A 56,880-nucleotide genomic window follows, 5' to 3' on the forward strand; every position below is an offset into this window, starting at 1 on the left:
TTAGGTAGATAGTGTGGTCTACAGCTTATCATGAGATACTCTACCTCAGGCGAGCAAAACCTTGAGACTTCCTTAGATATCGTGCACCAGCTGTTATTTACAAAAATACATAGTCCGCCCCCCGTGTCTTACCAGACGCCGCTGTTCTATCCTGCCGATACAACATATAACCAGCCAGCTGTTTGTTGATAATGTCATGGTTACGCCATGACTCCGTGAGACATAAGATATTACAGTTTAGAATGTCCCGTTGGTAGTTTAGTCTTCCGCGTAAGTCATCGATTTTATTTTCTAAAGATTACACATTTGCTATCAGAATGGAAGGAAGTGGGGGTTTATTCGATCGCCTACGAATTCTCAGAAAGCAGCCCGCCTCTTTTTCTTTGCCTTCTCTTCGCACAAATGACGGGGATCTGGGCCTGTTCCAGGGAAAGCAGTGTATCATTCACGTCAGGCTTGTCGGAATCGTTAAAGGAAAAAAGGGTTCTGCCAGTACGTGGTGAGTAATCACAGTTCTGATGTCCAGAAGTTATTTTCGGTCATAAGAGATGGTAGCAGCAACATTATGTGCAAAATAGGTTAGAAAAAAATAAGTTACAAACAAGGCAAAGAAACGAACAAAAAAAACACAGTTGGTTAGGAATACATAAAATGTCAGCCTTGTTCTCCGGCGCCATCTTGTACAAAGGTATTAGCACGATACTTAGATGCTGATACATTATGTATTGCGAATCTCACAATTCTATATGTATTGCAATTCGATACTTTGATTTTATTGCAATTCGATGTTCCGAACATATTGTTCACCATATGTCTGCTGTAGAGGAACAAGTGAGAAAGAAGAAAGCCATGAGAAAACAAGTTTTGAAATCAGATATGGAAATAAAAGAACTGAAAATGGCCCCCTAATTAAAAGGAATATGCAGAACAAGCTATGAAGGAAAAATACTAGAGTTTTGGTGCAGGTACAGCCAACTAGCACAAAAATAATACTGCAAAATTGTCAAAATGATACCATATGATATAACGTCCCCCAAAAATATCCCAATATGTAACTATCTATTTCTCCCCCAATCACTAGTGCACAGCAGCCTTTCTAATGGCATCTTGATAAAATGCATTCATCACTGGGTTTAATCAGATGCGTATCTACACTAAATAGAAAGCAGGCTATGGGACCTGAACTATGAGTCTGAGCTCTCTGATATATACATCTTATACCATGTGTGGTTTGATCTAACATGAAATATGAAGTCTCACACCCCTCTCAGAAGTGTGAAATGCTGTAAGCTATATTACATTATTTACCTCATTTGTCATCGTCATCTCATAACGTTCTATATCTATATGTGTGGAAGCTGAACTTAAACAGAGATGGTGAATTACTAGGAATTAAAGGAGGTCTATTCTAGATAACGTTGTGTATCTATGTTTGTGGAAGCTGAACTTAATTGGAGATTGTAAATTACTGGGAATTAAAGGAGGTCTATTCTAATTTCATATAATAAAGAGAAACAAAACAGACTATGCATGCACTGCTCCACATTCTGGATCTCCTCCACCCTGGCCTCTTCAGGGCTTCGAGAATGTCTCAGTGTTCAATTAAAAACCAAAAGTCATTAAAAATGTAGCCACCTTGAGACTGTTCAGTAGTGAATTGCTTTGGATTCGCTGGGTGTTTCAGGGTACACCCAGGGCTGCAGATAACACTTGAATTGTCTACATTTGAAATGAAGATTTAGAGGTGCCATGAAACAAAACAATCCTGTGTGAATATTACGCTGAGGAAAAATGAGGAGAGAGAGATCAAAATGCTGGAGACACTGCCAAAGAAACAGCGACACAATTGACTTCAAACAGCTGCATATGGGTCAATGCTGACAACTGAAAGGACTGAAAGGGCAACATGAATCTAGTGAAAGTACATGATATAATTGTTGTGGGGAGTTGAGAAATATTAGATTCCCTTGGTAAAAGTTCCATTTTGATAAACATTTCCCCTAGAATAATCATCTATTTTTGATAAAACGGTTGTTTTTTTTATACATTAAAACCACTTAAATGGGGCAAGATTGGAAGAAATTATGTTGCGTTTTTAATATCGCTGGAGTCAAATGTACCTTGCAATAATGCATCCTATGATAAATGTGCATACTTAAAAACAGGTACTTGACTGCTTTGTATGCAAAACAATAGTGAAGCTGTCCATCTTTGTAAATCCTTTAAACAGGTTATTAATCAATCAATAATGAACTAGATAGAAGCTCTGCAGCTAACTGAAGGTCTGATATTAATTGCTGTGAATATTCCATGGTATTTCAATGTATCAACTAAAGCATTAATAATGCCTTGGAGCAATTTGCATTTAATGAGGTGCTGCATCATAAACCAGAAAGACACTCAACGGCACAAACTAATAAAGTTATTCAAATTAATCAGGTATTACAGATATCTCCAAGAGTTTAAACAATACCAAAGGGCATACTACTTTGGTGTAATTTACATACATATGTCAAGAGGCATTTGAAATACATTACAGTTAATGAACTCATCAACCAAATTTATTCAACTATTTAGGTCCTGTCATAGTAACTAATTAATTTCTCCTTACTTGCGATGGAACTGACATTGATGCCATCTCATGGTAACTGTGTTTTCATAATTGCACAGGCTCTCACCCTGCAAAGCAAATAGAGGCAGCAGTTAACCAAGATAAGAGGTAGCAGAGGCCTGTTACGATGATAAACTGGGAGACACGCAAGGTTGCAAACCCAGCTCTAATGCACAATGTGAGCATTATGGAAATGTTCACAATATGTTCTGTAACAAGGAAATGGGTCTATGTGCACAATGATCCATTGAATAAATAGTAGCCTTGGAATACAACTAGTATCCCTGAAATATAAGCAAGTCAAAATCATGTGTGGAGCGAGGCTTGCTGTCACTTCACCCTGGCAGAGCTGTTCCACATTGGAAACAGCGTCTTGGTAATAGGGGTATTTCTCTTTGTCCAAATCAAGATGATGAGGGGTGCCATTACCAGCAGACAGTGCACTGAGGTGCACACACCTCGATAACTGGGCAACTAATGGGGCTAGACATCTGCATGGTGATCCACAGCAAATAGGGGGCAAGACATTATTGCCCAGGAATACTGTGTGCAAGTCAAATACAGAATGTTAATCATTCAAATACAGAATGTTAATCATTCTCATTTTCATGCTAACAGCATTAAAGAACATACTGCAAGTGCCTAGGGGATTGTAATTGCATAACACCACACCAGGCAACCTGGTGGGCTGCACCGAAATGGAAAATATTATATTCTCCATCCAAGCTGCAACCCTTCACAATCAGTATACCTGTACTTGTGAGAATGTACAGTCTACCGCATGTCAACAGAAATTAATTTTGTTAAAAGAAAAAACAATGACTTCATGTTTTGCCACCACTTAGCTCCTAAAGGGAAATATACTGCATTATATTCCGGTACTCTCAGTAGTTAACATGTTAATTTGCCGAATCCCCTGGAATTTAACATTCTCTCTCCTTGGCTGTGAAGATTTATGGTCTGCAGTGAAACAATCTTGTATTTTGTGGGAAGAAGCACTTTATTTCAAAAGAAAACGGGACAGGCAAACCATCTGAGAGGGAGGGAGAGACTCAGCCTTCTCTCCTCTCCATCCTCTCTCCTCTCCTCCCCTCTGCTCTCCTCCCCTCCTCTTTCGCTCTCCTCTCCTCTTCTCCCTTTCTTAGTCAGCCCCTCCTCGGTGGGTCCACACAGCAACAGCAGAGAGAGACTGGCCAAACCCATGGCTGATTCACAAACCTCAGTTGTAATTACTCGGTTAACGATAGAGCTCTATACACCAGAGAGTTTAAGGCTGACACTGACACTCCTTTTCCTTCATCACAAATACAGTCCAACAAAGATTTGCAGTTTTGCAAATTGCGCATCAATTGTGGTGAAGCAGATTTCTGCAGATTTTTTAGGAGGATTCTGCCAAGAAATATTACTATCCCTGACACCAAAACACCAGCCACAATTAGAATAAAAGTACTCAGTACCATGGCTCAGAATAACCACAACAAATAAATAATGAGAAATTAAATTTTATCCACTCTTAACCTACTGTATATTGATGAAGGTAATCCCAGTCCCTGCTCAGTAGTCCGGGTAATAGTGCTGTAAATAAGGCTAGTAATGTACTAACCTGTGCTGAGAGGCTTATACAAACCAATGTACATGACAGAGGGCAGCCAATTAAAAAGAAGCCCATGCATTCCACAGCAAAGTCCTCAAGAGTTTTGCTTTCTGCAATCATCCAGTCTAGTGTTACAAACACCATGCTCCAACCAACTGAGCTATTGGAATCACGTCAAAATGTGTTCTTGTGTGAATTATTTGGAAACCCAGAATACCAGGTTTCATAGCATACAGACCATAGTCATTGAGTTTGGTCTATTGTTAAGATAGACAAGTAGCCCCAGTTCTATCAGCAATACAGCACAGCACTCTAGTGGTCACAAGGGGAATGTGTGTGTGTGTGTGTGTGTGTGTGTGTGTGTGTGTGTGTGTGTGTGTGTGTGTGTGGTTGCGTGTGAGAGAGAGAGCAAGAACAAGAGATGTATTCTATTGCTGTGTTTTTCAATACTGTGACATGAAGGTACACTCAATTTCCACCCCATACATTACCATGAATTAATCATTGATGTTAGACTCCAGATGTTAGGACAGAAATGTCAATTAAACATATTGTTAAGCACCATATTACATTTTGAATCTGTGTTTTACAGATAATAGTAAATGAATCACACATCACATAATAGTCAAGCAGGTGTCATTCAAAGATATGCAAAGAAAGAACACATAATATCCATTTATACAGTATCGAAGAGACTTGATGAGGCTACACATAGAAGAAACACATTTGAATACATTTGAAATGCAGTGTAGTGATGGGAGGGAAGGAAGTGACTTCTGCAATTAGGAGATAATTACTCACAGTTAAGATGACATTTTGACACTGCAAGCTTTCATCTGTGTGTGTGTGTGTGTGTGTGTGTGTGTGTGTGTGTGTGTGTGTGTGTGTGTGTGTGTGTGTGTGTGTGTGTGTGTGTATGTGTGTGTGTGTGTGTGGGTTGAAGGGTGTTTGTAATATCAATCTCTATGTAATCTGTGAGTTAGGTGACCCATAAAAGGCTTCTACTAACCCGAACAGAGCTCATTTTTCACCATGCCAAAACAAGGATGCCATGACCCCTCCATATCCTTTGCTTATTGAATGAAAGAGTTACTTACATAAGAGGGCCAAGTCACTTCTCTTAATTACTGGGACAACCATTAGGTGTAAGGCTGTGCTTATTTAGCCAGCAGCCTGCATTATAGTGAGAGATTATTGTGCCGGCTAGGGCACTAGCCAAATGATGAGGTGACAACCAGGTTTTAGCAATAGGGTGCTTTTCAGGTTCTCTATTAATATAATTGCAACAAACAACTTCCAGTTAATGTGAACATTTGATATGTATTGTTTACCATCCATATAAAGTACTTCATTAAATTGACCGGGAAGAGAGAAAGGACCTCACGATGTACTTAGATTGCACCAACAAAAATGTCTGCCGGAAGAATATTGTTTTTCACTTCAACTCTGGCTGACGGCTGAATAAATACATGCAAAAAGAAAGGTGCATCAATGAGCAGTCCATGTTATGCAGTAGAACTATCAAAACATGTCAACTAATAAAAGGAAATAGAACTCTGTTATATATGATATTTATGATATTTAACAGTAAAATGAATAGCCTACTCCTCTCTTCAATTAAATTATTCCCGATTCTGTCAGTAGGCCTAGTACAGTACATTATTTAATGTGAATAGCTGTTAAAAAATGTCCAGCTATAGCAATTAATAAAGACAATCACACTTTAATTGCCCTGGTCTTAAGTATCTTCGCTATTAAATGGAGGCATTCAATGGATTTAATACGTCAATCATGGCTATATAATCCCTGTCATTAGAAACCAGCTTTAAAATAAAATGAATTTGAGAAAATGCAGTTGAGAATGGGAACAAAAGAGGGCTAGGTATGTGCTGAAATGTAGGAGTTAACACTGGGGATGAAATGTACTTTTAATTAAATCCTGCCAGAGTCAGACAATCGCGCTTATCTCCCCTATGTGGGGGCGCATAAAGAGACACAACTCCATACACAGTTTTACAAGAACATAAAACAGATATTAAAATGGTAGTGCTTTACCTCCAGAGGTATTCATGAACAATGAATGAATGAGCTTGTTCTTTCTTTTTAATTTGCATGATCGGCCACTCCCATGCTTTTCTCTCGCTGTCTTCCTGGCACAAAACTAAAGTCTATAATGTCCTAATTGGAAAGGTTATGTACAGTATCTGTGCAGTGTGCAATGATGAATAATTTTTTCAGCAAGTCTACTGCACGAGTGCATGAATACAAATGGATTTGCATTTTGTTAGAAGAAACATTTGGACTTAAAGGTAGACTCGGCGATATGACATATATGCAGAAAGTAAACAGCATAGTGGATTAATTTCCACAACAACTAAGAATGTTGAACAACGAGGCTCAATTTCTCCGCTGTTTTGGTCTCGTGACTACCACGCCGTGACAGCGTGAAGCAAACCCGTGCACATTCAGATACTGTGTGTGACTGTACGAGAGCGAAGTCATACATCTCATCTCAACATCTGCGGTGCTGCTCATTGCAACCCCATTTCGCTGAGTCTACCTTTAAAAATACTAATGTCAGTTTCACTGCCTCTGTTTCATTTGCCCTTCAGTACCATTCATTCGGTGTTACATATGAATCAGCCTGGACTCATAGATTATACGTAACATAGTAACATCAAATTATTAGGATATGTTAGGTTTGGTTACATAAGACAAAAGGTTAGGTAAGGCTATAACACAAACGTCTAGCAAAAAAAAGGTTGCGTATTCGAATCTCATCACTGACCATTTTAACTAATTAGCAACTAAACTCAGCAAAAAAAGAAACGTCCCTTTTTTAGGACCTTGTCTTTAAAAGATAATTCGTAAAAATCTAAATAACTTCACAGATCTTCATTGTAAAGGGTTTAAACACGGTTTCCCATGCTCGTTCAATGAACCATAAACAATTAATGAATATGCACCTGTAGAACGGTTGTTAAGACACTAACAGCTTACAGACGGTAGGCAATTAAGGTCACAGTTATGAAAACTTAGGACACTAAAGAGGCCTTTCTACGGACTCTGAAAACACCAAAAGAAAGATGCCCAGGGTCCCTGCTCATCTGCATGGATGTGCCTTAGGCATGCTGCAAGGAGGCATGAGGACTGCAGATGTGGCTAGGGTAATAAATGTCAATGTCCGTACTGTGAGACACCTAAGACAGCGCTACAGGCAGACAGGATGGACAGCTGACCGTCCTCGCAGTGGCAGACCACGTGTAACATCACCTGCACAGGATAGGTACATCCGAACATCAAACCTGCTGGACAGGTACAGGATGGCAACAACAACTGCCCGAGTTACACCAGGAAATCACAATCCCTCCATCAGTGCTCAGACTGTCCGCAATAGGCTGAGAGAGGCTGGACTGAGGGCTTGTAGGTCTGTTGTAAGGCAGGTCCTCACCAGACATCACGGGCAACAACGTCGCCTATGGGCACAAACGCACCGTCACTGGACCAGACAGGACTTGCAAAAAGTGCTCTTCACTGACGAGTCGCAGTTTTGTCTCACCAGGGGTGATGTTCGGATTTGCATTTATCGTTGAAGGAATGCGCGTTACCGAGGCCTGTACTCTGGAGTGAGATCGATTTGGGGGTGGAGGGTCCGTCATGGTCTGGGGCGGTGTGTCACAACATCATCGGACTAAGCTTGCTGTCATTGCAGGCAATCTCAACGCTGTCCGTTACAGGGAAGACATCCTCCTCCCTCTTGTGGTACCCTTCCTGCAAGCTCATCCTGACATGACCCTCCAGCATGACAATGCCACCAGCCCAATTTCTCATTCTGTGCGTGATTTCCTGCAAGACAGGAATGTCAGTGTTCTGCCATGGCCAGTGAAGAGCCCGGATCTCAATCCCTTTGAGCACGTCTGGGACCTGTTGGATCGGACGGTGAGGGCTAGGGCCATTCCCCCCAGAAATGTCTGGGAACTTACAGGTGGAAGAGTGGGGTAACATCTCACAGCAAGAACTGGCAAATCTGGTGCAGTCCATGAGGAGGAGATGCACTGCAGTACTTAATGCAGCTGGTGGCCACACCAGATACTGACTGTTAATTTTGACCCTCCCTTTGTTCAGGGACACATTATTCAATTTATGTTAGTCACATGTCTGTGGAACTTGTTCAGTTTATGTCTCAGTTGTTGAATCTTGTTGTGTAAATATTTGTATGAACATATGTTATGTTTGCTGAAAATAAATGCAGTTGACAGTGAGAGGACGTTTCTTTTTTTGCTGAGTTTGTCTCTCCTTTGGTTCTATCCCTAGGCATTATTGTTTCTGTTCCAGTGTTCATGTCTGTTCGCTACTCTTGTTTCTGATTTTGTTCTATGTTCATTCAGTTATTAAATACACTCCCTGAACTTGCTTCCCAACTCCCAGCATACATGTTACACATATGAAATGTAACATACAGTATCATATTCTAAATTGTGTTGGATTTACAAACAAAATAATACAAAATACTGGGAGAGGGGGTTGTGCGAATCTACATCACACCTTAGAATGGAGATTGGAGAACCAAACACAGCAGGGCTAGACTCATTCTGTTCTTGAAAAGCAGACCAACGTTGTAGGCTATAAAGTAGGCAAACATCTTAATTGTTGAGGGTATTTGAAAAATGTAGCAACAGCTAACAGCTAATATGCATCAACAGCAAGCAGAGCTACTACGCCCCCAATTTTTGCCACATCCATATGGTCTACAAGGTGACAGCTGTTCCTTCAGTCAGGAAGAGATGAGTGAAGAGAGGGGCCTGCCTATGTTAGTCAAATGAAGGGAACGTAGCCCTGGTGACAAAAATGCAAGCTTTGCAACTTTTTTCAGGTGGAGGCGATGCAGCGAGACTCCCCTGAAGTCTGCCAGTGCAGCGCCAGGATGATGCACAAAGAGTCATCACTGTGAACATGACACAAAATGTCAAATAGACCAGGCTCAGCAGAATTGTTAAGCGCTCTCCTGCGGGACACTCAGACTGAGGACGAAGATAACATGAAAGGAGAGTTCTTCGTGGAGGTTTCACCTTATCAAGCACACCTCAGCCGGGTGTCCTTGAGTCCCGCTACCTGGGGTTTCGCTTTCAGATAGCAGGTCTAGCAGGGAAAAAAACTCCTTGTTGTTTGAAAGGGAAAGGGTCCAACTCTGATGTAAATAAATAAAAACATAGGGTACAAAGGTGTATGGTGTGAGATTATCCCCATCATTCCACTCACAACGATTGTACACCCCCCCCCCCCCCCCCCCCTAAGAAAAGTCAGCGAAAACGTAAACAACATTAATGGAGAAGTCAACATACAAGTGTAAGCAAAAACGAATGCAAATAAGTTACATGACGGCACAAACACGTCTTGTAAAGAGTAAATATGTTTTTGTTTGGTTATCTTTTGAAAATTGCAGAAATAAAACATTTTCCTTCTTCAGAAGTTCCAGCTAGGCAGGCTAACTTTAGTTAGCTAATTCGTTTGCTAGCTATCATACAGTAGGTGTATATATTAATATTTATTTATTTAATATAAGTAGACATGCACTCATCATTGACTCTAGTGCATATAATAAAGCACCCACAAGCTACCGGTGGCTAAAAACACAATCATCGGGGGATGAATGAGGGACGAATTTCCAGCCAAGGGTGGTCCATTTAAGAATCATTCCTTCCTCCCTCACCCCTTGCCCAGCAAGTGTATACTCGTCAGACGTCATGAAACGTTATCAGAGGTGTCCACTTCATTTGAGAGCTGAGGGAATAGGGTGTGTCTTTTAAGTGTTTGAACAGTGACCCTAGGCTACTTTTCCTTTCCCTGACACAAGAGGAGCATTCGAGGTTACCTTCTAAACATTGTGGTGTAGTGCGGCCTAAACCGAAAACAATATGCTATGCTGGTTCAATATTATTGTGCCTACTTTAACACACAAAATGAACTATTTTCCGAACTTTCAGTGGGAAAACGGGTATACCCACAGTTGAACCTGCGTCTCTATAGCATTTCCCGCCCTTTGAATACAGGTAATTATCACAGTTTCCACTCCTTGTCCTCTGTCATATGCCAAAGAGCCTGGCCTTTCAGTAATTTCAATGTTCAATATGCAGTTGGACAATGAGTGGAAACAGACTGATACCCAGACTAGAATTCATATTCCGAAGATGGAATATGCCGTTGCTATACCTTCAGTTCAGACACATCCAAAATCATTTTTTTTCACAATCATGATTGTGTTTACAAATGTAAAAACCAATGCACACAGGCTCAATATGGCTGATCTCAGATCTGCACTTAGAAGCGACAGGACCTGCAGCGTCATTTCATTCTTTAGTGGCAGTGCGCATGTGCGAAATTTAGAGAGGGACGCTTGAGAAACTGCAGACGATATCAATGCTTATAATTAACAGCCTTCAATAAAGGTTATTATTGAAGTTCATGGCAAACGGATCCAAACAGGCACACGGTGAGAAATATTTCACCACTATTTAGAAAATCTATCGGTATCTGACTATTTTTTTCCGAACAAGCGTAGCTATAGCAGCAGCCTGACATCGATATGTTAGTGCGGCCTCGGAATATCCTAGTTCTGCTTGCCGATATGAAATGCCACAGCAGCAGGGCGAGACTTTGGCTCTTCAGCCTGCATTAGCCCAGTAGAAGGTTATCTAACCCAAAACAAGTCTGAGATTCTGGTTGTTGTAATGGAGAACTTGGTCAAAGTTGTCGAATGAAAGCTTGGTCAAAATGTTCTTGTACTTTCATTATGCTGTATTTTGACTTAATGCTAGCGATAAATGCTTGAGAATACTCTTTGAAAATGTTTATTTTGCAATAGAATAATCATGTTCCGTAATGTTTACTTTTCTCAATGTGTTGCTTATGTCTTTTCTTGTTTCAGGACAGAAAGAAAACCATGTCAACTCAGCCTCTCATCAGATCAAAGCAGACAGAGAAATCAATCAATGGAATATCCACACAGGTTGTTTGCACAGAATTCAGTAACTACATATTTATAGTTCTCACACAGTATGGAAAGATTGGCACTTTAGTATCAGTCACACCTGACTCCAGATCAGGTGATATCAGCACTCCCATGTTCACCACCAAAGTATTGTTGGGAAAAGAAGAGGTAAGCAGCTAGACACCACTGGAATTTTTCATAATATTAGTAGCATTGTATTACCGTAATTGACTGCTATGAGTATGTATGTGGCTGCCCACACTCTTCCTCACACACGGTCTTGTTTTATTTCTCTGCAGGCTTTGACACACGTCTGTGCGAAAAACTTGGCAACATTTGTGTCACAAGAGGCAGGCAACAGGCCTGTTCTACTGGGGTTGGCGCTGAAGGACAGTTCCATAGAAGCAATAAAGGCCATGAAAGATGTAATCAAAAGTTGTCAAGTCTGGTAACTACTGGTACAGGGAACGAGCAACAGAATAACCTACCTGGAAAGACAATTTCAGAAAAGGCTTCATACACTTAACTAATTTTTTCCTCAATGTTTTTGCATCCTTTAAAAACGTATTTTGTTATCTGTTGTTACGTCTAAGCTTGATGTGGAAATAAATGCCATATAAATGGGAAGTTTATGCATTATAAATGCCTATGGAATTTTGTGGATTGAGTGGAAGCCAATGGCCACAAACCTATTCTTTTTGAGACAACCATCTCAATTTTAAAGCCACACTCTGAATACTGTTAGTGCACAACTAACACAAACATAAAGGAGCGAATGCATCTCATTCCCATGAAATTCCCATGCAAAATAGTATTTGATTCATTTCTGTGATATAAAAGTTTGGGGTTACTTAGAAATGTCCTTGTTTTTGAAAGAAAATGTTGTTTAAGACTGGTGTTTTGCAGGTACTATATAATGAAGCTGCCAGTCGAGGACTTGTGAGGCGTCTGTTTCTCAAACTAGACACTAATGTACTTGTCTTCTTGCTCAGTTGTGTACCGGGACCTTCCACTTCTCTTTCTATTCTGGTTAGAGCCAGTTTGTGCTGTTCTGTGAAGGGAGTAGTACACAGCACTTTACCAAATCTTCAGTTTCTTGGCAATTTCTCGCATGGAATAGCCTTCATGTCTCAGAACAAGAATAGACTGACTAATTTTAGAAGAAAGGTCTTTGTTGCTGGCCATTTTGAGCCTGTAATCGAACCCACAAATGCTGATGCTCCAGATACTCAACTAGTCTAAAGATGGCCAGTTTTATTGCTTCTTTGATCAGAACAACAGTTTTCAGCTGTGCAGACATAATTGCAAAAGTGTTTTAAAATAATAAACTTGCATTAGGTTGCCATTGGAACACAGGAGTGATGGTTGCTGATAATGGGCCTCTGTACGCCTATGTAGATATTCCATAAAAAGTCTGCCGTTTCCAGCTACAATAGTAATTTACAACGTTAACAATGTCTACACTATATTTCTGATCAATTTAATGGTATTTTAATGGACAAAAAATTAGCTTTTCTTTCAAAAACAAGGACATTTCTCAGTGACTGCAAACTTTTGAACGGTAGTGTGTGTGTATATTTACAGTGGGGAGAACAAGTATTTGATACACTGACGATTTTGCAGGTTTTCCTACTTACAAAGCATGTATAGGTCTAATTTTTATCACAGGTACACTTCAACTGTGAGATACGGACTCTAAAACAAAAATCCAGAAAATCACATTGTAATTAATTTGCATTTTATTGCATAACATGTATTTGATACATCAGAAAAGCAGAACTTAATATTTGGTACAGAAACCTTTGTTTGAAATTACAGAGATCATACGTTTCCTGTAGTTCTTGAACAGGTTCACACACACTGCAGCAGGGATTTTGGCCCATTCCTCCATACAGACCTTCTCCAGATCCTTCAGGTTTCGGGGCTGTCGCTGGCCAATACGGACTTTCAGCTCCCTCCAAAGATTTTCTATTGGGTTCAGGTCTGGAGACTGGCTAGGCCACTCCAGGACCTTGAGATGCTTCTTACGGAGCCACTCCTTAGTTGCCCTGGTTGTGTGTTTGGGATCATTGTCATGCTGGAAGACCCAGCCACCACCCATCTTCAATGCTCTTACTGAGGGAAGGAGGTTGTTGGCCAAGATCTCGCGATACATGGCCCTATCCATCCTCCCCTCAATACGGTGCAGTCGTCCTGTCCCCTTTGCAGAAAAGCATCCCCAAAGAATGATGTTTGGGATGGTGTTCTTGGGGTTGTACTCATCCTTCTTCCTCCAAACACGGTGAGTGGAGTTTAGACCAAAAAGCTCTATTTTTGTCTCCTCAGACCACATGACCTTCTCCCATTCCTCCTCTGGATCATTCAGATGGTCATTGGCAAACTTCAGATGGGCCTGGACATGCGCTGGCTTGAGCAGGGGGACCTTGCGTGCGCTGCAGGATTTTTATCCATGACGGCATAGTGTGTTACTAATGGTTTTCTTTAAGACTGTGGTCCCAGCTCTCTTTAGGTCATTGACCAGGTCCTGCCGTGTAGTTCTGGGCTGATCCCTCACCTTCCTCATGATCGTTGATGCCCCACGAGGTGAGATCCTGCATGGAGCCCCATACCGGGGGTGATTGACCGCCATCTTGAACTTCTTCCATTTTCTAATAATTTCGCCGACAATTGTTGCCTTCTCACCAAGCTGCTTGCCTATTGTCCTGTAGCCCATCCAAGCCTTGTGCAGGTCTACAATTTTATCCCTGTTGTCCTTACACAGCTCCATGGTTTTGGCCATTGTGGAGAGGTTGGAGTCTGAGTGTGTGGACAGCTGTCTTTTATACAGGTAACGAGTTCAAACAGGTGCAGTTAATACAGGTAATGAGTGGAGAACAGGAGGGATTCTTAAAGAAAAACTAACAGGTCTGTGAGAGCTGGAATTCTTACTGGTTGGTAGGTGATAAAATACTTTTGTCATGCAATAAAATGCAAATTAATTACTTAAAAATCATACAATATGATTTTCTGGATTTTGGTTTTCGATTCCGTCTCTCACAGTTGAAGTGTACCTATGATAAAAAATTACAGACCTCTACATGCTTTGCTGTAGAATCAAGTCCACCCAAAAAAGTCCAGCAAGCGTCAGGACCGTCTCCTAAAGTTAATTCAGCTGTGGGATCAGGGCACCACCAGTACAGAGCTTGCTCAGGAATGGCAGCAGGCAGGTGTGAGTGCATCTGCACGCACAGTGAGGCGAAGACTTTTGGAGGATGGTCTGGTGTCAAGAAGGGCAGCAAAGGAGCCACTTCTCTCCAGGAAAAACATCAGGGACAGACTGATATTCTGCAAAAGGTACAGGGATTGGACTGCTGAGGACTGGGGTAAAGTAATTTTCTCTGATGAATCCCCTTTCCAATTGTTTGGGGCATCTGGAAAAAAGCTTGTTTGGAGAAGAGAAGGTGAGCGCTACCATCCGTCCTGTGTCATGCCAACAGTAAAGCATCCTGAGACCATTCATGTGTGGGGTTGCTTCTCAGCCAAGGGAGTGGGCTCACTCACAGTTTTGCCTAAGAACACATCCATGAATAAAGAATGGTACCAACACATCCTCCGAGAGCAACTTCTCCCAACCATCCAGGAACAGTTTGTTGACGAACAATGCCTTTTCCAGCATGATGGAGTACCTTGCCAAAAGGCAAAAGTGACAACAAAGTGGCTCGGGGAACAAAACATCAATATTTTGGGACCATGGCCAGGAAACTCCCCAGACCTTAATCCCATTGAGAACTTGTGGTCAATCCTCAAGAGGTGAAAGGACAAACAAAAAACCACAAATTCTGACAAAATCCAAGCATTGATTATGTAAAAATGGGCAGACATCAGTCAGGATGTGGCCCAGAAGTTAATTGACAGCATGCCAGGGTGGATTGCAGAGGTCTTGAAAAAGAAAGGTCAACACTGCAAAAAATATTGACTCTTTGCATCAACTTCATGTAATTGTCAATAAAAAGCCTTTGACACCTGTGAAATGCTTGAAATTATACTGCAGTATTCCATAGTAACATCTGACAAAAATATCTAAAGACACTGAAGCAGCAAACTTTGTGGAAATTAATATTTGTGTCATTCTCAACTTTTGGCCACGACGTTGCTTCAATATATGTACATACTTTTCCTGCCTCATGATGCCATCTATTTTGTTAAGTGCACTAGTCCCTCCTGCAGCAAAGCACCCCCACAACATGATGCTGCCACCCCTGTGCTTCACAGTTGGGATGGTGTTCTTCGGCTTGCAAGCATCCCCCTTTTTCCTCCAAACATAACGATGGTCATTATGGCCAAACAGTTGTATTTTTGTTTCATCAGACCAGAGGACATTTCTCCAAAAAGTACGATATTTGTCCCCATGTGCAGTTGCAATCTGTAGTCTGGCTTTTTTATGGTGGTTTTGGAGCAGTGGCTTCATCCTTGCTGAGCAGCCTTTCAGGTTATGTCAATATAGGACTCGTTTTACTGTGGATATAGATACTTTTGTACCTGTTTCCCCCAGCATCTTCACATGGTCCTTTGCTGTTGTTCTGGGATTGATTTGCACTTTTCGCACTAAAGTACGTTCATCTCTAGGAGACCGAACGCGTCTCCTTCCTGAGCGGTATGACGGCTGCGTGGTCCCATGGTGTTTATACTTGCATACTATTGTTTGTACAGATGAACATGGTACCTTCAGGCATTTGGAAATTGTTCCCAAGGATGAATCAGACTTGTGGAGGTCTACAATTTTTTTTCTGAGGTCTTGGCTGATTTCTTTTGATTTTCCCATGATATCAAGCAAAGAGGCACTGAGTTTGAAGGTAGGCCTTGAAATACATCCACAGGTACACCTCCAATTTAATCAAATGATGTCAATTAGCCTATCAGAAGCTTCTAAAGCCATGAGATCATTTTATGGAATTTTCCAAGCTGTTTAAAGGCACAGTCAACTTAGTGTATGTAAACTTCTGACCCACTGGAATTGTGATACATTGAATTATAAGTGATATAATCTGTCTGTAAACAATTGTTGGAAAAATGACTTGTGTCATGCACAAAGTAGATGTCCTAACTGACTTGCCAAAACTAGTTTGTGGAGTGGTTGAAAACAAGTTTTAATGACTCCAACCTAAGTGTATGTAAACTTCCAACTTCAACTGTACATAAATAGAACAACAATATAAACACAACACTCAACAATTTCAAAAGATTTTACTGAGTTACAGTTAATATAGGGAAATCAGTCAATTGAAATAAATTCATTGGGGCCCTAATCTATGGATTTCATATGACTGGGCAGGGATACAGCCGTGTTTGGGCCTGGTTGGGCATAGGCCCACCCACTGGGGAGCCAGGCCCAGCCAATCAACATTAGTTTTCCCCACAAAACGGCTTTATTACAGGCAACAGCTCTGGTGGACATTCCTGCTGTCAACATGCCAATTGCACACTCCCTCAACTTGAGACATCTGTTGCATTGTGTTGTGTGCACATTTTAAAGTGGCCTTTTTATTGTCCCCAGCACAAGGTGCACCTGTGTAATGATCATGCTGTTTAATCAGCTTCTTGATATGTCACACTTTGGCAAAGGAGAAATGCTCAATAACAGGGCTGTGCCCAAAATTTAAGAGAAATAAGCTTTTTGTGGGTATTGAGCTTTTCTGGACTTTATTTTGTCAGCTCCTTAAACATGGTAACAACACCTTACATGTTGCGTTTATATATTTTTTCAGTGTAAAGTGTTGGTCCCATGTTTCATGAGCTGAAATACATTTTTAAAAATCCAAGAGAATTTGGCAGTATGTCCAACTGGCCTCAACCACAGACCACATTTATCCACAAAGTTCTCACTTATTGCACACACACGACTGGATGGACATGCAAAGAGTGTATATGCTACTTGGCCTATGGTTGTGTCATATGACGATGACCGCTTCTACGTCCATGTTCCACCCGAGTGTTTACCTGGGGTGTATTCATGAGTCTGGCAACGGAAACCGTTTACCGTGTAAGAACGGACGCAAACAGCGAACGGACGGAAATTGGGAGGGACCTATCTGAATTTGTCCAATTGAAACTCGTTATCGTTGCAAAACCTTTTCCTTTGGCTTAAACGGTTTCTGTTGCGACGAAACGTTTTGAAACAGAAACAACGCAATTAATAAATACCTGATGTTGCAGTTTATTGAGAAGGGGCAATAGTCCAGAGAGTTTATATTCGGTATTATCTGTGTCGCTTTTATTAGAAAATTAATTAAAACATAGGCCTACATCCTCCTTTATTCGAATAACCTACACTGACTGAGTCAGTTCAACCTTCACCGGCTCTGTGGACTTCGAACTCCCATTACACCTGTCTTCACAACAAGGAAGTATTGAATCCTTCGTCGTACGTTTTGAAAGGAAGACATTTCTCAGCAAGCTCACTGGTAATTGTATTCGATAACATCAGCTAAATAATCTTTATTTCTATTATTTGTTCCATTCCAAATGTATTTTTGAGAAAGGGCACGATTTATACCTGCCCGTTCTATTTTAAGTTTATTTCGCTCAAAATGGATACTCCAGAGTATTTTACCTATGTAGCTTACATATAACTAAGTAATTACAAATATTTGTTTGGACATAGGCGTGTAGGCTATGACTTGCCCATGCAACAGGTTTCTCAGACAGATTATTAAAGTTGTGGTTGTTTTTTTCTTGAAAATTCACATAGGCCTATCACAGGGATCATCAACTACTGTAGATTCAGCCGCGGGACTATTTTTTTCTTGAGCGGGTGGTCATGGGCGGGTGTTGTGCCGAAAATTCCCCATCTGTCAGAACACCGGAACATAATTACAAATCATTTTTAGATAGCACATTGACCGCAAGAAGCCTAAAACATAATAATTTCAACCCTTGTCCACATTTGTATACGATCAAATATATCTATCTCTCTATTATGCGTGGAACATTTTGGAACAGAGTTCCCAAATTAAAATCACATGGAGCTGATCTGCTAGTGTTTTATGGTATTTTATACGGCAGTTGTGATCTTATATTTTTTGTTATGTTATTAAGAAGTTAACAGCTCAAAGAACCTGCGCTTTTTCATAAACCAGCAGCTGATTGTCATGCAAATGTTTAGGACATTTAAAATATGATTTCCTATATGTATGTAGCCTAGACAGTGGTGTAAAAATACTTTAAAGTACAATTTAAGTAGTGTTTTTGGTGGGTGCCTTCTGGTTTGCTTAATAGAAGGAATTTGAAATTATTTATACTTTTAGACTTTTACTTAAGTACTATTTTACTGGGTGACTTTCACTCTTGAGTCATTTTCTATTGAAGTATATTTATTTTTACTCAAGTATGATAATTGCATATTTTTTCCACAACTGAGCCTAGAGCAGGGTTCCCCAACTGGCAGCCACTGGCCAAATAATTTATTTGGCCCCCCACGGTTTCTGAGTTTCTATCTGTGATCTCTAACACCACCGCCAGCATGGGGCACTCTGTTCACAACATTGACACCAGCAAACCACTCGTCCACACAACGCCATACATGCTGTTTGCCATCTGCCTGGTACACCTGGATTGCATTTGGTGAGCAGGTGAGCATTTGCCATCAAAGGTGAGCATTTGCCAACTGCAGTCAGGTCAAGACCCTGGTGAGGACGACAAGCATGCAGGTGAGCTTCCCTGAGACGGTTTCTGACAGTTTGTGCATCAATTCTTCAGTTATGCAAACCCACAATTTCATCAGCTGTCCTGACAATTCCATAGATGAAGAAGCCGGATGCAGAGACCCTGGACTGGCGTGGTTACACGTGTTCTGCGTTTTTGAGGCCAAATTCTCTAAAACAATGTTGGAGTTGGCTTATGGTAGAGAAATGAACATTACATTCTCTGGCAACAGCTCTAGTAGACATTTCTGCAGTCAGCATGCCAACTGCACGCTCCCTCAACTTGAGACATCTGTGGAATTGTTTTGTGTGAAAACTACATTTTGTGGCTTTTTATTGTCCCCAGCACAAGGTGCACCTGTGTTTTGCTGTTGAATCAGCTTCTTGATATGCCACACCTGTCAGGTGGATGGATTATCTTGTCAAAGGAGAAATGCTCACTAACAGGGATGGAAACAAATATGCACACAATTTTAGAGAAATAAGCTTTTTGTGTGTATTTTTGTGGACATTTTGGGGGGGATCTTTTATTTCAGCTCATGAAACATGGGGCCAACACTTTACATGTTGCCTTTATATATATATATATATATATATATATATATATATATATATATATATATATGAAAAAAGTTTGGGTGCCTACTCATTCAAGGCTCTTTTTTTTTTTACATTGTAGAATTATAGTGAAGACATTAACTATGAAATAACACATATGGAATCATGTAGTAAACAAAAGTGTTAAACAAATCAAAATATGTTTTAGATTCTTCAAAGTAGCCACCCTTTGCCTTGATGAGAGCTTTGCACACGCTTGGCATTGTTTCAACCAGCTTCATGAGGTAGTCACCTGGAATGCATTTCAATGAACAGGTGTGCCTTGTTAAAAGTTAATTTGTGGAATTTCTTTCCTTCTTAATGCATTTGAGCCAATCAGTTGTGTTGTGACAAGGTAGGGGTGGTATACAGAAGATAGCCCTATTTGGTAAAATACCAAGTCCATATTATGGCAAGAACAGCTCAAATAAGTAAAGAGAAATGACAGTCCATCATTACTTTAAGACATGAAGGTCAGTCAATAAGGAACATTTCAAAAATGTTGAATGTTTATTCAAGTGCTGTCGCAAAAACCATCAAGCGCTATGATGAAACTGGCTCTCATGAGGACCGCCACAGGAAAGGAAGACCCAGAGTTACCTCTGCTGCAGAGGATAAGTTCATTAGAGTTACCAGCCTCAGAAATTGCAGCCCAAATAAATGCTTCCCAGAGTTCAAGTAACAGACCCCTGGCTCAGACTGTATTCTCAGTACTTTAAGTAAATGTGGCAGCAATTACAGCTTCAAGTCTTCTTGGGTATGACACTACAAGCTTAGCACACCTGTATTTGGGGAGTTTCTCCCATTCTTCTCTGCAGATCCTCTCAAGCTCCGTCAGGTTGGATGGGGAGTGTTGCTGCACAGCTATTTTCAGGTCTCTCCAGAGATGTTAATTCGGGTTCAAGTCCGGGCTGTGGCTGGGCCATTCAAGGACGTTCAGAGACTTGTCCCAAAGCCACTTCTGCGTTGTCTTGGCTGTGTACTTAGGGTTGTTGTCCTGTTGGAAGATAAACCTTCACCCCAGTCTGAGGTCCTGAATGCTCTGGAGCAGGTTGTCATCAAGGATCTCACTGTAATTTGCTCCATTAATCTTTCCCTCGATCCTGACTAGTTTCCCAGTCCCTGCCGCTGAAAAATATCCCCACAGCATGATGCTGCCACTACCATACTTCACCATAGGGATGGTGCCAGGTTTCCTCCAGACACTTGGCATTCAGGCCAAACAATTCAATCTTGGTTTCATCATCATGTTCTGAGTCTTTAGGTGCCTTTTGGCAAAATGCAAGCAGGCTGTCGTGCCTTTTACTGAGGAGTGGCTTTTGTCTGGCCACTACCATAAAGGCCTGATTGGTGGAGTGCTGCAGAGATGGTTGTCCTTCTGGAAGGTTCTCCCATCTCCACAGAGGAACTCTGGAGCTCTGTCAGAGTAACCATCGGGTTCTTGGTCACCTCCCTGACCAAGGCCCTTCTCTCCTGATTGCTCAGTTTGGCCGGCAGCCAGCTCTCGGAAGAGTCTTGGTGGTTCCAAACTTCTTCTATTTAAGAATGATGGAGGCCACTGTGTTCTTAGGGACCTTCAATGCTGCAGAAATATATTGGTACCCTTCTCCAGATCTGTGCCTCAACACAATCCTGTCTCGGAGCGCTATGGACAATTCCTTCAACCTCATGGCTTGGTTTTTGCTCTGACATGCACTGTCAACTGTGGGACCTTATATAGACAGCTTCCAAATCATGTCCAATCAATTGAATTTACCACAGCTGGGCTGGAGGATGAACAATGGAATCAGCATGCACCTGAGTTCAACCCTGGGGCGGCAGGGTAGCCTAATGGTTAGAGCGTTGGACTAGTAACCGGAAGGTTGCAAGTTCAAACCCCCGAGCTGACAAGGTACAAATCTGTCGTTCTGCCCCTGAACAGGCAATTAACCCACTGTTCCTAGGCATTGAAAATAAGAATTTGTTCTTAATGACTTGCCTAGTTAAATAAAGGTTAAAAAATAATTCTAGTCTCATAGGAAATGGTCTGAATACTCACGTAAATAAGGAATTTCAGTTTTTTATTTTTTATACATTTGCAAACATAAATAACCTGTTTTCACTTTGTCATTATGGGGTATTGTGTGTAGATTGATGATTGTTATTTTTTTTTTAAATCCATTTTGGAATACGGCTGTAACGTAACAAGATATGGAAAAAGGGACTTTCAATGCTGAATACTTTCTGAATGCACTGTGTATATATCGTTTTTTGGGGGGGGGGACATAAGCCTGTAAAAACACCTGCAAATCAGCTCTAAGTGATAAGTGATCATTTTCAAATGTTAGCAAGGTTTGAAATGATTTATGTTTTAGTCAAATATTGTATCTGTTTAGGCTTCTTGCGGTTAATTTGAAGTCTACAAATTATTTGTCATTATGTTCTGACCTCCTGACTATCCACTCAAGAAAAAATTGGCCCGCGGCTGAATCTATTTGACTATCCCTGGCCTAAAGCTTCCTCATTTACCCAAACAACACTTTTTATTGTTTCAGATGAACAGCACCTCAGAGGAGATGGCGATGGACTCGGAGGTCCCCCAAAACGAGTCTCTCATACGTTTCGCGTCTCCAATTCTTAACAAGTCAGACATATCCAACATGACAATAATTCAAACAGGGAATGGGACTATTGTGGCACACGATATCTTCTTGAATACGACTGCTGCTCAAGCTCTGTCGGGGATCTTTGTCTGGTCAGCACTGCTCCTTACTTGCCATCAGGTAGGTTACATTTTATCAGTTTTCTGCCTCTGTACTCGTTTTGATGTGAATCTAGTGAACAAAATCAGGGGCAAGTTAAAAGCATGGCTCCAGGCGTTGTCAGTATCACTCAGCTTTTAGGCAAACAAATGCAAATATGTAATGGGAGCTAGGAAGGTGTTGTGGGTTGCCTACACCCTTACCAGAGGGTGAAGACTCCAGCCAGACAATACATTTTGTTTTGTGTTTTTCACTTCTACATTTGATCCAGTATCAGGTGTTGACCAGACCTACTTTCTCCTCGCCGTCTCCATCATTGAGAGGCAAGGCTGAGTTTGAAAGTTAATTGGCTCCTATCTGTAAAGTGACAGTTTGTACATAGTGTGTCATTGTTTCTTAATTGTTACTAGGTGATCCATTAGTGTTGCTGTTTGCGGGCACTTCCATTGACCGTGACTACCACTGATAACAACACAATGCAAATAGAGCCGTCATCGATCAAATGGCTGGGCAGGGCAGTTATATAACTTTAACCAAGTATAATAAGGCCTATCCATGATTATATTCACATTCATTATAGGCTTACTGAAGGGTGTTTTTTCTTCAGTTATTGCTATTTACTCAGTCTCTTGCTGTAATCTTTCAGTGGAGACTATGGTGATACTTATCACCAGACTGCAGTTTCATCAACTGCACAGAGGGTGTACATTTGAATGGCATGCATTATCAGCAGAGATGTGCAGGTGTTGTCGAGGTCACATTTCCAGCGACGTAATAAAAAGAGAGGATCACGTTTTGCGAGGGGCAATCAGCGAAGGACCTGTGTGTTTTATGCTGCTCAGCATTGGGGAGCGAGCCGTCTCTTCTCATATTGTGCTGATGAACCGATAAACCTGAGTGCTGCTGAGAATGGGTCCATCCAACCTTTAGCGGCTGTATAGACAGGAAGCCCCCAGGGAGTCCCACTGTGTTGGCTCTGGTTGGAGATTTAGATGATCACGATATTTCTAGATAGGAATATGATGGTATTATTGTCCTCAGGGTTCATGTGCTGACCTTTTCTATACGCTGGTTGCAACATTTCTGATACGTTTCACATTATCATCAGCTCATACTTTATTACTGAAAATACATCAAGCAGAAGTAGGCATACCTCTGGCATAGCGAGCATACCCTTTTTTTTTTTTTACTAGATTTAACATGTCTTATAAAATTGAAATTGTTCATAAAAGGAGTTCTACAATTTTTTAATTAGATGTTTTTTTTACAACACGCAAAAAATACTGTCAATTTGGCATTCCATGGAGTCTCCCGTTCCGTCCATCTGTTTTAGTTTTGGAGTACTTTGTTTTCCCATCCACTCCCCATCGAAGCAGGCCAGATATGAACATATGTGGCCCGTGAGATAGTTGCAGGGTTGCATGAGGCAAACACGCAGGGAGATTTAAAAACAGCCTTCCCAACAGGATTGGTTTTATTTAGTATTCTGGTGTATCATCAGATTTTCGTCCGTAAGACTGTCTCTGGAGAGTTCTCCTCCTCTCCCAATTCTGCATACTAACACTGTATGCTGGTCGATGCTGATCTTAGATATCCCAGTCTGCTCACTGTGGTCCAAAGCACCAGGTGTTACAGTGCTATGGAGTGTTACTGATGTTCTCTGACACACTACACTGTTCAGACCTCCCACTTCCCGGGGCAGCTTGTCATGGAGAGAGGAGGGTCATAATATCACACTATAGTCAGTGTGATGTGTGGTCTTCTCATTCTGTCTGGGTGTTCTGTATAGAGCTGTCGGGCTCAGTGCGCGCCCCTCTCACTTTCTCACGGACACTGCTTGGTATAAACGCGAGACACTCCACACACTTTCTCATTCCAACATGGACGTTTGGTGTGTCACAGCTGTCAGTGCCAGGGGCGGGCTGGGGAGTGTTATGAGGTAGAGTTATACGCCTTTCACAGACCAACTGAAATTAGCTGGGGGATGGACTTGGGTTACTGCTCAACTAAGGAAGACGGGTATTGAGTCTGAGTCAGGCTAGAGCAGAGTCATTACCCAGGGCACAGCTCTGTCTGTCTGCCTGTCAGCTCAGCATTATGGAGCCTGGAGGACCACAGTCTTTCCACCAGCCATTCAGGGGAAATGGAGGACATCAGTCTGCAGCCTGCTTCACTTCTCAGGAGAGCCCCATGCATCACGCCCTGGCATTGGCCAGCCTCTAATGTGCCACCTCTAATGGCCATTTAATCATGTTGCATGAGTCTGTGTAAGTGGACCTGAAGTCAAGAAATGCCATGGTGCACCACTTGAAATGGATCAAACTGCAATACTCAACTCTGACCATTGCTTTTAGTTTCCTTTGGCATTTGCCCCTGAAAATATGTAGTTGATTATGTGCTTCACAAACTGAATTATATAATGGATGCTCTGAACTTTCCTTCACCCCATGGCCTTGACTCCAATTCTGAAAAATGTTGGTTCCTAGAATAGGGAATCATGCTACACCATTTAGCATTCACATACTGCATTATGTTTTTAAATGATTCAGTGAAATTGAAGAGTTCAATCAAATTCAACCGTCTGAGACACAAGTTTTGAAGCAGTGCACCCCTCTACTTCTTTCTGTTCTCCCTCCCAAGTGTAAAAACGTCCGTCTAACACATCTCTAGGAGAGTTGATTCTATAACACAGACGTTCACTTTTCAGTCAAGCGTTTGCCTTGATCAGCAGAAATTCATCCCGCTCACCTTGTTACCCCAATTATGCAGTGTTATCATTCTGGGTTTTCATTTTTACCCTCCTCTATCTTTTTCTTACCTCTCGACCCCAAACCTACAGACACGGTCCTTTTTTTAAATATATTTTAGTCAATGCTGTAATGCTGTCCTTCTAAAGCCTGTTGGGCCCTGTGTGATAGCCAAATCGTGCCTTGAGAGGGTTCCGAGGAAGTGCCGTTTATTCATAAGAACCCATCTCTTTGAAGCACTGGCCCCCTAATACTGCTCGTCAGGTTTAGCTCAATTATTCATAATGGTTGGTCTAGGGGCTGAAACTGGGATTTGAATCCCTCAATGCACTTTTGCCTAGTCAGTGCTCTTGTTATTTTAATAACTATTTTTGTTTTGTTTCTCTGTTCCTTTTCCAGATCTACACACACCTGAGGTCCTACACGGTCCCTAACGAGCAGCGCTACATCATTCGCATTCTTTTCATCGTGCCAATCTATGCGTTCGACTCCTGGCTCAGCCTGCTCTTCATCAGCAACGACCAGTACTATGTCTACTTTGACTCCGTCCGAGACTGTTATGAAGGTACGGTAAACCAACCACCCCACCCTTCTCCTCCCTTTCGCTGTTGCCTCATATCTCAGCCAGCGCCTTGACAGCGGTTTACTCTATAAGCACCTGTACAGGCGGCAGTATTCAGACACCGGGCGAGTTCTGTCTGGCCAGTAATGACATTTAGACCTATTATGAGTTCTGAAAAAACATTTAATGGCTAGAAGGATTGAAGCTAAAACGGACTGGCCCAACCTGTTTTTCCTCACCTGTCAGTGCCGCCCTATGGGCAGAGAGGTCCTATTGTTCGTGGTGTTCTGTTTCCAGGGCGTGTAGACTTTCAGACCTGTCTTTTTTCCTCTTGGGCTTGGTGGTTTTTGTATTCTATTTTTTGGAAAAGGCGGAAAAGGGATGTACTTTAGTTCAGATCATTCTAATCCAAACTAAACTAGTTAAGAGTTGTTTTTAATTCAAACATAAAGGAAATGTTCATCTTCCTCATAGCTATTCTTCACATTGAATTATTAATGTCTCACGAATTTTCCTCTGAAAAGCCTTTCTTTAATAGTCATTATGTACCGAAGCAATAAGAAAAGACTGTAGTACTTTAACAATGGCAGAGAGAATCACATGCAGAATTGTTTAAGTGTCATTTAATATATGGACAAAACTATTAGTATTTCACATACATTATTGACCAGATGAATTTAGTGTTTGAGACAAGTTTATGATTGGTGGTGGAGATTGCTCTCTAAAATCAGCATCTGAAAGCAGGGTAACTGTTGCATTGCATTGAGTCAGCATGGCCAGGGCTAATGAACTGTGTGAAACTCTGTGCCCCTGATACTTGAGAGTGTAACTTCCATTTGCGTTTTTTAAACCTCTCCTGAAATGGCAACCAATGATTTGAAGGACAGAGAACCATCGATTAGTAAAAAAATATGATTATTGTAAAGTGAAACCCTCTCACCAAAGTATAATTTCAGTTTCCACAGCTTCTAAATTAGGACGGAAGATCTCTACAGTGCTTTCATCACAATCTGGCCCACAATATTACCTGCAGCACAGAATGCTCACAGATTGACAAATTATCTTTAAAACCCATGTTTATGAGGAATGATTTATATAGACAGAACATGAATATTTACTGAGATTAGCTGGAATCGGTAGCCCTTTACACTCGTACCCGTATACGGGTTGAAATGGCAGATTTGGGCACCAATAAACAGCTAAATTGGAAGGCATTGGCTGTGCAGTAAAATGCTATACATGCACTTCAGTGCTGTATGGGTTCCGACATCCGTGCTGAACTTGAGCGCCCAGGCGGTGTCACTCCCATCCCTCCCGCGAATTGGACGACTTTAGCAAATGTTTTGTTGTCTGAGTGAGGGAAGTGCAGTAAATTAAGAGAACTCTATGTATTTTGAAATATGAGAAGTTGAGGATTATAATAAACACTGCTTTGATGTCATACAAGCAGGCCAAACACCCATGAGTCCAAATGTGCACTTTACATTTTCATATCATAAAACTAATGTCATATACAGTGTCGACGTTTATGATCAATCACTATGTTTAATATACATGTTGAGATGATGACACACCCAGGGTTATTGTGAACAGAACGAGCCTATGTTTGTCTATTGTGACAAACTCCCCTGTGGCACACGCACCTGAATGCAGTCGTGACACCTTTCTATGCGCAACAAAATTATGATCTGTTTTCCTGTATTGCATTGTGAAATCCTAACACTGTAAGATTATATTTTATAATTTAGCTAGTCATGTTGGCAAAAGAACAGGCTTTCAAATGATGCCCACCTGACCCAGATCGTGATTTGTAATGGTCAGTTTTTGGATTGCGTAAACGACAACAGTAATTGAGTGATGGCAGGGTTGTGTTCCAAACAAAATAACTAGAAGTATGCTTGCTCTAATTCCTCAACGGAACAGCTAGGAGAGCGAAAAGCACCTTTACAGTGGAAGACTCTTCTTTTAGTCATAAACGTGCGTTGAAACTACACTTTGGAGAGGTGTGTAGCCACCTCTCACTCAAACCCTTGTCATTTTTTTTTCTTATGTTGCGCCTACCCCACATTTTCCAGGGAATATTCTCATCATGTTACTGAATGTATCAAGAGTATTTTCTGATTTCGGAATCAACCGATGCGGTGAAAAGTACAGTAAATGTAAAATGCACATAAAATCAACAGTGTAATGTTTTGGATTCAGTGTTGTCAGGTGAACTGTTGTGTCCTCACCTATTTGGTGTAATAATTTCCCCTTTGTCTCTAAACTGTTCCCTTTTAATTGCTACCATGGTTATGCATTTCATATTTCTCCTGAAAGAAATGTAGCCCTTTCCATGTAGGCTAATTCCCACCCGTGTAGAGAGTTAGTGGTGAAACAGCCACATCTGTTTGTGATATTACAACATCATTGAACGCGCGGAAGAGCACAATATCTACTGCAAAAAAAAATGTTTTACCTCGCTGCACAGCGCTCCTCAGCTCAGCAACAAAAACAATAACTGTGGTGGTGGGGCGGCCAGTGGTGCTGTTTCCCTCTACTACGGATTCCATTTTCAAACGGACTGACCCGTGATGTTGAATTGTTGTTTTTGAAAATGACCCCCACTTGCAAAACCTAGAATCAGTGTTGTAAACAACATTCCATCATAATGTACAGGAATGTATGTGAGTGACTTTGTCCCTTCTCTCCGTGACAGCATTTGTGATTTACAACTTCCTGAGCCTGTCCTTTGAGTACCTCGGGGGAGAGAGTGCCATCATGTCCGAGATCCGAGGGAAGTCCATTGAGTGAGTGCTCCCAGTCCCATCCCCCATACCATGGTCTCATACTACACGCTATGCAAGTAGCTTTCATAAAACCCACCCAGAATGTTGTGGATTTTTCAGTTCGTATTGCAAGTCTTGCAGTCACCCAGGGTCAGTCTGTCATTTCCTCGAATTAACTTCTTGATCTTGTTTTAAGGTAGTCTGACTTCAAGGATAATGCTGTCTTGTATTTTGGACACTAGAATGATGTCTTTAAATCTCGTACACATTCAAAGGATACATTTATGACCACACATTTTCTATCATTCCCAGGTCGAGCTGTATGTATGGTACCTGCTGCTTAGGTGGAATAAGCTACTCTATTGGCTTTTTAAGATTCTGTAAACAGGTGAGTTTCCATCTCCCTCCCTGCTTGGGTGATGAGAGCACTCTGAAAATATGGAAATAGGAAATTGTGATTTGTTATTTCAATGTCACCTCATTGAACTTTTTTCAAAAGCAAGATCGCTCCTCTATTGCGAAATGACAGCCATTATAATTGGCTGTCCACTTTTTAGAGGATAAGGTTGACTGGTTAAAAAGGAAAATGAAAGCAATCTGAGAACAGGTAAAAGCAGCTCTGTAATAAGCACAGAGAAATAACATGAGCTGTCAGCTTGAGACTGTCCCCATAGTGTCTTGGGGATGCAGTCTGTGCTCCGAGTCTTACCCTGATGGCTATTGGATCTGAAAGGTATGTCCTCAGAACAGTGAATAGATGTCCAGAAAATGGAGCTGATTAACACTTGGCATGTTCTGGCTGGACACCTACGTGGGGTGGTTTCAAAGCACAACCTTGCTGTTCTCTTCCCTCCGGTAGCAGAGTTGAAAGGGATAGAACTATATCTGCTCTGTGAGACGACAAGTTGGAGGGAATGGAATCAATAACTGCATTTAGAGATTACTCCGGGTTTCAAGAGGAGGACCTCTAATCCAAAAGCACCAGCCTGTCCTAAAGTTGCTATATCATTTCCCATTTAAAGGTCTGAAGGTAGCCCCAGTAAGGAAAACTACTGACCCTTGAAACTCAATCACATGCCCCTTAGTGTACTTTAACATTACTTCAGACAGTACATTGTTTTGGCATAATGTCAATACATGCATATTTTTGAGATTTCTTAACATATTATATCATACATTGCAAATTGATAGACACACAATTTCCACAAAATGTTCATTCATTTCATAGATTACTCAGTGTTTGAAGACGTACAGTTGGCTACCTTTCAAATCCAATAACCAGCATGAAGTAGTTGTCACCTGCATTGTTCCTTGTTTTGTTTCTGTGTTCAATGCATGTCCCATCCTGTATTGATGTCATGCAGGCCACTCTTCAGTTCTGTGTCGTCAAACCCATCATGGCCGTCATCACCATCCTCCTGCAGGCCTTTGGCAAATATCATGATGGAGACTTTAAGTGAGCACAACCTTTCATTCCATTCCATTTCACCCATTCAACTTCCCTTTGCATGCTCGCACTACTCATTGTGTTTTTTTTTGCTTTTTACATTTCACATGAATCTATTAGACATTGATATTTACAATATGAGTATTCCATTTGGATGGAAATTCAGAAACTGAATGTACATAGATCCCTACTAACGTCTGTATTGATCCTGTTCCCATCTGCAGTGTGAATGGAGGATACCTCTACATCACCATCATCTACAACATCTCTGTCAGCCTGGCCCTGTACGCTCTCTTCCTCTTCTTCTTCGCTACCAGTGACCTGCTGAGGCCTTATGAACCCGTGCTCAAATTCCTCACCATCAAATCTGTCATCTTCCTGTCCTTCTGGCAGGGTGCGTTGGTCCCTTGACTTAATATCAACAGATTCAAACCCTGATGGGGTTGGAAAAGTCTACAAAATACATTGTAATTGATACATTAGACTGGAGTAGCAGGTGAAGGTGTTGTCTTTTTGTCGTTTAGGTATGTTGCTGGCCATCCTGGAGCGCTGTGGGGTCATCCCTAACGCCCTGTTTATCGACGGCCAGGAGGTGGGTGCCGGCACTGTGGCAGCAGGCTGGCAGAACTTCATCACCTGCATCGAGATGTTCTTCGCTGCTATCGCCCTGCGCTACGCCTTCACCTGCACCGTGTACCAGGAGAAGAAGAACGATCTACCAGGGACACACGGTAACTACACTTCTACACGTCCATATAGAGGGGAGGTATCTGTTGGAGCTGATGAAATGGTCATTAGGTGGGCTGGGATTTGCCGGACACGATATTACCACCATACTTGGGTGCCGATACGATATGTATTGCAATTCTCACGATTCTGTATGTATTGCGATTCGATACAGGGATTTCTTTGCAATTCAATGTTCCAAACATATGGCTCACCATATGCCTGCTGCAGAATTTCCCTTAAGTTTTCAATTGGGTTGCGATCTGGTGACCCCACACACACACTTTAAACCCCTTATGCTCCTCTGAGACCCCTTTTTCAAAGTCACCGAGCCATGGTAGACAAAATAATGGGATGTTAATGTATTAATTATCTCAGGAACCACACCTGTGTGGAAGCAACTGCTTTCAATATACTTTGTATCCCCCATTTACTCAAGTGTTTCCTTTATTTTGGAAGTTGCCTGTAGGTGACAATGCAGTTTTCTGTCCCATTCCCTGGCTGTAAACAGGGAATGGGAAACGAGTCAGAGAGACATGGCAAGAGTGAACAGTGTGAACCAGGCAGGCCAGAGGTCAGTAGAGGAATGGTCTTCAGGGTGTTCATCATTACTCATGGCTCACAGGAAGGTTGCTAGCACAGCACACTATAGAAAGAGCATTTCATAGCCACTATACGCTTAATCGCAGGAACTAGCAGTACCGCTCTGACGTCAATACCTTTCACATGAGCAGAAGACAAATGGAGACCAAGGGAAAAGCCTTCTGCGGAGATATCAATCATCTCAGCCCTCGTGCAACAGCAGTCCTGCTGAGGCCTTGGGCTATAGGAGACAGACGTGCAGAAAGAAACGGAATCGCTGAATGCTGATTAAGTGTGAAATGTTTCCATGTCCATTACATTTGACCGGTAACAGTGTTCTCTTCATGTTGCCGAGTGATCAAAAGAACCTTGTGACAAAATGAATAGTGATTTCTCCCATGCTCGGCCTTCTTCGTGCTCCCGTACAAAATGTATTATTAATTTGCTATAGTTGCTATTCATTTAAAACGAATGGTAATGTGCCGCAGAAAGTTAAGCAGCAAATTAGATTCTTATTGTGGTCTAAACTTGTAAATGAAATGCAGCTGAAGCCAGACTATTCTCTGAGGAGTTTCCAAAAGTATGATTTTGAAAGTTAATTTTCCCTCTCAAAGGGATGCATGGTGTTGGGGCTACATTTCTTATATGCCCCACTGAGTTGTTATTTTCTACCAAAGCACCAATTCAAAGGTCATAATTCAGTGCTATAGTATGTGACTGGACTGCACAAATATTACCTGAACCAGAAAGATTCCCATTAAGACTAGTCTAGCCTTTTGATATTGCTGCTGAGAGTTGTAGTCACAGCCCCATCCAACCCTCCCTGGGCTGGGAAGTGTCAAAAGGTCATTCATGTGTGGTGTTTTCAATGCCTGTGGAGATTTGGGAGGCTTATATACCTCCAGGCTGTCCTCCTCCAACCCTGACTGAGGCCAGCCCCAGCCCTAGTTGCAAAACAGGCCAGCTGTGAGGAGAAGCTCAGGAGAGCATGCCTAACCACTACTCTGACCCTGAAGCACAGCGGAACCCTCCGCCGTGCCGCCTTCCCTCCAGAGACCTGGCCTAGACTGCACTGTCGCTGACCCTGAAACAGAAGGCTGCGTTGGTTCTGTCTGCACCGGACTGCTCCCGGGACGTTGGATGAGACACCCTGGTATTATAGGGTCAAGTATCAGCCTGACCCACAGCTGGAGGGGCTCAGTCGGGGAAGTGACTGGGAAGGTAGACAGAGGAGAGGAAACATCTTCCTCACTCCCACTAAATTGCTGCAGACCCCCTGTCATCTCTCTCTATGCTCTCATCCATCAACACAGAATAGAGGAACACTAACAAGAGGTCCTCATGTGGTGGAACACTGGGCACAAGGACTGAGCAGTCTTAAAACCAATGAGTGAGATTCGTATCAACTGTGATTCTGGACTAGGGAGTTTTTCCTAATGAGTCTCTGTCAGCACCTTGTCTTCAAAAACGGATGAATTTAGTTTTCATAAGCGTAACTACTCTTGTATTTCTCATGTTGTATATTGTATTTTCTGTGGTTTGATATTCAGATCAAAGTTATGTCCTATAAACAAGTTGAATGACCTTGTCAAAATGTGTCTGTTGTTATGTTATTCTAGACAACATCGCCCCCATGCAGAGCATCTCCAGTGGTCTGAAGGAGACGATGAACCCTGGGGACATGGTCCAGGATGCCATCCACAACTTCTCCCCAGCCTACCAGCAGTACACCCAGCAGTCCACCCAGGAGGTGGTACAGCCCAGTCAGAACAACGGCAAGGCAGGCACAGGCGGCAGCAGCAAGAGCTCCAAGAAATCTGACAAAGTCCTGCTGATTATCTCTGATGACGAATTCTAAGGAGTCGCCCACCACCACGAGTGTCCATGTCTTTGTTTCCTCACCACACCCAGGACAACACTGGCACAGCATATCCCACTGTCAGACCTGGCATCCGTCTGTGTGGTTCATTTTCATCTTCTTTCATTTCATTTCTTAAGATTAACTCTTTACTTTAGTCCTGGTTTTAAAGTAACTGTCCAGTGTTTCTATGAAATATGATCTATATATAATTCATTACAAAATTTGTGAAAGTTTTCCTTCCAAAAATGTTTATGTATGCAGTTTTTCTGTGTTGGAATGGTGTCGGCGTACCCCAACAATAGAATGGTGAGGTAAAAATATTAATGCGAGTAGATAGCTGATTGGCCAGCTGAGGAGGATGACATCATCTATGAAATAGCGAGCATGTTTTAAACGGTCTGGTTGAAATACATGTTTGAGGTGAGGTTTTTGAAGTGTTTTTCTCCAGTTGATGCTTTCGACACAATATTATTTGGGTACGAGTTAAGAGAGTATGAACTTTTAAAAGTGAGATTTTCCCTGGACAGTTAATTTAATGAATAATTATTGCAGGAAAGATCAAGAAGGGGACCGAATTTGAGATTTTAATAACCTTATGAGATGCCTTTTGTTTCTGCCTTGCTAGTCATGATACTATGGGAAAATAGCCTGTCTGCTGAGCCGTTTCAGACATGGCAGGTAGTGATGCAATTTTTATTTTGGTATTTTCCCTGATCCTGGTTCGGTCTCTATCGTAGCAGTGACTGAGCTCTTCTCTGGCCGCTGAAGTATGTACTCCACGCTCTCTAATTCATGGGAGTTTCAAATAGGAGCTGATTAATGTACGACTTCAGGAGGGAACCCAGGAATCGTGCCCGTCATGGCTGGCTCTGACACTTCAAGGACCATCTCTTGCATTTGCGTGTTTGAAGTATTTGCTCAGCAGTCCTCTGTTGGGTCTCCTGACGAACTGAATTATTTTTTCAAAGACACAACTGACTTTGGAGCAGGAACTTCAAACTCTAGACTTTGGCGCTTTGAAATCCTTTGTATCTAACATGCCACAGACAAATTGGAGGATAAGGCCGACTCCCACCAACTTGGAGGGTTGTGGTATTCTCATTAATTTTCTCAGCATGGATTTCAGTGTATAATTCAGCAGAGCTCTACAATGTTAACCCTAAAAAAAACATTTGCAGTATTGTAAATAGTTTGAGTAGAACCTTTATAGTTTCTGATGTTCGTATTATTGTTCCTTTCAATTCACTGAAGATAACATTTGTACAGCAATTGTTTGATTGGTTTAAATGTTAAATTATGCAGTGTACTTTGGTCTCAATGTTTAATTTTTAAGACATGTTTGCTGTTATGTTTACCTTAATGACAAAGTTTGATAAATTGCTATATTGTAAATAAGCTATGTAGTATTAACAATGTGTTTTCAGTGATTTCTGCAGATCAGTTTGATATTTCATGATATTTAAGTTGGTTTCATGTCATTAGAAAATATATATATTTTGTTTCTGTTTGTGGCAAATTGTGATAGAGGGACACCATCTACCCTATCATTTTGAACTGCGTTTAAGTTAGGGAAATTAAGTGCAATGTAATCACTTTTTCCATACCCTCATGTGCCAATTATTGCTGCCTTACTGGGAAAGCAGAAACAGATGTAGAGTTGGATATAAAGTGATCACTGAGATGTAGTGTAACTATAGTGTCTATTACTGAATTCTGGTTTATTTGGTTGTGTCACAGTTTTGCACTCAGGTAAAATAAACAATTAAAGAGATGTTCCGGAACTCTTGCGACTACGAAAGTATTTTTTTGGCCTGGATGTGCAATGTGTAGTTTATATATGCAAATATGCAAGAAAAAAAGGAATGTCCGCCACTCAGGTCAATCTGACGAAGATCCAGCTCTGATTGAAACTTTGTCTTTATTGTGCATCTGATTAAATCACCATGGGAGCATACCAGAGTTGGGAGCATACCAGAGTTGGGAGCATACCAGAGTTGCGCACATTCCTTTTGTCTTTGGTTTGTTCTTCTGTCCTGCACCTGATAAGTTGGATGTGCATATATCTATTTTTTTTCTATAGTTTACATATGCACAATGTATACTGAACAAAAATATAAACAACATGTAACAATTTCAAAGATTTTACTGAGTTACAGATCATAAGGTAATCAATCAATTGAAATAAATATATTAGGCCCTAATCCATGAATTTCACATGACTGAGCAGGGGTGCAGCCATGGGGAGCCAGACCCAGCCAATCAAAATGAGTTTTTCCCCCACCGAAAGGCTTTATTACAGACAGAAATACTCCTCAGCACCCGCACCTCCGGGTGTGAAGGTCCTAGGCTGTGGTTGTGAGGCGAGTTGGGCGCAATGCTAAATTCTCTAAAATGACACTGGAGGCAGTTTATGGTAAAGACATGAACATTCAATTCAATTCTCTGGTAGACATTCCTGCAGTAAGCATGCCAATTGCACACTCCCTTACAACTTGAGACAAATGTGGCATTGTGCTGTTTGCAAAACTGCACATTTTAAAGTGGCCTTTTGTTGTCCCTAGCACAAGGTGCACCTGTGTAATGATCATGCTGTTTAATCAGCTTCTTGATATTATCCACACCTGTCAGGTCGATGGATTATCTTGGCAAATGATAAATGCTCACTAACAGGGATGTAAACAAATTTGGGCACCAAATTTGAGAGAATTAAGCTTTTTGTGCATTTGGAAGATTATTTATTTAAACTCATGGAACATGGGACTAACATTTTACATGTTGCATTTGGAAAGTATTCAGACCCCTTGACTTTTTCCACATTTTGTTACATTACAGCTTTATTTTTAAATGGATTAAATTGTTTTTTTTTCTCTCATCAATCTACACACAATAGACCATAATGGCAAAGCAAAAACAGCTCAGGGTTTTTATAAAAAAAAAATAACAAAATATCAAATTTGCATAAGTATTTAAACCCTTTTCAGTACTTTATTGAAGCAACTTTTGAAGCGATTACAGCCTTGCGTCTTCTTCGGTATGACACAACAAGCTTGGCACACCTGTATTTGGGGTGTTTCTCACATTCTTCTCTACAGATCCTCTCAAGCTCTGTCAGGTTGGATGGGGAGCGTCGCTGCACAGCTATTTTTTAGGTCTCTCCAGAGATGTTAGATCGGGTTCAAGTCTGGGCCACTTAAGGACATTCAGAGACTTGTCCCGAAGCCACTCTTGCATTGTCTTGGCCTTGTGCTTGGGGTTGTTGCCCAGATGGAAGGCAAACCTTTGCCACAGTCTGAGGTCCTGAGCGCTCGGGAGCAGGTTTTCATCAAGGATCTCTCTGTACTTTGCTCCGTTCATCTTTCCCTCGATCCTTTCTAGTATCCAGTCACTGCCACTGAAAAACATCCCCACAGCATGAAGCTGCCACCACCATGCTTCACCGTAGGGGTGGTGCCAGGTTTCCTTCAGACGTGACGCTTGACATTCATGCCAAAGAGTTCAATCTTAGTTTCATCAGACCAGAGAATCTTGTTTTTCATGGTCTGAGAGTCCTTTAGGTGCCTTTTGGCAAACTCCAAGCGGGCTGTCATGTGCCTTTTACTGAGGAGTGGCCAGATGGCCACTATACAATAAAGGCCTGATTGGTGGAGTGCTGCAGAGATGGTTGTCCTTCTGGAAGGTTCTCCCATCTCCACAGATTAACTCTCGGGTTCTTGATCACCTCCCGGACTAAGGTCCTTCTCCCCCGATTGCTCAGTTTGGCCGGGCGGCCAGTTCTAGGAAGAGTCCTGGTGGTTCCAAGCTTCTTCCATTTGAGAATGATGGATGCCATTGTGTTCTTGGGGACCTTCAATGCTGTTGACATTTTTTGGTACCCTTCCACAGATCTTTGCCTCAACACAATCCTGTCTCGAAGCTGTATGCACTGTCAACCTTGGGACCTTGAATAGACAGGTGTGTGCCTTTCCAAATCATGCCTTATCAATTTAATTTACCACAGGTGGACTCCAATCAAGTTGTAGAAACATCTCAAGGACGATCAATGGAAACAGGATGCAGCTGAGCTCAATTTCGTGTCTCATAGCAAAGGGTCTGAATACTCACGTAAATAAGGTATTTAAGTTTTTTATTTTTAATATGTTTGCAAACATTTCAAAAAAACGTTTTCGCTTTGTCATTAAGGTGTATTGTGTGTAGATTGATGTTTTACTTTTTTTGATCCATTTTAGAATAAGGCTGTAACGTACCAAAATGTGGAAAAGGGAAGAGGTTTGAATACTTTCCGAATGCACTATATTTTTGTTCAGTGTATGAGCAGAATTACTGTCTTACCTTAATTAGGTAACACCTCCAAAACAAAGGTCATGTGGTTTGGCAAGAAGAATGCCCCTCTCCCCACAGGTGTGATTACTACCTCTGAGGGTTTAGAGCTTGAGGTAGTCACCTCATACAAGTACTTGGGAGTATGGATAGACAGTACACTGTCCTTCTCTCAGCACCTCATTGTAGATTAAAGGGTGATTTCTCATTTAACCAGTAAAAAAAAAAATTAATAAGGAAATCTAATCTACTGTATAGAATGGACCTTTGGGGGAAGGATTGTTGACATTTGTAACTAAAAGCGTAATTGAGAAATAATACCAACTCCAAAAAGCAAATATTTGTGTCAAATGAAGCTTTACTGCTTGCTCTGAATATATGGGTAGTATTTAGATTTTTCTTACATTAATTTATTAATATTGAAAAATATAAACATGAATATAGAAAACATGCAAATATTTATATATATCATTGAGCATACTGTACTTTATGGGCATATCAATTTTCCAGAGTGGGATCTCTGCTAGTTTTAAAGTTATGACCTTTTGCCTACTGTACCAATTTCTCTGTAGAAAATGTAACCAATCATAGCCCTCCTTTTACTTGTATCACTGCACATCCTGAAAATCACCAACAGAAGGCGATCATTTTTTGTCCATTTACACATTCTCTCAGTTGGTAACGCTTACAACACTTACTGAAATTGAGAAAAACGTGTAGAATATTTGTAACCAGGATATGACAGCGATTTCTACATTGGCCACTTATATTATGGACATTTTCGGAAATGACAATGCAAAAATTCAAAAAAACGAAAATCCTATTTGTAGCACCTTTAAAGGAGACCTGGGTAAGGCCAAATTGTTATAAATATGCCAACATTGATTCATTATTTCTCTATTAGGCTTTGATATAAATGTCAAATATTTGTCAACAATCCTTCCCACACAGGACCTTTCTATGGATTCAAATGTGAACATGCCCAAAAATCATGGTATTTTTTGTCCTGGTTTCGTGAGGAATCACCCTATAGTGTTTGAAATCATTCAAGGAGTTAAACAGACCATTTTCTTTAATGAGGAAAAAAGCTTTATTTAAAAGTACAAAAACAGACAGAGCACACGTCTATTTACAGGAATAATTTACCTCCTTGTTTTCAATCGAAACAGAAACAAGAAGTATTATTTGTACAGGAGGGTATTTCATTAACTCAAAATGTAAATAAATGAATGTAAATCAAATAATTTAGATGTTGAAAATACAAATTATGGAAAATCAATCAAATAAATATTGAAGTTCAAATCAAATACATACTAGTAGCAGAGTAATGAAAGGTCACAAAGGGTACGGATTCTCTTCAGTGTTCCCTCATTATTATTTTATTTTCACTCACCTTCAGCTAGAAAGCGGTATAATAGAACTATCATCATGCCTCATTAACTACCACAAACTAGACAAATTAGCATCTAATCTTGTGTCGTGGCTGTGCATTAAAACTTGAGATCCCATTCATTGTGAAAGTCCACACGATAACTTAAAAAAAAAAAAAAAAGTTAACATACAATTGTGTGATACAAGATGGAAGATGGTGAGTGAAAGTATAACATCCATTGTATTAAAACTGTGATTCTTACACCCACCACCACCACCATGTTTACTCATTTGAATGTTGACTTGTACAAAGTACTAATTTGGAGCAGCATACTTTATATGTCATGGAACTTTTTTAAACTAATTTATAAGTACATCTGCTGAACATAGGATATATAACATGTATGTTCTATGTGCGTTTATGGTAAATAGCTTGTAGGACTGACAGAGCAAATATAGGAAAGATGTGTAGGCCTACATAAAACATAACGTAGATATAAATCAGGTGAAGAAAATACAATAATTTAACCGCGCCAGTCTAAAACGCAAAATATAGCAAAACGTACAAGATAAACATTTAAAAGTGCCCACTTGCTTTCTGAACCATCTATCCAATTTCCTTACCGTTGCATTATAATGGCTCATATCAGAGAAGATGCAATCAGCCATGGCAGAAATACATCTTATCTACATTGCCCTCGAGTTGCTAGCAGTTTCATTACAGTGCCCTGTGCATATGAATTTGCCGTCGTCAATGTTAAATCAAACTCTAGGAGCAAAGTTCTTTATTTCTAGATCGAGGGTACTGAGGGATAACACAGCCACCTGCTGTGCAGGAAGAGCATAACTACTAGTGCTTCCATACTCCATCTTCAGCAGCTTGGGATACATAGAAATTAATCTACCTTGTTGGATGTTTATTTTGACACAAAAGTATATGTTTTGCACTTGAATATGAGTCATACAATAATATATAGACAGTATTGTGGCTTTGTTTACAACAGAATTGAATGAAATTGAAAGCAATAACTAAATGGATAAAAGTCTTAAATTGATATGCAATTGGATTGCAAGTCTCCAAAACAACAATACTTGTATCTGTTTCATAGCTGTCACAAAAGCATCAACTCAAACTTCAAAAGTCTTGGAGTTTAGCAATGTGATACAAACGTAACTTCCTTATAATAGCATGTGGGCATATGGCAATTAGCTACCAAAGTAAGTCTTTCCTATCAAAATACACCCAATCCACCTACTCTAAAACAGCCGTGAGTGTAAACGCAGAGCCTAACTTGCAGACTAGCCGAGGGTAGTTTGCAGGTAATAATTATGAACTGACCTTAAAAAGACACAAATACAACTATAAAGTCAGCAGAATAGATTCCTTATGATTTAATTAGATAATAATTGAACTATCCTGCTGAGATAGGCCAATAAATAAGAATCATTTTACGTCAGAGGACGATTACAAGATCACACCACTCCCAGGTATTTAATATCCCAGTAATAAAGCAACAATTATAGAAAAATACACACATATAAAAACATGGGAATTAAGGTGTAGTAACAAATATACCAAATGAAAATACAACATGAGAATGATAAGAGCACAGCAATGGCCCTGCCTGAAATAGCAGAGGGCCATGCAGCAGCTAAGTCCCCCTTAGTGATCTTTACAACTAAGAAACAGGGGAGGAGGAAAAGTCATGTCCACTAGGGTAAGAGAAAACCTTGACAAGAGCCAACTCTAGACTTCACTCGTGACTAACTTTGATAAGTGCTGAAATGCAAGAACTATAGATTCTAGATAAGTATCTAGAACTGAAACGTATAACCTTCAAAAAGTATACTCAACATGTGCTTTTTTATGGGTAACATTTGAAGCTAATTGAATGTGGTCATGACACCATTCCTATAGTTTTTTTTCCTCTTGAGTTTTATGCCAGGATTCCTCTTACCCAAGAGTCTGTGTCAAAAGCATATGTTCAATGTCTACTGTTTCAGAGTTACCAACACCGGCAGCAGCACTTTCAGACGACCCAACAGTAGGAATGATTTCTAAGAGGACGGAGTTCTTAATGTAAAGTGACAGGAGGCAGTTGAGAGCTTCAATTTTCCTTCTCTTGCATTGAAACTAAAAGGCTCTAGCTTAAGTCTGTAATATACAGGAATTCATTGAATTGCATTTCATTTGTCAAGGCAGCTCCCATTATCACTACATCCAATATGGATTACCTACCATAAAATATGGCATTGCATGGAGAGGATAGTTCAGAGGCAAAAGATCATAGTTAAGTGCTCGTCTTAATAACATAAAATAGTTATAAACTGGCTGCAACTTTAGCAATTCTGGGATAGACCACAAACTATGATCAGCATCATACAATCTCCCATTGCTAAAGAAATACCAGAGAATAGTGCAAGTTCTCCCACTTAAAAAGGCCTTTCATTTTCATCATAGGTACACTTCAACTATGACAGACAAAATGAGGGAAAAAAATCTAGAAAACCACATTGTAGGATTTTTAATGAATTTATTTGCAAATGATGGTGGAAAATAACTATTTGGTCAATAACAAAAGTTTCTCAATACTTTGTTATATACCCTTTGTTGGCAATGACAGAGGTCAAACGTTTTCTGTAAGTCTTCACAACGTTTTCACACACTGTTGCTGGTATTTTGGCCCATTCCTCCATGCAGATCTCCTCTAGAGCAGTGATGTTTTGGGGCTGTTGCTGGGCAACACAGACTTTCAACTCCCTCCAAAGATTTTCTATGGGGTTGAGATCTGGAGACTGGCTAGGCCACTCCAGGACCTTGAAATGCTTCTTACGAAGCCACTCCTTCGTTGCCCGGGCAGTGTGTTTGGGATCATTGTCATGCTGAAAGACCCAGACACATTTCATCTTCAATGCCCTTGCTGATGGAAGGAGGTTTTCACTCAAAATCTCACGATACATGACCCCATTAATTCTTTCCTTTACACGGATCAGTCGTCCTGGTCCCTATGCAGAAGAACAGCCCCAAAACATGATGTTTCCACCCCCATGCTTCACAGTAGGTATGGTGTTCTTTGGATGCAACTCAGCATTCTTTGTCCTCCAAACACGATGAGTTGAGTTTTTACCAAAAAGTTATATTTTGGTTTCATTTGACCATATGACATTCTCCCAATCTTCTTCCGGATCATCCAAATGCTCTCTAGCAAACTTCAGACGGGCCTGGACATGTACTGGCTTAAGCAGGGGGACATGTCTGGCACTGCAGGATTTGAGTCCCTGGCGGCGTAGTGTGTTACTGATGGTAGGCTTTGTTACTTTGGTCCCAGGTCCCCCCGTGTTGTTCTGGGATTTTTTGCTCACTGTTCTTGTGATCATTTTGACCCCACGGGGTGAGATCTTGCGTGGAGCCCCAGATCGAGGGAGATTATCAGTGGTCTTGTATGTCTTCCATGTCCTAATAATTTTTCCCACAGTTGATTTCTTCAAACCAAGCTGCTTACCTATTGCAGATTCAGTCTTCCCAGCCTGGTGCAGGTCTACAATTTTGTTTCTGGTGTCCTTTGACAGCTCTTTGGTCTTGGCCATAGTGGAGTTTGGAGTGTGACTGTTTGAGGTTGTGGACAGGTGTCTTTTATACTGATAACAAGTTCAAACAGGTGCCATTAATACAGGTAACGAGTGGAGGACAGAGGAGCCTCTTAAAGAAGAAGTTACAGGTCTGTGAGAGCCAGAAATCTTGCTTGTAGGTGACCAAATACTTATTTTCCACCATAATTTGCAAATAAATTCATAAAAAATCCTACAATGTGATTTTCTGGATTTTTTTTCTCATTTTGTCTGTCATAGTTGAAGTGTACTTATGATGTACCTCTCATCTTTTTAAGTGGGAGAACTTGCACAATTGGTGGCTGACTAAATACTTTTTTGCCCCACTGTCTTGTTTTTTTTTTACGGTTTTCAAGCTGCCCTTGAAATTGGAAATATAAAAGCTTAAATTATTGAACATACTGTATGAGTGTGACAAAAAAATGAATATTACTGAGAGATCATTCCTAGATCAGTTTAAGGCAAAAGCTTCAATGCCTCAATTTTCATTGAGACATTAGTATATGCTCTCATATACAGAAGAAAGAAGGCTTTTAGGCTTAGATCAGCGTTTTGTGTTATTTTAAATATTCATAATGTATTAATACGGTAATTATTACAATAATATATTACTTTATACTCTGTAAATGCAAGATACCACAGGCATCAGAGCTGTCTCAGACCAGTGCTGCCATCACGGGGTATAATATCAAGTACCCACTCGCACTGTAGTATGAGCTAATCTCTGCCGTCAGTCAGAGAGGCCCAATGCCCTGCCGGTGCTGGGGAGGTTGTGGCACAGTGCACAGACAATGTAGATTATGTACAGTATGTGAGAGAAAGAGAGTAGAAAATGAATGCAGCATCATGTTGTTATCATCACACAGAGCTAGTGGCCACCCCACCCCCTTCCCTCAGTCGAATTACTGAGCTTCCTCTCAGCATGGGTCGGGTGACATTGGTTTCAGGCTGGATCGGGTCGGAACCGGTAAGGACCAGGCGGGACGGGGAGACGAGAGCCCAGTCCTGTCAGCACTAGGAGGGGGCTGAGAAGGAGGTTGGGCTGGAGTTGTGGTTGTTAGTAGACTTGATGATGGTGATAACGCTGGTGGTGGCCACCTTGCCTGGTGAGAGAGGCCCGCAGGTGACAGTCCGGGCAAAGCACTGCAGGGCCTCATACTTGGCACGTAGGGCATCCAGCTCCAGCCTCATGCTGGCGTTCTCCCGGGCCAACTTGTCTACCTCGTGCTGCAGCTCCTGCTTCTGCCTCTCCAGCTCCTCCTTCTGGGTGACCCGCTTGATGCGGCAGCTGGCGGCATAGCCGCGATTCTTCAGGGTCCTCCGCCGCTGCTTCAGCCGCACCACGTCCTCCTTGGTCAGCCCGCGCAGGTGTGTGTTGAGCTCGCGCACCGACATGACCACCAGCTCATCATCACTGAGGGCCGGGGCATTCTCACCCACCTCCTTCTTAACCTGCAAGAGAGGCAGCCATTGATGAGAGTCTGGCCCTTTCCTGAACTCATCATTCACATTAAACATAGTGTACGAATACAAAATTACCTTTAAAGTCTTGTTTGCTTTAAACTGAGTCGTCATACCCTGCATGCATAAACTGGCCAGAATCCCACAGACGTCAACACTGCAAAACAAAGAAGGGAAAATTGTGATTGGAATAAAAAAAATGTATTCAAATATATTTGTATACATAATATAGTGTATTCGTTGTGAAATTAAAGTGTCGGTTATGAGTGTAGCCAAGTTCAGATACAGCCATCCTAAGAAGCCACTCCCCTTTCCCAAGAAATCTATCGATGAGATCCCACAACAACATTCCTGAGTTAGTTACGTCTCTGCAACCAGCTCAGTAGATTCTCTAGTAACAGAGACTGCCAGCAGAGGTCAGCATAACACTGAAAGATGATAATGAATATACAGACTGTTGGGCAAACCTGTTTACTTGCTGCTGTAGGGAGGGCCCTCACAATGTAGTTCACTAGACCATAGCAAGAGCGCAAGAATAGAAACAGGTCAGCTCTCACCACACAGCTTGTCTGAGCCCTCTGCTTAGAAACTGGGCATGGGCTATTTTGGTCAAAGTCGTTTTTTTAGAAAAAGGCCTATCTGAACACTACAGTGAAACACATGCCTTTGAAACTGCTGTGTGCCTGACTGTGAATAAAAGCCCACATTCTCCCAAGGATCCATTTCAGCACCCTGACTTGCTCCCTAAGCAACGGCTGCCATGGAAACACCATGCAAATGGGTGTGGGAGTATAGTCACATGGTCATCCAAAGGGTAAACAAGTCTCATTCATAACCCTGTCATACACATGGTAGAAATTACAAGGGCAGGTCAGTTTGAAGAACTAAGTGAGGATCACCAATAGTTTAGGGAGTGTGTACAATAACAGTCTCATAAACCACCAATAATTTAGGGAGTGTGTACAATAACAGTCTCATAAACTCTGAACAATGCATAGTCTCTTCCATTTAGATACAGCACTATTCAACCTAACATGGCCTACATTGGCCCGTATGAGTCTCCTCTTTATAACACAGAACATATGCCTATGTCAACAGTAAAACTACCCAACAAACACAAGCTGACATTTATGGTCATACTGAACTTTACAGTCCTGTAGATATGTGGGAAATTCCTGAAGATCGTGTGACAGAGGAATAGTTTCCCTTACAGTCATGGGTGTATTTTTGTAGTGAGACAATGTACTCGATTTCATTTAGGACTTGTGTCTGGTTGTCTGGCTCTTATTACACTTGGCTTTCCTGAGCTGCTACATGCCCTTATTTAACGCTGTTGGATATATTTAGCTCACTGTGCTGCTGACACAAAATTCTGCCAGCTAAACAATTTAGGTGAACATGTGATAAGCGATACCTCATTAAGAGGCCAAATATTCCATCCGGCGCTTTAAGGTGCACTTTCTCGAACAAGATACAACAACCCAAAGGGTGAGGTTTTAAATGACTATTCCTTTAGGGAAGTTCATCTCATGCCCCTGGAAATAAATATAGATTCTGCCGTTTCTGACAGCTGTTGCTGGGTTGACCTGGGCTGAAGTGGTTGCACTGTATCTACAATAGAAATACTGTTCTTGCATCGAAAGTCTTAGAGCTCCTAAGTGGAAAGGGGCAGAATGCCAAGTGATTGGTCGGATAATAATGGAAGGTTCACCGGCTTTGGCACTGAAGCAGAACAGATCACTAATAAGTTCTTAGTCATCCATCTGTTTTGTCTTTTTGTAAAACCACACCGGAGGTACAGCCTATGCCTGGCCGCATGTTTCTGTAATGAAGGGATACATGAATGTGGAGTGTACACACTCACACAATCCTAACTTGGAAAATAAACCAATAGATGACTCTGTTTTGTGTGGATTTAAGAACCACATGAAAACATGTTCGGTGAACCATCACGTCTGATTACTTGTTTTGGCCATCCCCTTTGAACCTCATTTGAAATTCACTTGGGTTTTCAACTTAACTATAGGAAACAGAGTAGAGAAAAGCATACAGCATTGCCTTATTTTGGCACATGTATGCAACTTTGAATCCAACACTGCACAGCCAGCCAAAAATGTAAGACAATGTTCCAGCAAGTTGGCTGAAAGAGCCTGTTATGAACTGTTGCATCAAGGGGAGACCCTGGGTAATATTCCGTGCGACTCGAATATCATGAAATGGGGATGTAAAAAGGCCTCCCTCTCCATACACGGGGTGCTCAAGCTTTACAGCTCAGAGGCCACGTTGTTTCCTTCAAATTCCTTCTGCATGTGCTCCTCTCTGTTTTAGCAAATGGCACTAGGTCGAGCTCTTAAGATCCCACTTTGCGGCTTTCCGTCTTCCAGAGAGGAAAAGAGCAGTAATGTTCCAAGGCCAAATCCCTGTTTTGATCATCTTTCAGGACGAGCAACAGGCACATTTTACAATTCAGTACCGCTTTTGACTGTGCACATTTGACGGTCCTCCAGAAAACTATTTCCCTTTTCACCTTTTTGAGTGCTTCTACTCGTGTCGGAGAAGACCTCAAAGTAAAGCCATAGAATGTGGCTTAAGTGTGGATAACAGAACCACATTCCTGACTGAGCACGCACACACACACACACACAAAGGAAAGAGGCCCCAAGTTTCATTTGGGAGGATAAATGCATTCAGAATATGTCCTGTGTAATGCACCCATCTCTGGAAGGGGGGCTTAGTCTATTCAGATGTAAAGATATCGCTGTAAAATCTTCCAAATGACTGAAATTCAGATGTGTCTCATATCGAAGTCTAACAACAGCCAGAATTAATCAAGTGTTGACGACTAACAGGGATACAGAGTAGTACTATCCCTAACCAAATAACTTAGTTAGACAACACTTACGTTTCATGATGAGAGAGGGAGCATTTACACACAAGGTGGTGGCTAAACAGATGGAAAATATTAAATATTTGCAGGCCACAGGAAAGGTCTGATGATTTCAGCGACATATTTCATCAGCTCACGTAGTCCAGATCATGAGGAAATTACTCATCGTATCAACTCACACAAGTCCAACTGACAAGATTACTGTAGGCTCCGGATGCAGCCCACTGCTAATAATCACTGTTCTCTGCCCAATTGAACTCTGTTGGAAAAAGTGAACATAACCATTGTCATAGTTTGTTGTTTAGTCATTCAGTGTAATTGACATCAATGACTTACTCAAAGCTTGAGCCAAGAACTAGGGCTACAGCTTTGCTAAAATACTCTAGAATGAGTTTTACTAAGGTGCATATTAAATCAGCACCACAGTATCAGCCCAGAGAGTAACCATTAATAATGGACAAATAACTGCCGTTTAAGCACTGATTGTGACCTGGCTAGAAAAACAAACCAATAAACTGCAGGCCTGTTATGGTATTAGTCCAGAGACAATGTGTGAAATGTGACTCCATTTAGTTTTTGTCATTCAGACCTCAGCTCAAATTCAAGTCTGTGTGCTTGGGTTATGACAGGTACTGCTCTGGGGCGCGACATTTTGCTAAAATAAAGAGCACATCAAAGAGCTGAGTGCTCAGGTCCTAGTGATAGGTGAAGTGTTGGCTTGTCTTGGCTACTTGTTTTCCTTCTCTTTTCAATTAGTTTTGGAGTTTGGGTTTGATGGAAAACAGATACGCCATGTTCCTCTGAGAGAGGAGAGAGAGCTTGATGGAGCTCCCCTCTGTACAGAATGTCTCCTCTGTTTGCTCAGGGAGTTGGGGAGAAGAGAGCCTTCCTCCAGACTATGCTGTGGTGGTGCACTCTGCTCTGCACTCCAGCACAGCACATTTGGAGGGATGTTATGTAAAGGAAATGGAGAGCATAGCCGAGCCATGAGTCATGCTGTTTACTGGTAAGAACTAGGACGAGCGGCAGGGAATCACACCCTCCCAAACTGACGTTTCCTGGAAAATCACGTTGTTCCGCAGGGCAGAAGGAAAAGTACAGGAAACGGCTGGCATACCCGCCGGAACTTTTTTGCGGAAAAGGGAGGAGAGGTAGATATCTGAGCGAAGCGACTTTCCAACTGGGGACATAGGGATTGAAAAGAATGTCAAGTATGCACACAACAAAGACAAAGCTGTCCAGTTATTACCTAACTAAAGCCATTCCATAGTACACATTGAATAACAATGACAATCAATGAGAAAAAAATATACTATTACATTTTCCAACTTCAAATAACAAAGGAGTTTAGGAGTCATTAATTCAATCCCGGCTCTCCATTAAGTTGTTAATATTCTTATTCAGTCTGAGTACCCAAGTTCTCAGATGTAAAAGTGAGAAAGTTCAGGACATTTCTCCTTGTTTACTGTATACCACCTAATATCATAATTACAAAAACAAGACACTTTACTCGAGACGATCCCTCCACGCCCCCAGACCACCGTGTGGGCGAGAGCATGTGTCTGAGATCCAGGAAGTCATCCAGAAAAGCGGGAATGGGCTGGGTGCAGATCCTGGTGGTTGGTACAACACAGGCACCTAAGAGGCACTTGTGGAGAGATGCCAATGTATATCTCTCCATGCTTCGGTGTAAACCTGGTAACGGAACTGTTAAACTGTACATGTAATACAGTACTGTAAATATTTTGGTTGTCTGTGATGTCTATGTAATTCTTATGACACGGTCTTTGTCTCTAGAAATAAATTATCAGAACACATAGTAAGGAAATTAAGTTAAACGTTTCACAGTTAAAAGGAACTTTACACATCAAAATATCTGACTTTGGTTTCCTTTTGAGTCATACCTTTTCATTAACCACAGTCATTTCACAACACACTGCAAAACCCACAATGACAACTGTGGGTTCTCTTCCACCCCTTGAACACTCAATACTATGAAAACTGTGAGCATCATTAACCATTATGAGTATGTATACACCATATTGTCATGCTGAAATATTGGGTAGGGAAGTGAGAGAGCAGAAGATGATAGGCCCTCTCTCCTCCTCCAGACATCACATTGGTAACCAAGCCACGTGTTAACCTCGTAACAGAGCATGGATATGATGCACTTGGTGTGGGAGGTCACCACCATCACATATACAGTTGAAGTCAGAAGTTTACATACTGAGTTTAAATGTATTTGGCTAAGGTGTATCCCAGTTCCTGACATTTAATACTAATAAAGATTCCCTGTCTTAGGTCAGTTAGAATCACCACTTTATTTTAAGAAAGTGAAATGTCAGAATAATAGTAGAGTGATTTATTTCAGCTTTTATTTCTTTCATCACATTCCCAATGGGTCAGAAGTTTACATACACTCAATTAGTATTTGGTAGCATTGCCTTTAAAATTGTTTAACTTGGATCAAACGTCTCAGGCCTTCCACAAGCTTCCCACAATAAGTTGGGTGAATTTTGGCCCATTCCCCCTGACAGAGCTGGTGCAACTGAGTCAGGTTTGTAGGCCTCCATGCTCACACACACTTTTTCAGTTCTGCCCACAAATTTTCTATAGGATTGAAGTCAGGGCTTTGTGATAGCCACTCCTATACCTTGACTTTGTTGTCCTTAAGCCATTTTGCCACAACTTTGGAAGTATGCTTGGGGTCATTGTCCATTTGGAAGACCCATTTGCGACCAAGCTTTAACTTCCTGACTGATGTCTTGAGATGCTGCTTCAATATATCCACATAATTTTCCTCCCTCATGATGCCATCTATTTTGTGAAGTGCACCAGTCCCTCCTTCAGCAAAGCACACCCACAACATGATGTTGCCACTCCTGTGCTTCACGGTTGGGATGGTGTTCTTTGGCTTGCAAGCCTCCCCCTTTTTTCTCCAAACATAACAGTGGTCATTATGGCCAAACAGTTGTATTTCAGCCCAGAGGACATTTCTCCAAAAAGTACGATCTTTGTCCCCATGTGCAGTTGCAAACCGTAGTCTGGATTTTTTATGGCGGTTTTGGAGCTGTGGCTTCTTTCTTGCTAAGCAGCCATTCAGATTATGTCGATAAAGGACTCGTTTTACTGTAGATATAATGTTGTACCTGTTTCCTCCAGCATCTTCACAAGGTCATTTGCTGTTGTTCTGGGATTGATTTGCACTTGTCACACCAAAATACGTTCATTGCTTGTACAGATTAACATGGTACTTTCAGGCATTTGGAAATTGCTCCCAAGGATGAACCAGACTTGTGGAGGTCTACAATTTTTTGTCTGAGGTCTTGGCTGATTTCTTTTGATTTTCCCATGATGTCAAGCAAAGAGGGACTGAGTTTGAAGGTAGGCTTGAAATACATCCACAGATACGGCAGGGTAGCCTAGTGGTTAGAGCGTTGGACTAGTAACCGGAAGGTTGCAAGTTCAAATCCCTGAGCTGACAAGGTACAAATCTGTCGTTCTGCCCCAGGGGGCAGTTAACCCACTAGGCTGTCATTGAAACAAAGAATTTGTACTTAACTGACTTGCCTAGTTAAATAAAAATTGACTCAAATGAAGTCAATTAGCCTAACTGAAGCTTCTAAAGCCATGACATTTTCTGGAATTTTCCAAGCTGTTTAAATGACTTGCACAAATTAGACTGACTTGCCAAAGCTATAGTTTGTTAACAAGAAATTTGTGTAGAGGTTGAAAAACGAGTTGTAATGACTCCAACCTAAGTGTATGTATTCCGACTTCATCAACAGTGACTCGGGGCAAGATTTCAAGGCCCTCATACAATGTGGAAAGTTTTGGATGAGAAAGGACTCCTCTCATATTTTCCATATAAATCACAATGACAGTAAAGTTCAAATGTCCAATAATATGATCCCAGTCTGTAGACATGCAATCAGCACCAAAATATGAAATTGATAAGGATTTCTTCTCTTTATAAAATTAAAAAAGCTGAGCAATGGGACCGAGGCAGAGAAAAAAAATCAGCATAGCAACAAGCTTTTATTTTGTGTGAGTGTCATCTAAAAATTATTGCTTTGACAGCAGGCCCGTAGATTCAATTTCACACTGCGGCTTCCAAAAGAGATTCTGCTGAACCAGGGCCAACTATGGCACTCTCTCCTCTCTCTACTGTCAAACCAGGGTATAGGATAAATACTGAAATCACTGATACAGCACTAACAATTTGTTAGTGGGACTATCACTTGTTTTCCAACAGGACAATGACCCAAAACACACCTCCAGGCATATTAATGCCCATGATTTTGGAATGAGATGTTCGAAGAGCAGATGTCCACATACTTTTGAAGTGTATTTAGGCATGCCATAACAAGACATTTCAGCTTTTAATTTTTACTTAACTTGTAAACATATTTATAAAAAAAGAAATATAAAAAAAAGAAACATAATTCCAATGTACCCCTTTTACCAAAGAGCACGATCTGTCTTTGCTATTCTGTCTAACAAAATATAATATTGCGTACCGTAGCAGCATAAACATAATTCCACTTTGACATTATGGGGCATTGTGTGTGGTAGGGCAGTGAAATCTCAATTTAATTCATTTTACATTCAGGCTGTAACAACAAAATGTGGTCAAGGGTGTGAATACTTTCTTAAGGCACTGTAATATTGCAGATTCTATATAATAAACTGAACATAAACCTAACTTCTACAGTTTATACTACATTCGAGGAAAATAAAAACTGCCATACTTGCTGAAAATTACAGTAGCCCAAACACTTACGGGTCTTGATATAGGAAAACAAGCTAATCGTAGAATTCATCATGTGTGAAGCAAAGGCAACGTTTTAGAACTCGTCTCCATTACTGTTGTCTCCATTACTGTTGTCCCCTTTACTATCCTCCTGGTGGTCTATCCCCATGTAACAGTACAACTTAAAGTCCGTCCCCTCGCCCATACCCGGGCTCGAACCAGGGACCCTCTGCACACATCAACAACTGACACCCACGAAGCATCGGTTACACCCACACCATGCCCTTTGACTCAGAATTCTAAAACCCAGACCACGTGTTGTTTCCTTACGTCGTAAATATAAAAGTAGGCTACCGTATGCTGTGGACAACGATATGGATATAGTAATTAATCGAAGATCTCTGAAAATACTACACTTATTCAAGTTATTAAGAGGCAGAAGTAAAACATATTACAATTCAAAATATTACAATTGGTAAATAGATGGACAAAAAAATCAATAGAAACAATTCGTAAAAACACGATTTGTTAAATTGTTACATTTTAACTTCAAGAGTGAAATAAGTTCATTCCATGCGTTACACTACTCCAATACGTGTCCATATTGCAGAAAAATAATTGCAAATAACCATAAACGTTTGTAAATTGTTTCAAATTGTTAAGATATGCCTACAAAATGTACCAAGTCCGCTGATAACATGTAAATAAATGTTTGTTTAAGCCTGATCTTACTTGTTGATACATGCGTAAAATCGAATCTGTCACCGTGATAGCATCAGCAATTCTAGAGAGGAATGTCAAAACATCTCCCAGAAAAGCGCTCGTACTCTCACCTTATGAACGCGGATATTCTCCGTCTGCAAAGCGTAAAGCTTGTGAAGTTGCCGTCCTATACGGGTGGAAGTTACTTGTCGCGATTCTGAAAGGCGTCCAGCAGTCGAACCGAAATGTATCCCCGTACTAAATTAACTACAAAACAACAACAATGTATCAACATTCCACTCTGTGCTTCCGCAAGTATTCACGTCACCAATTCCTCGTGACCGCCCCCTCCATTCATGAAAATAACTTTCTGCTGACGTAAACGAGGCGGGAAACTAGGGGAAGCCAGAAATAGATGGTAGATGCAGTTTGCGAATACTTTTGGGAAAATTGACGAGATAATGTGTAGATTAAATCATTATTATACTAATTATGGCTATCCAACTATGAATATGCTGTTAATACTTCACAGACAATGTCAGCACATGTTTTAGCTTTTTATATGCCAATTCAATAATTCCATGATTGCACAATGTTTGTTCTTCTGGTGACAAAATCAGTATGAGAGAAACCCTATCCCACATACTTCCCATAATTTATATTACAGAATTATCTTTTTTTTAAGGTAATCTGACCCTAAAGTTACTGCCTCACTGGTTAATATAAGAAACAGCGCCATCTGTCTTTACCAATGTCCTGTCCTTCCAACATTTATTTTGAGTTATGGATTTATTACAGGCTGCATAATGTTGAAGGCTCTGAGGCCAACTATAAGCTTGCCTATTCCGCCTTCTTACTAACCACTTACGTTACTGCCCCAAGACCATTCTCATGCAAGACAATATATAGTCTGAGAAGGGTGACAGACATTCTCTTAGGTGAAATGCTTTAGAAAAAAAACATGACACATCTCCAAAAATAAACTAGTAGTACCCCCCCCAACTAAGGACTCCCACAACGTGCTTCTCAGTTGTTCTTGTTGTAAGTCTACAAGAACAAGTCCGGTCATACGCTGCATTAATGTTTTTAAACAGACAAATCAAATATTCTTCTAAAAATGATTTACAAATGTTAATACTGCATGTTTAAAATGTGTATGTATGTGATATACATTAACAGCCTAACTCTAGGGCTCATCTCATTGAACATCCTCAAACTGAGCACAGAGTTGATAAGCAGTGCTGACATGCCTTAAGGCTGTGGTCTAATTGGCTTCAACAGTATTTATTCACTTGCGTAAGGTTGCCACATATATTTAGATGCACCAATAGAAGTATTGAAACAATAAACACGCATTGCCTGCATTTACACAGGCATTCCAATTCTGGTCTTTTTCCCAATTATGGGCAAAAGATCCGATCTGATTAGTCAAAAGACCAGTTAGTGGCAAAATATCAAAATTGGGCTGGCTGTGTAAATGCAACCATAGACTGCACTGCATAGGCTTGAGAATGGAAAAGGTCCAATTTAAATGGAAGGGTTGTAAATTACTGAATGATATTCATATAATAATCAACTTGCTCCTTACAATATGCATTCATACATTGGTTCAAATCAGGATGTCTTTAGTGAGGACCTGTCCATTACACTGTAAACAATAAGAAAAAAGATTCCCACTAATTTCCTAGCAAAGGAACTGACTAACTCCCATAGAGTTCACCCACTGTAGCTGGGCCTAGAGCCAGGAGGTTGGTGTATGGTTGTATTTCTGTGGAAGACCATTGTCAGGGGTGATTCAACACATGAGCGTTTTCCTCAGGAGAGGCATATGGACTAAATTGTACATTGATGTGCTGGGATCTCTCATGCAGAGTACAATAAAGTTGAAAGCAAATGAAGCTTTTGAGATGAGTAATTACTCAAGTTTGTGTTATGGGTGGTTCTCATTCTAAAGCAATGCCCAAACCTGCTTTATTAGAGCACATCTTGTCAACAGAATTAACATCAGGTTATGTTCGCAATAGTTTATATGCCTCTGTAATCCCCCCCTGAGCATTCTTGTAATTAAAAATGTAATTGAATGTGCACTGTGGCATGGGATTGTTTGGCTTGGTGTATAGTTGGGCTGTCTGCAATTCATTATTTTATTGATCATGTGGCGATTTATTAGAAAAATGTGTCCCCCAGATGTTCCACTCCAGCAGTGTCGAAGCCTTTACCTGAGGCAGGACTTGTCTGTTCATGTCTTTGTTTTGACTAAATCAATATTACACAGTAGTGTACTGGGATATGAAACAATAAAGATCAGAGGAGGTGTTAGCTTTTATGCCCACGATATCCCACCAATGATGTATGATGCCGAGCTCGGATAAAATTATCTAGAACAAAGAGCCCCCCCCGACTGTTTACAGAAGGTTGGAAAATGAACCTCCAGTACCCCAACAGACTGTTAAAGATTAACATATAAATGATGACTTCACTAACTTCTTAAGTCTAGTTATTAGCAGGGTTTGGGAGTAACTGTTTACTTGTAAACTGATTACAAAAAAATAACTCATCAGTTAGGATACCAGCTATTTTCTTTTTTTGAAAAACTAGCTAATTACTTCTAAATTCAGAAAGGATCATCTTCTAATGCCTCTTAAGGAGAAAGTAATCCAAACATAACTGAAAGTCATAAGATTTGGTGACTGAGTTTGGGTAATACAAAAGTTAAGTTACTGATTACAATTTTGGACAGATAACTTTAAATTAAGTCCATGGAGAACAAGAGCACCTCCTCCCAGCTGCCCACTGCACTGAGGCTAGGTAACACGGTCACCACCGATAAATCCATAATAATCGAAAACTTCAACAAGCATTTCTCAACGGCTGGCCATGCCTTCCTCCTGGCTACTCTAACCTTGGCCAACAGCTCCAAACTCCCCGCAGCTACTCGCCCAAGCCTCCCCAGCTTCTCCTTTACCCAAATCCAGATAGCAGATCTTCTGAAAGAGCTGCAAAACCTGGACCCGTACAGCTGGGCTTGACAATCTGGACCCTTTATTTCTGAAACTATCCGCCGCCATTGTCGCATCCCCTATTGCCAGCCTGTTCAACCTCTCATTCATATCGTCTGAGATCCCCAAGGACTGGAAAGCTGCCGCGGTCATCCCCCTCTTCAAAGGGGGAGACACCCTGGACCCAAACTGTTACAGACCTATATCCATCCTGCCCTGCCTAACTAAGGTCTTAGAAAGCCAAGTACACAAACAGATCACTGACCATCTCGAATCCCACGTACCTTCTCCACTGTGCAATCTGGTTTCCGAGCCGGTCACGGGTGCACCTCAGCCACGCTAAAGGTACTAAACGATATCATAACTGCCATCGATAAAAGACAGTACTGTGCAGCCGTCTTCATCGACCTGGCCAAGGCTTTCGACTCTGTCAATCACCATATTCTTATTGGCAGACTCAGTAGCCTCGGTTCTTCTAATGACTGCCTTGCCTGGTTCTCCAACTACTTTGCAGACAGAGTTCAGTGTGTCAAATCGGAGGGCATGTTGTCCGGTCCTCTGGCAGTCTCTATGGGGGTGCCACAGGGTTCAATTCTCGGGCCGACTCTTTTCTCTGTATATATCAATGATGTTGCTCTTGCTGCGGGCGATTCCCTGATCCACCTCTACGCAGACGGCACCATTCTGTATACTTCTGGCCCTTCCTTGGACACTGTGCTATCTAACCTCCAAACAATCTTCAATGCCATACAACACTCCTTCCGTGGCCTCCAACTGCTCTTAAATGCTAGTAAAACCAAATGCATGCTTTTCAACCGTTCGCTGCCTGCACCCGCACACCCGACTAGCATCACCACCCTGGATGGTTCCGACCTAGAATATGTGGACATCTATAAGTACCTAGGTGTCTGGCTAGACTGTAAACTCTCTTTCCAGACTCATATCAAACATCTCCAATCCAAAATCAAATCTAGAATCGGCTTTCTATTTCGCAACAAAGCCTCCTTCACTCACGCCACCAAACTTACCCTAGTAAAACTGACTATCCTACCGATCCTCGACTTCGGCGATGTCATCTACAAAATGGCTTCTAATACTCTATTCAGCAAACTGGATGCAGTTTATCACAGTGCCATCCGCTTTGTTACTAAAGCACCTTATACCACCCACCACTGCGACCTGTATGCTCTAGTTGGCTGGCCCTCGCTACATATTCGTCGCCAGACCCACTGGCTCCAGGTCATCTACAAGTCCGTGCTAGGTAAAGCTCCGCCTTATCTCAGTTCACTGGTCACGATGGCAACACCCACCCGTAGCATGCGCTCCAGCAGGTGTATCTCACTGATCATCCCGAAAACCAACATCTCATTCGGCCGCCTTTTCTTCCAGTTCTCTGCTGCCTGTGACTGGAACGAGTTGGAGACTTTTATCTCCCTCACCAACTTTAAACATCTGCTATCTGAGCAGCTAACCGATCGCTGCAGCTGTACATAATCCATCGGTAAATAGCCCACCCAATTTACCTACCTTATCCCCATACTGTTTTTATTTATTTACTTTTCTGCTCTTTTGCACACCAGTATCTCTATCTGCACATGACCATCTGATCATTTATCACTCCAGTGTTAATCTGCTAAATTGTAATTATTCGCCTACCTCCTCATGCCTTTTGCACACAAGGTATATAGACTCTTTAAATTATTATTTAAAAAAAAATTCTACTCTGTTATTGACTTGTTTATTGTTTACTCCATGTGTAACTCTGTGTTGCTGTCTGTTCACACTGCTATGCTTTATCTTGGCCAGGTCGCAGTTGTAAATGAGAACTTGTTCTCAACTAGCCTACCTGGTTAAATAAAGGTGAAAAAAAAAAGATAT

The 56,880-nt window shown here is 41.2% G+C and overlaps 3 protein-coding genes across 5 annotated transcripts; 2 read left to right on the top strand and 1 right to left on the bottom strand.

Moving 5' to 3' along the window:
• Nucleotides 1-10,542: 10,542 nt before the first annotated feature.
• Nucleotides 10,543-11,832, top strand: psmg3 (proteasome (prosome, macropain) assembly chaperone 3). Of its 2 annotated transcripts, none has more exons than XM_021624931.2 (3): nucleotides 10,543-10,695; nucleotides 11,131-11,361; nucleotides 11,493-11,832. In XM_021624931.2, the coding sequence occupies exons 2-3, from the start codon at nucleotides 11,146-11,148 to the stop codon at nucleotides 11,643-11,645; spliced, it is 369 nt and encodes a 122-aa protein (XP_021480606.1). In that variant the 5' UTR covers nucleotides 10,543-10,695; nucleotides 11,131-11,145; the 3' UTR covers nucleotides 11,646-11,832. The 2 variants fall into 2 exon arrangements, with proteins under 2 accessions (XP_021480606.1, XP_021480607.1); XM_021624932.2 differs by having other exon boundaries at nucleotides 10,550-10,695; nucleotides 11,136-11,361.
• A 5,425-nt stretch (nucleotides 11,833-17,257) lies between these two features.
• Nucleotides 17,258-34,684, top strand: tmem184a (transmembrane protein 184a). Its single transcript, XM_021624933.2, has 9 exons — nucleotides 17,258-17,633; nucleotides 22,004-22,231; nucleotides 25,357-25,522; nucleotides 28,218-28,308; nucleotides 28,600-28,675; nucleotides 29,652-29,743; nucleotides 29,959-30,128; nucleotides 30,259-30,465; nucleotides 32,662-34,684. The coding sequence occupies exons 2-9, from the start codon at nucleotides 22,004-22,006 to the stop codon at nucleotides 32,898-32,900; spliced, it is 1,269 nt and encodes a 422-aa protein (XP_021480608.1). The 5' UTR covers nucleotides 17,258-17,633; the 3' UTR covers nucleotides 32,901-34,684.
• A 7,850-nt stretch (nucleotides 34,685-42,534) lies between these two features.
• Nucleotides 42,535-52,321, bottom strand: mafk (v-maf avian musculoaponeurotic fibrosarcoma oncogene homolog K). Of its 2 annotated transcripts, none has more exons than XM_021624934.2 (3): nucleotides 52,135-52,321; nucleotides 43,740-43,818; nucleotides 42,535-43,652 (listed from the first exon to the last, which is right to left on the bottom strand). In XM_021624934.2, exons 2-3 carry the CDS (start codon nucleotides 43,782-43,784, stop codon nucleotides 43,215-43,217), a joined length of 483 nt encoding a protein of 160 aa, XP_021480609.1. In that variant the 5' UTR covers nucleotides 43,785-43,818; nucleotides 52,135-52,321; the 3' UTR covers nucleotides 42,535-43,214. The 2 variants fall into 2 exon arrangements, with proteins under 2 accessions (XP_021480609.1, XP_036794192.1); XM_036938297.1 differs by lacking the exon at nucleotides 52,135-52,321 and adding an exon at nucleotides 51,332-52,106.
• Between the last annotated feature and the right edge of the window lie 4,559 nt (nucleotides 52,322-56,880).

Source organism: Oncorhynchus mykiss, chromosome 12 (genome assembly GCF_013265735.2).
Source record: "Oncorhynchus mykiss isolate Arlee chromosome 12, USDA_OmykA_1.1, whole genome shotgun sequence".
Classification (NCBI taxonomy): domain Eukaryota; kingdom Metazoa; phylum Chordata; class Actinopteri; order Salmoniformes; family Salmonidae; genus Oncorhynchus; species Oncorhynchus mykiss.

What these genes read in the sequence shown, in the direction of transcription:
- psmg3 (XM_021624931.2), top strand. Translation starts at nt 11,146, where the DNA reads ATGTCAACTCAGCCTCTCATCAGATCAAAGCAGACAGAGAAATCAATC. An exon ending in TATTGTTGGGAAAAGAAGAG is followed by an intron (nt 11,362 to 11,492) that starts GTAAGCAGCTAG and finishes ATTTCTCTGCAG; the next exon opens with GCTTTGACACACGTCTGTGC.
- tmem184a (XM_021624933.2), top strand. Translation starts at nt 22,004, where the DNA reads ATGAACAGCACCTCAGAGGAGATGGCGATGGACTCGGAGGTCCCCCAA. An exon ending in TATCATGATGGAGACTTTAA is followed by an intron (nt 29,744 to 29,958) that starts GTGAGCACAACC and finishes TCCCATCTGCAG; the next exon opens with TGTGAATGGAGGATACCTCT. An exon ending in CGATCTACCAGGGACACACG is followed by an intron (nt 30,466 to 32,661) that starts GTAACTACACTT and finishes ATGTTATTCTAG; the next exon opens with ACAACATCGCCCCCATGCAG.
- mafk (XM_021624934.2), bottom strand. Translation starts at nt 43,784, where the DNA reads ATGCAGGGTATGACGACTCAGTTTAAAGCAAACAAGACTTTAAAG. An exon ending in AAGCAAACAAGACTTTAAAG is followed by an intron (nt 43,653 to 43,739) that starts GTAATTTTGTAT and finishes CCTCTCTTGCAG; the next exon opens with GTTAAGAAGGAGGTGGGTGA.